Genomic DNA, 72,089 nt, shown 5'->3' on the forward strand with positions numbered 1-72,089 from the left:
TAGTTGTTACTGAGCCAAGTAGGAGCATGTTCAGCCAGCAGAAGAAATCTTTCCGCTCTGCCTTTCTATAGTGGCTGCAAGTGCTCCTGAGCATCAAAAGTCTCCGTCAACAGGTGGAAAACAGAATGAGTAACTATGGGATGAGAAATGATAGCAAGGCAGATGGATTGATTATTTTATTCTCAGTCAAGTTTGTACTTATCATGTTTCATTGTGTTTTTGTTACTCTAGAACAGGGGTGGCCAATTCTGGTACTCGAGAGCCACAAACAGGCCTGGTTTTCAGGATATCCACAAACAATATGCACTGCCTCCATTGAATATAAATACATCTCATGCATAGTCATTGTGGATATCCTGAAAACCTAGCCTGTTTGTGGCTCTTAAGGACCAGAGTTGGCCACCCCTGTTCTAGAAGAAACAATAACTCAGAATTTTAACTCTCTTTGATTCAGATGATTATGCATTAGATTTAAGCTCAGATTGTCATGGTTATAACCTTTACAGTCAACTCAAGATCTACTTTACCATCCATGATTCTCTTCAATTGGGTTGAAAATGTTACGCAGTCACACTCAGTTATTTTTAGTTTGTTTATTGAAATGTTTTTAGATGCAGTCCACTCTGCACAATGCCAATGCATTCATATCCAGCAGTTCACATTAAGGATTTATGCATAAATAAAATGAACATTTATCTACAGTGGCTGGTATGGAGGGGCAAGGAAATGCCTTGTCAGCCTTTTGTGATTACAGGATTCAAAATTGACATTACATTGAAAGTATGAATCCCTTTGATGCCCCATATTGCAAGACCCTGCCTCGGGGGCTTACAGATACGTGAATGGATTGGCAGCGGAGGAGGAATAAGCAGCTACAGAACTAGTCAGCAGGAAGGCTGGAGACACAAGTTAGAAGTATGGAGTGGAGAGAAGAAACATAGACAGAGGAGTGTAGAAAAGGCACAAATCAGAGTTGGGGGTGGATGTAAGTGATGTTATAAAATGTGATGGTAGGGAGGGAAAAACAAAGACCAGATAGTATGAAAGAGACATTACTGCCCACATGGAGGACATAAGGATCTACAGAACAAGGAAGGGACCATAAGATAGAGAGGGAGAGAGAAAAGATACAGGATGGAGAGTAACAGGAAGGGATCAGAGACAGCTGGCAGGAAAAAGAAGGGAAGAGGAGAAAAAGGCACATTCGAGATGAGATTGAAAATAAAGTGAGAAAAGGAGGGAATTTCAGGAGAAGGTTGGGTTAGAAAGAGAGGAGACAAATTTGGGGAAGAGGAGAAAAGAATGCTGGATTGAGATTGGGCATATTTTGAGAGACAGTGTCAGCAAAAGTGACTCAGATGGGGAAAAGAAAGGAAGTTATGAAATAGGCAAGGAATGGAAAGAGGAAGAAAACCTAGGGAAAGTAAAGACGGAGCATGGAAAGAAAGAGACTGGGATGGGAAGAGAGAGAGAAGCAGTGAAAGAGACCCATAATCAGGGCCAGCGGATGTACTTGGAGAGCTAGGCCTGGACCTAGGGCGCCGATCATCAGGGAGCATGTGGGGCCGCGAGCGGCGGACGCAAAGAAGAGTAGAGATTCGGCGGGCCGTGCACTGCTCGCGGCCCAGAAAACCAAGAGGTAGTAGTCGGGGCCACATCCGGATGGGGGCGGGCACAAGGCAGAAGGTGCCTAGGGCTCCTAATTCCCTTGCACTGGCCCTGCCCATAATTACAAGACTGAGGAAGAGAACACTATCCAAATGGAGAGTAAGGGCAGACAGACTTCAGAGAAAAGTGAGGAGAAAGTCAAATTTATTTTGGATAATTTTCTCTAGAAACTTGATTTTCTGAATATTTTATAGTAAATTATTTTTCTCTCAGATTTTATAAATATTTTTCACTGGAGGAAGAAGAAAAAAAGAACTCAATCTGAGTTCCCTGCTTTATTTGTAATACTGCTGGAGAGAAGCAGGTGGAGTCCAGGGCTGTGGACATCTCACACCCTTCTCTCCCTCTTCCACCTGGGATAATCCCCTACACCCCTGAATTAAACCATTCTTTTACTACATATATATATATATATATATACCAAAATAAGATATGTGTAATGGGACAGAAAAGTTTACTTATTAGCACTCTATTTTCACATAATGCTGTTTCTGAACTGCATTTGACATCATTTTAATGAATCCCTGTGGAAGAACAACTCATCTGATACCCATTATATCTTTCCTCTACAGCCAGCACTCTCCCATCAGATCTCTTCCTTCCATGACCTTATCCTTTCTTTTGTAAGTCAGCACAAAAGCTTGTTCCGCACAGCACACTATTCAAAGGAGATCACTGAATGAGCACTTTGTCTTGGCTGAAGAATACGCCAATGGAAGGAAGAGACAATACAGCTACATTATTAGTTATTCTTCTATGAAAATGTTTGGCATAATACAGCATGTTAATCATATAAGGCAGCTTCTACAATATAGCACAAATTCATATAAAGGGCAGAATACAGTAATTTAGGAACTGAAGTAAAGCCTTCTACAGTGGAATATAAAATCTCTCAGCTCTGAAGGGGGAAATATCTTGAGCAAAAAAAAAATCTCAGTAAAGGTTCACTGACCTGTTTTGTATTTTCTTCCATTCTGACATGTAGTTTGCAGAGGTATAGCCATGTTAGACTATAATAACAAAACTGACAGATTCTAGTGGCGACCTCCTGCACTCGTGCAGTATTGCCAATATTCAAAATGGCGCCGGCGCTACCTTTGCCCTCACTATGTCATACGACCCGTATGACATAGTGAGGGCAAAAGTAGCGCCGGCACCATTTTGAATATTGGCAATATGGCGCAAGTGTAGGAGGTCGCTCCCGGACCCCCGCTGGACTTTTGGCAAGTATTGTGGGGGTCAGGAGGCCCCCCCCAAGCTGGCCAAAAGTCCCTGGGGGGCCAGCGATCTCCTGCACTCGTGACGTTGGGTGTCAGGAACCAAAATGGCGCCGATGCTACCTTTGCCCTGTCATATGGTAAGGGCAAAGGGCAACCGGCGCCATTTCTATTAACGCGGCTGTGGCCCGAGAGCGGGAGGTCGTGCCGGGACACACACCCCCCCCCCCCCCACTAGACCCCAGGTAATTTAAAACATTTTGGGGGGTTCGGGAGGGTGGGGGATTTGTTTTAAAGGGTCAGGGTGGGTTTTAGGGTTGTTTTGGTGTGCTGGTTTTCCCGCCTCCCCCCTCCCCCGATTTACGATTTTTTGACGATAAATCGGGGGAATTGATATTGTATCACGGCTCTAACGATTTTTGACGATTTAAAATATATCTGACAATTGTTTTAAATCATCAAAAAACGATTCACATCCCTAGTAGCCAATCCAAATCACAATTGGCAAATCCCAAAGAGTAGATCCATTCCTTGTTGATCACCCACAGGGAAAAGCAGTGACTTTCCCATATCATAAACTGGCTAATAATGTTTTTTGGACTTTCCTTCCAGGAATTTGTCCAAACCCCTTTTAAATCCTGCTATGATTGATAACTGTAAGATTTGTAGACCCTTGTTGCTGTGGTGAAGTTGACTCAGTCTATGGGGAAAGCCCTAAAGGCCCTCATCAACAGCTGGTGGAGCTACACAAGGAGAAGGTGGGTCAGGAGCTTTACTTATACCAAACCCTTTCCTCTTGGGTTGAGCTCTTGGGTTCCAGGAGCCAGCAGGTCTTAGGCAAGAGTCTGTATCGTAGTGGCATAGGTGAAGATACAGGGCCAAGCTAGGGTCAGAGGTGGACAGCAAGCTAGAAGGGTCAATGTCAAGGCAAGAGTCAAATCCAGAAGTCAGTCTGAAGGCAGAAGAAGCAAGGAGGAGAACTGACACAGCAGGGCAGGCAGGGAGGCAAGGCTGGACAAGATGAGGCAGGCTTGGCTGGAGAGAAGAGGCAGGCAGAGGATCAGGAATGCAGGAATCAGGAAGTAACAACTCCCGCTACATACTGGATGCAGGTAACTCACTGCTGAGGCAAGAAAGGAGTATCTTAGGGGCCCTTAATTAGGAAAGCAGCTGGTGACGTCATCTAAGGGTGCCGCGGTCTTTTTCTGCCATGGGCCCTTTAAATGGAGCCAAGTTGGGCATGCGCCTGTGGAGGAGCAGCAGTGACAGCGGTCTTGGAGGTGCCCTGCTGCATACGTGAGCTCCGACTGGGACCCGCCCTGGAGGGAGGCCTAGCTGTCTGCGGCGTTCGGGGTGAGTGCGACAGCCTGCGGGCATAACTAGATCCTCTGGCCTATTTTTTCAAGCAAGGCTACAGTCTTGATTAAGAGAATGGTGCAAAGGCTTTGGTGGCGTGAGTAATGCTACTAGTTATAGCTATCTAATAATTTGGAAAAGGCCTTATGGATCAAGAAAGGCCATAGGAGAGCAGCTATTGTATGCTGATGGTGCTTTATTGTTTCATCTGTTAAGTCTTATATTTATTTTTCATGTGATTTTAAATATTGTATGTTCAGCTAATACCCTCTGAGTACACCATATCGAATGGGCTATACATTTTTTTTAAATAAATTAATTAAACAAATGTATTGTGTGTTGAGTGAAAATATACATTCTCCAATTTATTTTAAATCTGCTACCTGCTATTAGTGTCTTCTAGTCTTAACCTTAATAGCATTTGAAAAGATAAATAACTCTCCCCTCTTTACCTCTCCCATCCTTCCTATTATTCATGTATTTTCCTAGCAAATTAACAAAATATTTGAAAATTATAGATAGCCACAAATATTACAATGCTGGATTAAACAGAAAAATCCATACATAAGTACTGCACACCTAGTAACAGATATATAATGCAGGACTAAACAGAAAAATCCATACATAAGTACTGCACACCTAGTAAATGTTGTGCGCCCCAGCTGCGCTAAGGCCACTGCTGAGCCTGCTCACCTCTCTCTTCCCTCCGGTGGTTCCGGCCCCTCCTCGCCGGCTGCCGCAGCAAGTCACTTGCACCCCAGACACTCGGCGCCTGTGTCTCTGGCTCCCTCCAGCTCCCAGGCCTCACAGCATGGTTCACGTCGGGGCTCCACGGCCTCGGCCTCCTCGGCCCTGCGGCTAGGCACGTGCACGCGCACGAGGCTGACCTTTGAAGGCGCCCGGCAATGACGTCACCTGAGCCCTGCATATAAGGCAGGGCTCAGCCGCTTACTCTTTGCCTTGGCAAACGGGTCTTCACCTCCAGTGAAGCTAGTTACCGTCCTTGTTCCTGTGCTTGTTCCTGTGTTCCTTGTTCCAGTGCTTGTTCCAGTGTTCCTGCATTCCTGTGTTCCTGTGCCTCTTCCAGTGTTCCAGCGTCTGTTCCTGAGTTCCTTCGTTCCTGTGTCTTGTTCTACGTTCCATTACCCAGGTAGTACCTCCTCGGACTGATACCCGGTACTGACCTCGGCCGGCTTCTGACCTCGCTTGGACTGATACCTGGAACTGACCCTTGCTTTGGCTGACCACCCTCGGACAGATACCCTGGCTTTGACCCTTGCACTCCATTTGAACACTCTGCTCCTCCTGCGACCACCAGGTCCACCTACCTTGAAGCTGTCTGCAGCCTTCCTCGAGCTAAACCACTAGGTGTTGCCTACCCTGCCCAGAGGACCTTCAGTCCCTGCCTCGTACCAGTGGTCTCCGGTATTCTCTGTTCCAGTCTAGCTCGCCTGTTCTCCGACAGCCACGCACCTCTTCTCTTGGTGGGCACACCTCTCTATCATCTCTCCGGGAGAGCCCCAGAGGCCCATCTAAGCCCAGGCGGTTCGGGAATCCAAGGGCTCAACCCGTGAAGCCCCCGGACCGTTATTGGCCCTCAGAGGGCCATACCAATCCTGCGCCAGGCCAAGGGTCCACCTCCAGCGCAACAGTATCAGATATATAATGCAGGATTAAACAGAAAAATCTGTACATATGTACTGCACACCTAGTAAAAGAAATAGAGGGTCAGTTTGCAAAAGGCTTTTGGAGGTAAAGTAGTGCTTTACCAGCAAACATGGCCCTTTAGAAAATTGCGCAACTGGTACAGGGGTAAAATTACATGCACACATGCTGTATGCACAGAGGGGCAAGGCATTCTAGGGAGAGGAGTCTGGGCAGGGATGAGACTTGCCTGCATGCTTTTGGAATTTAAAAAAGTATGCTGTAAATTCACCTCAGCACAATTTTGTGCCTCAAACAGCAGGGGTAATTATGTACATGTAGTTTTGCTGGGATGCTTTTCAAAATAAATTTACATCCCTAAATTTGCTTTGGAAATTGGCATAACTTGGGTGCTAAAGAGCCCGCAAATTTATGGGGCCTGTGATAAAATTACCCAGTCTGAAAAAATGGCTTATTTTCCTCAAAAGCTGATGCCTCAATTAAATCTATTAGTTTCTGAAGTGCCTCCAATATATTTTTTTTAGCCATCTATTGCTCTCTTTTCTTCCCTCTATCACCTATGTAAGTCTTTTCTCCTTTTTGTTGTTCTAAAGAAAGTAAAATCCCTGAGGTCTAGTGGTCATCCCCCCCCCCCCCCCAAGCCCCAACTCCCCAAAAATGATCCCAGTGTTCGGGGGGGGGGGGGGGGGGCACTTGATGTCCAGAAGAAAACACATTCTCAGATAAGTTGTGTTAAAATTCTTCCTGATGCAGTTCAATATGAAGCATCGGTTAATGTCAGAGATTTATCTGCATAAAAAATTAAAAACACTTAACACATAAAGTGGATGAAAGAGAAGACTGGAAGTCCATTTAGAGACATATAATGACTGGCTTGCTGACAAATTATTAGCATGATCTTATTATTGGGCCTGGCAAAAAACACTTTTGTGTGTTAATGCTGTCTCTTTTTGCTGGCACAGATAGGACAGAGCAGTCAACAGCCACAGGATGAGCTCCCACCGCTCAGTTGTGAGATGCAGGAGGAGATAGATGCTGGGGAAAGAGGTAAGAGGCAAAGGAGTAGATAATGTAAAAAGATGGAGTGAGTTGGGGGCAGATGCTGGGAAAGAGAAATGAAGGGTCTGGCAGCAAGGAGGAATTATATGGATGTGGGATGATGGGAAGGAGATGGAGAGGATGGGAGTGAAAGAACAGGAATGGAAAGTGTAGGAGAGGGAGGAGAATGAGGTAGAGGGAGAGGTGAGAAAGCTCAAAAATGTGAGAAGAGCTAGGGAGGAGAAAGAGGAGAAGAGATGGCAAAGAAGAAAGGATACGAGATGGAAGCAGAGAAGAGAAAGATGTCAAAAAAAAAGAGAGAAAGATGGAATTTGTGTCCCTGGTGGTGATAGCAGTTAAGTGACAGCAAAATAGTGAAAACATCTCACCGGAGGGAGAGGGTACAAACAGTCTAAGTTAGAGGGGGATAACTCCCCCTTCTCCCTCCCTCCCTCTCTTGCTAGTCATGTGCAGAACAGTAGTTTACACCTGCACATGCCCCTTAAAAAAATGGCATGAACATTGTTGACCCCTTGAATGCTTTTGCTTTTTATCCAATTCAAATTTTTGTTGTCTTCTTCTTTGGTTCTCTACCTTCCTGGATAAATTAGCATACAAGTTCCCACAATCCAACACCCAGCCCCTAAGCCTCTCCATGTTTGCCTCTAAACTTTGCAATAATTTAAAAAGGTACCAAAACAAGCAAGGTCTTTAGTCAAACATCTGGCTGTCTAGGTCCTGTACTCTTAAGATATATGGCTACTATGAAGCTACTACTACTACCACAACTACTATTTATCACGTCTATAGTGCTATTCGATGCATGCAGCACTGTACAAAAATATATGAGACAGCCTCTGCTCAATAGAGCCTACAATATAATCAAGACAAACATACAGAGAAAAAGAGACTTTGGGAATTTCATGAATTAGGAAAATGGTTAAAATCAATAAGGCTGTGAGTAGGAGAATCAGGAGTTAAGATTTAAAAGCAGCCTCAAAATGGTGGGATTTTAGACTGTATTTGAATAAGGCAAGAGACAGATCATGCTGCATCTGGTGCAGCCAGGTAGAAATCATGGAGTCAGGAGTTGGCAGTGGAAGAGAAGGGCATAGATAAGAGTGACTTGTCTGATGAGTGGAGTTCATGAGGAGGGTTGTAGGGAGAGTTAAGAGAGGAGAGGTAGTGAGGAGCTGCAGAGTGAAGGCTCTTGTAGGTGAGTATGAGCAGCTTGAACTCTGTGGGAATGGAGAGGGAGCCAATGTATTGACTTGACAAGAGGGGTTATATGAGTATAGCGACTTTGGTGAAAGATAAGTTGAGTAGCTAAATTTTGAATAAATTGTAGGGGAGAGAGATGGTTCATTGAGAGACCTGTAAGGAGCAGGTTACAGTATGCTAAGTAGGAGGTGATGAGAGAGTGGATGAGAGTTCTGGTAGTGTGTTTAGAAAGGAAGGCATGGATTTTTGTGATAGAGAGAAAGAAATAAGACATTTAGCAGTGTTTTGGATAATTGTAGAGAAGAAGAGAGAGGAACTGAAGATGACCCCAAGGTTATGGACTGAAGGGATGGAAGGATGACAGTGTTAGCCACAGAAATAGAGAAAGGGGGAAGAGGGGAAGTAGTTTTGGTGGGTAAAGATAAGTAGTTTTGTCATGGCCATGTTGAATTTAAGGTGGCAGTGGCACATCCAGGTGGCAATGTCAGACATGCAGATTTGGAACTGTATTCCTGATTAAATTTCTGGTGCCAAGAACTAAGGGCTAGATTTTCCTATGTTGCAGGGCTCCCTGAATCGCACGTTAATTGGGGGCAGGGGGACAAAGCGGGGGACGGCCTGCAAAAGTGCCATCATATAAGGTGGTGCTATTGGGCGCGAAATAGGCAACGAAAAGGGATTTTACCTTTTCGCTGTCCGCGATGTCCTCGCAACGTCCGCCCCGATGCCGCCCCGACTCCTCTTGTTCTGGTCTTGACGTCGCCCCCATTTAGTGATTGCATGAGAAAAGTCCCTTTTCGTGTGTGATCGCTTTGGAAAATAACCCCCTAAATCTGGTTATCATCAGCATAAAGATAGTATTGAAAGTCATGAGAGGAAATCATTGCTCTAAGGAAATTAGAATACAGAGAGAAGAAGGTCCAGAACAGAGCCCAGAAGCACACTCATAAATAGTGGGATAGTGGAAGAGGAGTATCCACTAAAGGAAACATTAAAAGTGTAATGGGAGAGGTAAGGAGAGAACAAAGAAAGGATGGTGTACTGAAATGCAAGTGAGGACAGAGGATCAAGGAGTAGGTGATGATCATTGATCAATGGTGTCAAAAGCAAAAGATAGGGATAAGGCCTTTGGTTCTTGTCGTAAACAGGACATTGCAGACTTTGGCAACTGCTTTTTCTGTGAAATGTACAAAGCGAAAAACAGACTGGAGTGGATCAAGAATGGCTTGAGATGAAAGATAGTGGAAGTGAACAGCACATTTAAGAAGTTCGGAAACAAAAAGAAGAGGGAGATGGGATGATAGTTAATAGGGCAGCTGGGGTCCAGTAAGGGTGTTTTCAGGACTGGTGTGATCACAGCATTTTTTTAAGGCAGTGGGAACAGTTGCAGTGAAAAGTGATAGACTGAGAATGTGACAGATGGAAGGGATGACTGCAGTGGCAATAGACCTGAAGAGCTGGACGGGAATGGGGTCAAAGGAGCAAGTAGTGAGTTTGGAGAAGGAGAGAAAGTGGGCAGTTTCCTTTTCTATGATTTAAAAAAAGGGAGAGGGTGGCAGGAGACAGGAGAAGGATGGCAGAATGAAGTGGGGGAGATGGTTGAGAAATCAAGACTAATTTCGTGGCTCTTTTCATGCAATAGTCAGCTATAGTATGGTAGAGAGTGAAGGGTGGGAGACAAAGGCAGTGTGAGGAGGGAATTGAGTATGGCAAAGAAATGACAAAGGTTAGATGTAAGAGAGTTTTTAGATGAACATAGTAGTCTTGCGCTTGGCAAGTGCAGTAGCGGACTGGAAGGAGGTCAGCATGAATTTGAAATGAATGAAGTTGGCATGGGCACAGGATTTTAGCCAGTGATGTTCTGCAGAATAGGTACAGGAATGTAGGAAGCAAATTCTGGGTGTGAGCCAAGGCTCGAGTTTGGTGCACCTTAGAGGACAGGTAAGAGCCAAGGGAAGGGGCAAAAGTGTCTAAAGCAAAGGAGAGTATAGTGTTGTAAAAAGAAGCTGCCTTATCGACTGACTCAGACAATATAGTAAAGAGGAGAGCTGAGACAGTATTATAAAGGATACAAGGGTTGACAGCCTGGAGATTCCTGAAATTATTGGTGCTGATTGGATGAGGCTGTGAGACGCGTGGTTTAGTGTGAAGGTTATCAGATGATGGTCTGAGAAGGGAAGAATTGAGGTGATATCTAAGTGACTCCATCTGGAATAAAGGACTAGGTCAAGGTAATGGTCATGCTTGTTAATAGGGGTGTAAAGCAGAATTGATCTCATGAGGAGATTAAGACAAAGAGTTTTGAGGCATAAGCATAAGAAGGATTATCAGTGTGGAGATTAAGGTCCCCAAGAATAAGGGAAGGGGAAGATGATTCAAGGAAGAAGATAAGTCAGGAATCCAACTCAGTGAAAAAGGAGGAGGAGGGGGATTTATTGGGGTCATTAAATGGCAGATACCCAGAGAGGTAGTGGGGTGAATAGATGGATGGAATGAACCTCAAAGGAAAACAATCAGTGGGATTAAGGAGGAAAAACAGCTTGAAATTGATGAGGGGAGGAGAGATCAGCAGTCCAACACCACCAGTTCAGTCTATTGTGCTAGATGTAGGGAAGAAATAATAATCTCTATGACAGAGAGCAGAAACTGCAGCACATTCCTCAGGTGAAAGCCAAGTCTCAGTCAAGGCAAGAAGCGTTGAGAGATAAAGAGGTCTTGAATGTAGGCAAGCCTTTTAAAAATACAGGTAGCATTCCCTAGGGAGTATGAGAAATGAAGAGGGAAGAAGGTGGGGAATAGGGATAAGATTGGAGAAGTAATGGTTTGATATGCTCAGACAGCATAAACATTGCTCTGGAGGGCCAGGATTGGCATTGATATCCCCAGCTTAGAGTAGCAGGAGTAGTAGGAGAATACAGAGGTGGAGATGTGACAACAGCAATAAGGATGACATGTTGTTAGAGAGGGTGGAGATGGCTAGATGAGAAGAAAACTTTGAGGCTCAAGAGCAGCTAAGAGAGCTGAAGACAGAATGACAGGCAAGGTAAAGAATTTAGAGAACAGGGACAGCAGATGTGAAGTCAGTAGTGGTTTATAACAGGGAACAAAATTAGGAAGGATCAGGATTGTGAAGAACATGTATAACAGGGCCATAGAAAATAAAAAGATAACAAATAAAACCCATTGAATAAGATAATACTATAGATTGCACCTCCTCGCTAGTTGGTGGAAGTCCAAGGAGATTAGGGTGTCTTCTGAGGCAGCTGAGAATAGGCAGATGAACTGCAACCTTCCTAATACCTAGCACCTACTCATGTCCAAGACAGATTGTAGTGATTTCCAGAGATGTGCTTCAGGTAAAAATATTGTGTCGGGTTTCGTTTCGGGCCCCCTCCCCCCCCCCGGGAATTTCATTTTTCCCGTGGTTTGGGGTTTTTTTTTGGGGGGGGGGCCTCCCCAGTACCATACTAAGTACTTGAGGACCACAGAGCGGGAGCAACTCAGGCCCAAGGTGGGTTGTGGTGACTTATGAAGTCAACCACCAAGGCAGCTGGGAGAAATATGCTGATGGACTGCAACCTCCCCAGTACCGGCACTGGTCTATTTAGTGTCTAGGAGTTGCAGCTTACTGGTACCAGTCCAGCTACTCCTTAACCTGCAACTTTAGAGATAGTTGTGCTTCCCTTACCCACTCTTTGTTTTCTCATCACATTTCCCTCTGCTTCTGTTCTCAAGAAAATGAAGGATAAGTTGTTTGTATTATTGCATTCTCCTAATCCATTTTTTCCATTGAACATGTACAAGATGTTTGTAATGACTAATGTATTATTGATCAATGAACAGTGTTTACCATCCTATGTGAGCTTGTTTTCTCTTTCTTTCTTCTTGATGCTGATGTTCCATGATAGTGATATCAAAACAGAATCATACTCTCTTCTTGTCAGAATTCTCAGAGGTGTTATAGCAGTGTATGAGCCACTCATACAGGGCTGCTTTTGGGAAAATTTGGGAGGTAGAAGCGCTTAGTATAAGGCTATGCTTACTATACATACTGACTTAAAAAGAATAGCTGAGAAATGATGAATAAGATCTTCAGAGATTTGGACCTCATGCAGCTAACAGTTTGGTGATAGGAATGAAATATATTACAGGCCCCTGATAATTGTTACAGAGGCCTGGAATTCATTTTCTGCTCACTCACAATCTCATAAGATTTTACATAGCTCCTATGATCTCAAACAATGCAATCTTGTGATGTCAACAGTCGAATAAAAACACACATAAAGCTTGTATGATCTTGGGTAACCTAAGACTGTTGCTTTGAAATAATTTGGGCTCAATTTATAAACAAGATGTGCAAAACCAAAACAAACAAACGAGGTGCAGCTTCCACTTAATTGATCCCAAATGATGCTGAAGGCAAGCTGTCATTCCCCAAAAGACACATTTGTCATCACTAGACTCCCTAATGTCTGAAATCATAGGTTAAAGCACTAAAACAGTAGTGATGGGGCAGAATTCATTTTACATCACTTTCTTGCCTTTTCTGGGGAGGAAGCGGGGAGAGGGGAGGGAAGGACGCATGCCTAAGAAATCCTATTCTCGTCTTGGATTTAATAATACTAATGAGGATAGGAGCTGTGCAATAGCACGAATCTATATACCTACTGGTAAAGTGGAATCACTCTCATTTACAGTACATTTAAGCTGGTGGAAGGTGGATAGAACCATATATTCTAGTTAGCAATAGATTAATTAACATGAATCCACAGGGAGGGTAATTTTCAAATAGCCCGCAGAGCTGCAGGTAGATAGTACATGCAGACTTTACTGAGGATTTCCAAAGCAAACTTATGCACATACAGTATGTTTGCTTTGCAAATCCTCAGGGAGCTGGCCAAGCATGCAATGACTTCACATATAATTACATCTGTTCTTCAGAGGGCATAGCTTAATGGAGTAAATCATGCACATACTTTTAAAAATCAAAACATATGTGCATAGGTTCTAAGTCTCCCCTCCCCCCCAAGAACGCCTCTCTGCAGTTATGTAAAAGTACGTGCATAACCAAGTTACTCGTATTTTTGTGCACACAGAGATCTGGGCTATTTTAACATAGAAACTAAAAGCACACAAAACCCAGATTTTATACACCTAAATAGCTTTGAAAATTGTCTCCTCAAAGGGCAATCATAAAGTACAGTTTTGCAGGCTATTTTATTATATATATGAAACAAAATTAGAAATGATTAAAAACCCTAATGACTCTGACAAACTGGATTGCTTTTAAAAAGGGCTTAACGTGTTCCTCCTTTTTGCAGAGACAGAATACAATACAAGTGTGGCAGGACCCCCCACCCCCACCCCGGTCTATCACTGGAAGCCCTTAGTTCCATTCCTGCAGATTTAACACCTCTTTTACTTATTTATTTATTTATTTATTTAGGCTGTTTTATATACCACTATTTAGTATTTACCTTCACAACGATTCACATTTTCTTTATATAATCAATAAAGTAAAAGAAAATACAATCATAATATTAAAAATTAAAACGTTTGATAAAAATTAAGAATATAAAAGCATATAGATAATCATTAAATTAAGAAATAATAAGTAGAAGAAAGTAACAGTTAATTCATTTATTTATTAAGTTTTTTTTATTTAAGTTTTTTTATATACCAACATTCAAGACAGAAGTCCCATCATGCTGGTTCACAAGGAACAGGGGTGCACAATATAATAAACTTTACAATTTGAACAATAGTACAGAAAAGCAGTTACAGGTAACAGGGAAACAATAACTTGGATTAAGAAGGAAAAAGAAGATCAGATAATTATATATGTAAATGATAACATTGTAAGAGGTGGTTATTAATGCTATAACTAGCGAAGCGTAATGATTGAAGGGAGTTAAATGATATTGGAGTTAGGAAAGGCTTGCGTGAACAACCACGTCTTGAGTCTTTTCTTGAAGGTTGAGATGCTGGGTTCCATTCTAAGATCCGGGGGAATGGAGTTCCATAAAGTTGGACCGGCTGTGGAGAAGGCCCGATCTCTTAGCGTGATGTGTATGGTGGTTTTGGTTGGAGGTACTTGAAGTGATCCCTTGTAAACATCTCTTGTCGGTCTTGTAGAGTGGTGTAGTCGGAGGGGGATATGGAGATCGATTGGGGCTAATTGGTGGATATTTTTGAATATGGTGAGAATGGCCTTGTAGATTATTCTGAAGTGGATGGGCAGCCAGTGGAGGCCCATCAGGATAATTTATTTATTAAAAATTCAGTAATATAAAACATTAAAATAAGAGAATAAATTACTGGCTAACATCTGTTCCGTACGCTTGTTCAAAAAGCCAAGTTTTTAATGCTTTTTTTAAACATTATGAGCTTTCAGTCCCCTCTCACCCTCCTCCCACTTAGGAGAGCCTGATTTGTTGCCACTTCCTTTATAATCCAGCCATTTTGTGATTTAAGTTAGGGATGTGCAGAGGGCACAGATTAGTCCGATTTGGTATTCGTATTTGAGGGCGGCCAAATAAGTTGCATTCATTCAATGGTGCCCCCGATACGTTGATACGTGCAATCATTTTCCAGTTCCCATTAAACTCAATGGGGGAAGTATTTGCAGCCTATTTTTGGCTGCAGAATTGGGGTTTTATTATCAATTTTGATTAAACTTCTAGGGAGCAATCATCAGAACAACAAAACAGCTCCAAGGTAATTAGACTGTGGCAAAGTGGCACAAAAGTGGCATGAATAGCCTAAGGTACTTTAAAGGGGCAAAGGAGTACCAGGAGTGGCAAGAAGAGTGCTTTAATAGAGGTGCAAAGCAGCAGTGAGAGTGTCAAAAACACACCACAGCTTCAAAAAAGAGCACCAATAACAGATGCATGAACCCTCGAAGGCAGCACGACAGACAAAGTGGCATCAACATCCTACAGCACAATGAAAGGGGAACATAGCAAGCAGAAAGACTAGCACCAACACACTGAGCAACTATAATAGTGGCAAGAACACCACAAGGAGTTGAGTGAGTCATCTGGTGTATGGCAACAAGGCACAGAGGCAGAGGATAGATACAGGCTGGCTACACCGGGGGAGAGTTCCCTTTCCTTTGTGCAAGAAAGGGCTCCCTAGAATGGGTTTACCCCTAGAGTGGGGTGTTTCCATTGGCATTTAGTGAGCTCTTGCTGGTCTTTTAAAATCTGGTGGAGTTAGCAGATATACAAACGAGAATTTTCAAGGCTGAGGCAGAGGAGGTTACCATGTAAACAGTGGTTCAACATAGGTCAGAGGGTAGATAAAGGCTGGCTACACCCGGGGAGAGTTCTCTTTCCTTTGCGCAGGAAAGAGCTCCCTAGAATGGGTTCACCCCTAGAGTGGGGTGTTTCCATTGGCGTCCAGTGAGCTCTCGCTGGTCTTTAAAATCTGGTGGACGTAGCAGATATACAAATGAGAATTTTCAAGGCCGAGGTGGAGGAGGGTGCATGTGAACAGCGGTTCAAATTGGGAGGGAGGGTAGATACAGGCTGGCTAAACCCGGGGAGAGTTCCCTTTCCTTTGAGCCGGGAAGGGTTCTGAGGTATGGGTTGGCCCCTAGAGTGGAGCATGAGCCTTCAAAGTGTGGCGACCTGGAGCAAGGTGCCATGTGAACAGCGGTTCAACATGGGTCAACAGGTACTAAGAGATAGGCTGCAACACCTAGGAGAGTTCCCTTTCTTTGAGCAGGAAAGGGCTTCCTTGGAATGGGTTGGCCCCTAGAGTGGAGCACGAGCCTTCAAAGCATGGCGACCTGGAGCAAGGTGCCATGTGAATAGCGGTTCAACATGGGTCAACAGGTACTAAGAGATAGGCTGCAACACTGGGGAGAGTTCCCTTTCTTTGAACAGGAAAGGGCTTCCTTGGAATGGGTTGGCCCCTAGAGTGGAGCACGAGCCTTCAAAGCATGGCGACCTGGAGCAAGGTGCCATGTGAACAGCGGTTCAACATGGGTCAACAGGTACTAAGAGATAGGCTGCAACACCTAGGAGAGTTCCCTTTCTTTGAGCAGGAAAGGGATCCGCAGAATGGATTGGCCCCTAGAGTGGAGCATGAGCCTTCAAAGTGTGGCGACATGGAGCAGGGTCTCACTGTGAGCATGGTCTCACTGTGTTTGCCACAGTCTAAGTACCTTGGAGATCTTTTCTCGTTCTGAACATGGGCCAACAGGTGCTAAGAGATAGGCTGAAAGACTGGGGAGAGTTCCCTTTCCTTTGAGCAGGAAAGGGCTCCCTGGAATGGGTTGGCCCCTAGAGTGTATAATGGTACAAATTGTTAAGATATAAGCATTTGCAAACAGATCATGACTTCATAAGCAAGAAGGAGGAAGTTTGCTTCTCTGCCCTGAAACTAAAGAAAACTGTTTGTTTTATTTAAGGATCCATGCTGAAAAGGATTACTAGTTTGAATTGCCAGAGACTGATGTTTCCCTTTGCAACGAGGGTTCAGCCATTAGGACTGGACATAAGGCCTGGACGGACAGGGTCAGCAATCGATGTCAAACCACTGCAGGGACATAAGGCCTGGACGGACAGGCACAGCAATCGAGGTCAAACCCTTATAAGGACATAAGGCCTGGACGAACAGGCAAAGCAATCGAGGACAGATGTCAAGGCCACATAGAGACATAAGGCCAGGACACAGCAATTCAGGACAGAGATCAAGTCCACGTAGGGACATAAGGCCTGGACGGACAGGCACAGCATTCGAGGATAGAGGTTAAGCCTACGTAGGGACATAAGGCCTGGACGGACAGGCACAGAAATTGAGGTCAAACCCTTATAGGGACATAAGGCCTGGATGAACAGGCACAGCAATCAAGGACAGAGGTCAAGCCCACATAGGGACATACGGCCTGGACTAACAGGCACAGCAGTCAAGGACAGAAGTCAGGCCCACCTAGGGACATAAGGCCTGGATGAACAGGCAAAGCAATCAAGGTCAAACCCTTGAAGGGACATAAGGCCTGGATGAACAGGCACAGCAGTCGAGGACAGAGGTCAATCCCACCTAGGGACATAAGACCAGGACGGACAGGCACAGCATTCGAGGACAGAGGTCAAGCCCACGTAGGGACATAATTCCTGGACGGACAGGCACAGCGGTTGAGGTCAAACACTTGTAGGGACATAAGGCCTGGATGGACAGGCACACAGCATTCGAGGACAGAGGTCAAGCCCGCATCGGGACATAAGTCCTGGACGGACAGGCGCAGCAGTTGAGGACAGAGGTCAATCCCACCTAGGGACATAAGGCCTGGAGAAACAGGCACATCAATCGAGGTCAAACGCTTGTAGGGACATAAGGCCTGGATGAACAGGCACAGCAATCGAGGTCAAACGCTTGTAGGGACATAAGGCTTGGACAGACAGGCACAGCAATCGAGGTCAAAACCTTGTAGGGACATAAGGCCTGGACGGACAGGCACAGCAGTCGAGGACAGAGGTCAATCCCACCTAGGGACATAAGGCCTGGACGAACAGGCACAGCAATCGAGGTCAAACTCTTGTAGGGACATAAGGCCTGGATGAACAGACACAGCAGTCGAGGACAGAGGTCAAACCCACCTAGGGACAGAAGGCCTAGATGAACAGGCAAAGCAATTGAGGTCAAACCCTTGTAGGGACATAAGGCCTGGACAGACAGGCACAGCATGCGAGGACACAGTTCAAACACTCTTGGGGAGATAAGACCTTGACGGACAGGCACAGCATTCGAGGATTTCCTTTGTGCAGGTATGTTGTGGTTTGACCTGTCACTTCTTCCTGAACTGGTTCACTGCCAGAAGAGGATGCTTTTAGAGCAATAGAGACTGCCATTTGTGGCAGACTTTGTGTTTACACAGTGACTCTGTAAACAATGGGAACACAGATGATGAAACAGAGTGCAACTACCACAAGTTTTCAATAGTACTAGAAACATTACTGTTGGCAAGGTCATGAAAAATATTGAGCAAATGAAATATGTAAGCTCCAAACATCTTAAGTCAGCTTTTTATGTTCTTACATTCCAAATGTGGACGAACAGGCACAGCATTAGAGGTTAGGCCCTTGTAGGGATGTGTGGCCTAGACAGTGGAGGGATAGGCACAGCATTTCAGGTCAGACCCTTGTAGGGAAGTATGGCCTGGACAGTGGACGAACAGGCACAGCATTTCAGGTCAGGCCCTTGTAGGGACATATGGCCTAGACAGTGGAGGGACAGGCATAGCATTTCAGGTCAGGCCCTTATAGGGACATAAGGCCTGGACAGTGGATGGACAGGCACAGAGTTTCAGGTCAGGCCCTTGTAGGGACATATGGCCGGGACAGTGGACGGACAGGCTCAGCATTTGAGGTCAGGCCCTTGTATGGACGTATGGCCTGGACGTATGGCACAGCATTTCAGGTCAGGCCCTTGTAGGGACGTACGGCCTGGATGGACAGGCACAGCATTCGAGGACAGATGTCAATCCCATCTAGGGACATAATTCCTGGACGGACAGGCACAGCAATCAAAGACAGAGGTCAAGCCCACGTAGGGACATAAGGCCTGGATGAACAGGCACAGCAATCAAGGTCAAACCCTTGTAGGGACATAAGGCCTGGACGGACAGGCACAGCATTCGAGGACACAGGTCAAACACTCTTAGGGACATAAAGCCTGGACGGACAGGCAGAGCATTTGAGAATTTCCTTTGTGCAGGTATGTTGTGGTTTTACCTGTCACTTTTTCCTGAACTGGTTCACTGCCAGAAGAAAATGGCATCTTTTTCATTTCTGAAAGATAATTCAACAGAGGATGCTTTTAGAGCAATAGAGACTGCCATTTATGAAGCAAGAACTGAGCTGGAAATTATTTTTGAATACCCAGAAGCTATTAACTGTACTTATACACTTCAACTGAAGACAAAGGAACATGGAGAGCTCTCAGAAATAACAAAACTGCTATTCAAGTCAAAATCTACAATATCAAACTATGTTGACTTTGTGGTTTACATAGTGCCTCTGTAAAAAATGGGAACACAGAGGATAAACTAGAGTGCAACTACCACCAGTTTTCAATAGTACTAGAAACATTACTGTTGGCAAGGTCATGAAAAATATTGAGCATATGAAATATGCAGGCTCCAAACATCTTAAGTCAGCTTTTTATGTTCTTACATTCCAAATGTGGACGGACAGGCACAGCATTAGAGGTCAGGCCCTTGTAGGGATATAAGGCCTGGACAGTGGACGGACAGGCACAGTGTTTCAGGTAAGGCACTTGTAGGGACGTACGGCCCCGACAGTGGACAGACAGGTAAAGCGTTTCAGGTCAGGTCCTTGTAGGGATGTACGGCCTGGACAGTGGACGGACAGGCATAGCGTTTCAGGTCAGGCCCTTGTAGGGATGTATGGCCTGGACAGTGAATGGACAGGCACCGCGTTTGAGGTCAGGCCCTTGTAGGGACGTACGGCCTTGACAGTGAACGGATAGGCACAGCGTTTCAGGTCAGGCCCTTGTAGGGTCGTACGGCCTGGATGGACAGGCACAGCATTTGAGGACAGAAGTCAATGCCTCCTAGGGACATAAGGCCTGGATGTACAGGCACAGCAGTCGAGGACATAGGTCAATCCCACCTAGGGACATAAGGCCTGGACAGACAGGCACAGCAATCAAGGACAGAGGACAAGGCCACGTAGGGACATAAGGCCTGGATGGACCGGCACAGCAATTGAGGTCAAACCCTTATAGAGACATAAGGCCTGGACGGACAGGCACAGCAATTTATTTATTTATTTATTTATTTATTTATTTATTTATTTATATTCCGCTTTTCACACTTTTTAAGCACTTCAAAGTGGATTACATACAGGTACTGTAGGTATTTCCCTATCCCCAGAGGGCTTACAATCTAAGTCAAACCCTTGTAGGGACATAAAGCCTAGATGGTCAGGCACAGCAGTCGAGGACAAAGGTCACTCCCACCAAGGGACATAAGGCATGGACGGACTGGCACAGCAATTGAGGACAGAGGTCAATCCCACGTAGGGACATAAGGCCTGGATGAACAGGCACAGCAATCGAGGACAGAAGTCAAGCCCACGTAGGGACATAATGCCTGGATGGACAGGCACAGCATTCGAGGACAGAGGTCAATCCCACCTAGGGACATAAGGTTTGGACAGAAAGGCACGGTAATCAAGGATAGAGGTCAAGCCCACATAGGGACATAAGGCCTGGACGGACAGGCACAGCAATCGAGATCAAACCCTTGTAGGGACATAAGGCCTGGACAAACATGTACAGCAGTCAAGGACAGAGGTCAATCCCACATAGAAACATAAGGCCTAGATGGACAGGCACAGCATTTGAGGACAGAGGTCAAGCCCACGTAGGGACATAATGCCTGGATGGACAGGCACAGCATTCGAGTACAGAGGTCAAGCTCATGTAGGGACATAAGGCCTGGACGGACAGGCACAGCAGTCGAGGACAGAGGTCAATCCCACCTAGGGACATAAGGCCTGGATGGACAGGCACAGCATTCGAAGACAAAGGTCAAGCCTACCTAGGGACATAAGGCCTGGACGTACAGGCACAGCAATTGAGGTCAAACGCTTGTAGGGACATAAGGCCTGGACAGTAGACGGACAGGCACAGCATTTCAGGTCAGGTACATGTGCTGCAGTGCTTATATTATCTGGATCACAGTAGGCAGTTGGAGCTGCTGCAAGGCTTTCAATTGCTTTTATTCCTCTTGCCATTCACAGGGAAAATTTGGAAACCCAAGCAAAGGCAGGTTTACTTTCAAAAACACTAGCAATTCCATCAACTCTGGTGCCAGCCTTGAGCAGTGAGGGCTCATGATATCCCCTGTCATTGAAAATACACATTCACTGGGCACACTGGTTGGTGTACATGACAGATATCGCTGAGCCACTTTGGCTAGGTGTGGCCAGACAGTGGACTTATGTGCCAAATATGCCAGCGGATCTGTCTGCATGCTCTCTGTCGGCTCTGAGAGATACCGTGTCACTGACTGCTGTGCTGATGTGTCCTTTGCTTGGGTGGGCTGAGAGTCACTCATGCCAGCTGCTTTCTCTCTAGTCCGTAGCACAACAGATGAATCTTTATGGGCAACATGCCTTTGGTGTTCTGAAGTAGAGGAGGAGGAGGAGGTACTAGCTGTCACTGGCAGAGTGCTGCTCCAGCTTGGGCTACCACAACTCTCTAAAGTGCCCGCTGTTTCCTCCTCTGCTTCACGCCTAATCTGTCTCTACACATGCTGCTCCTGTTCACGGACTTTTGATAGCAGCAGGTCCTTCACCAATAAGAGACAATCATACTGTAGGACGAGTTTCTCTTTCACACGGGGATCACAGACTGTGGCGAGCATGTATGTGTTCTGTTCTGTTAAAGGCCTTAATCTCTCTTCCACCTGCTGCCTAAAAATGTCCAGACAATGCAGCACCTCAACTGTTATTCCCTCTTCCTGTTTAAAGGACTCCAAATTTTCATCCAGGAAATTAACTATAGGGATGATGTCAACCAAGGTGGCACTTCTGGAACTCAGCTCCTCCATGACATCCTTAAAGGGCTGCAGGATTTTTACCAGCTGACTCATGACTAACCAATCATGATGCCCTAGGGGATTCTGCACACCTATGTCCATTGTACCAGAAAGTTCATGAAAGGGTGTCTGCAGCTCCACTAACCTCTCCTTGTGAGGCATCTCCAAATCAGTCTGCTTTTGTCGGAGAACCTGCCCCTCCTTCACACTTCTGTGGAAGTGCACTGTTATATTCCTGCACTTCTGTATTAACCTATGCAGGTATTCATTCTCTTGGTCATTGGAATCCAACCCCAGAGCTGACTTCATTACCAGCTGCAGAGTGTGTGCAAAACACCGGATGTTCTTAAACTGCCTGTCGTTTATTGCCTTAACCATGTTTGCACCATTGTCTGTGACAAAGAACCTTGCATGAGGATTCCTGTCTCGCCGGTGTAGTTGCCAGACAGCCAGCATCTGTCTGATGCATGCTAGAATATTGGCTGCGGTATAGGAATGGTCCGTCGGGTGGGTGTGCAGTAAAGCCCACCTCTACCCTGATACTTGTTCACTAATAGAGCTGCTGCCTGTCCCTGCCTCAGTCAGACCCCACCAGTGTGCTGTCAGAGAGAGGTAAGAGTGTGCAGCATTCATGGCGGTCCAGATATCGCAGGTGAAATGCACACTCCCCTCTGCCTTAGGTAGCAGTGCTTGGATGCGCTTGGATGCGACTGCTAAATGTGGTTCTGGAGGGGACTTTGTAGTTTGGAACTACGACCTTCAGAAAACGTTTGAAATCCACATTCTCCACTAACTGCAAGGGCTGGTCATCAAGGGCAATCATTTCTCCAATGCCCCTGGTTACAACTTTTGAGGCTGTCTGCCTCCTACCCCGGGATAGCATTACCGCACTCCATCCCATTTCCTCCACGGTGGGTTGTCGCTTCTGCCACATGTCAGGGGGTTGCTGGCCTGCCACCTGACTGCTAGAAGGGGATGAGGGTGTGGGCTGACTCTGCTGCTTTCCAACCACTTTACGTTGCTTGGGAGGGGCCCCTGACTGGTACTGCCACCATCACCAGGTGGCAGTACTCTTGTTGGGTGTTGCCTCTTCATATGATGCGTCCTGCCAAAATTAGATAGATGTCCCATTTGCTTGCCTCTGCTAATAGCCCTGCTACAGTAATTACACCGAGCAAAACGCGGGTCATCCGTCACTTTAAAGTGGCTTCAGATCGCAGATGTCTTTCGTGATCCTCCCTTCTCTATAGCCTTGGGGGTTGATGCTGGCACTAGAGCTGAAGTAGTGGGTGCACCCTGAAAAGCAATGCCAGGGGCGTCAGTCACCCTCTTTGCCTGCACTGACTGCTCTTCCTCCTCATCAGTTTCATCACTCCCCTGCTGCACTGAAGTGGAGGCTAAGACAGGACTAACTGATCCTCCTAAAGCTTCGTCAGCTATTACTTCTTCCGTTTCTGATGAGAATCCCACACAAGATGATTGTTCATCTGAATCAGAAGCAAACAGTGCCTGCGCTACATTGTCAACGTTTATTCGAAACATCTGTCCCACTGCTGCATTTGGGTGTCGACATTTTGTCTGGCATGACTCAGCCTCCCTTTCCCTCACCTCCAAAACTACAGGGTCAGAAACAGGTGGTGGCGATGCATCTTGTTTAGATTTCATTTTTTTCTGGTTAGAACTGCCTGCCCATCCAAAGAGTTTAGATTGCAACAGGTCCCTTTTTAATTTTAATGGGGGACTGGCACTAGTGCCTTTTGAAGTGCCTTCTCTGCCAGTCCCAATCACTAGACCACATCTAGCTTTCCTTGACATTATAGATTTAATGTCACTGCCTAGTGGCCTACTGGCTGCCCACTGTCACAGTGCCTTGCTATGCACTAATGTAATGTGTGTGGTGTGCACACACACAGCTTGCTTGTAAGCACAAAAGAGGCAGACTGGGGATTTCACTGCACAGACTGTCCCAATAATAAAATTCAGTCTGCTAAACTACCCACTGCCCAATGTCACAGTGCCTTGCCTAGCCCAGAGGGTGAATTAAACAAAATAGCACTGCTAGCAGCTTCTCTCCCTGGCACAGAGAGACCGTCTCAGATTACCTAAATAAACTGCTTAAAAAACCAACAGGGCTAGCTGGCACTGCAGCAAAATAAAGAAATATATTTTTCTCTTAAGAAACTAGCCTAGCTAGCAATTCAATACAGATTTCTGAACTCAGACTAGTTCTGAGTGCAGCCACCTTCCGCAGAGACCACCTCCCCAGACCACCCCTGCAAAGAAAGTACGTGGCATGCTGCGTGCTTAACTAAGTATAGTTCTGGGTCATCAGGAAAATCATCACCGAGCACTGAATGACAACGCGATTGTCTGCATTCAGTGCATTTCATAAAATGTTATCGCTGATATGATGCATTCCGGTATCCTTGCCAACCTGTCCAACCCACTCTGACAGGGCTGTAAGGTCACTGATGACTCACAGGAAAGGGCTGGTTTTTGACTCTGTATACACCCAAATGGCGTCCTCCGATTTCAAATGGCAGCGAAGAAAGGTGCGCGCCGCCAAACTTATGAAACAGATGATACATTATATTCGTGGGGAGTCACGATACGTTTCGCTTCCCCACGAATACAACGAATAGGGAGATATACGTTGCGGATCGCCAATTCGTCAAAAACAAATGCACACCTCTAATTTAAGTTAGAATCAGTTCAGTGCAGGCACCAAGCAGTAAAGATGTCTTCCCTCCCCGGTGAGGCCACCCTCCCTCATCAGGCTTTTGCTTTTTGAGTGGAGTCTCCTCTGTGCACATCCTGCCAGAGGGTCTCTAGGAGTTACAGTAAGGATTTATTTTTGCTGGAACCCGAAAGGACTCCCACTCCAGGATCAGTGAGCCCATTCACTCCCCAAATGAGGCAAGCCCCTATAACCATAAGTTTGGTTATAGTCATACTATATCAGGCTAATTTTAACACGAGCACGCGGAAATACAGTATGCTGGAATTTTAAATCATGCGCATACTTGCTTCTAATTTTAAGCAGTTACTAGAGCAAACATACTTTGTGTACCTTCCTTAGGCCTTTGCCAGCTTTAACGTGAGAAACATTCCCTGTTTTTCCTATTAGTCCACCAGTTTGTCCAGTCAATCTCAAGGTCAACCAGGCCCTTCTGGTTCTTCATCCTACACGCTTTCCGGTTAACCCAGATCCCTCATCCTGTCATGTAAACTCTAAAACTCAAATTCTGTAGACTTGCTCCTTATCAGGAGCAGCAGTAAATATACGTGGCTAACAATGTGCTGCGGGCTGCGGCCTCTAGCTTTAAAAAAACAGAGCTATGCACGTAACTGTTGGCTCCGCCCTAAAAGACCCATGCCCCACCTATGCCTCGTGCCTTTTCTGCCCCATTTTTTGCTCACGCATGTAATTCATAGATTTTAAAATCCGCATTGCTCACACATAGCCTACAGACTCGCATCTATGGACCATTTTTTGCGAGCAACGCTTTTAAAATCGACCTCTATATTTTTGAATGCATCAAGAAAATATTATATAAAATCTCAGCTTGAAACAAAAAAATGAATTTATGATTATAAATTGAAACCTCTGCCAGATACAGCGATGGTTTGTTTTGAGCTATGACGGCCTCACTTCCTGAGACAAATAATTGAAAAAACTTGGCATTTGGCCTTTGCAAATATTAAGAAATAGTTTTAGGGATGAAATCACTGATTGGGTTTTATAATCCACCCCCCTTATTTTTAAATTCTTATTTGTGTGTTACTTCCACGGATTACATGGAGCCACTTGGAGATTGCCTACTGCCTCCCATGAATTACCTGCAGATTCACACAAAAATCTTCAGTTTTATAATGATTTGTTCTTTTCATCAAGAAAGAGTAGTCCCTCCATTAATCTGTGTCAGCAATTTTAGCAAAACATAACAGATACTACTGCACAGTATATGTTGTAGAAAATAAAGATGATAAGTAGGCCCTTGAAGAACATGTAATGTAACTCCTTCTTCATTCTTTGTTTTGCAGTAACACTCAAAGCTGTGGAAAATCCACATGATTTATTGTAGCCAGCAAAATGAACCACTTTCAACTTTACTCAGGAATTCTACAAACTATGACTGCACAAAATCCTTCCAACCTGGTTTGAATCTATGATTGTATCTGTAATTATTGCACACATATTTATTCAAATAATCAGAACAAGCTATAATGTAATTCAAATCACCTTGTTAGTCTTCTCTGCAATACAACAGGATCTTCAGTCATACTTGTATGAATATATAGGACTACAATACTTATGAAGCATACTTAGGATGCAAAAATTGTTTCTGAAGAAATAGAAAATCAAAAGTCCCACAGACAATTTAGTGATGTGACCGGGTGTTCTTCAAACCCATAAACCAATAAGAAACCATCCTCTCGCTCTCACACAGAAAATAGCAGAGCATCTGGTTTGAATTAATGGCCTTCATGTACAATTGGTTACCTCTCTTAAGGTGAAACTGGGCAATAAATGCTCTCTTCTGGGATTAGATGTATCTCTCATGCAACGGTATTTTTTGCTGAATTTTCAAACTCAGGAACTAACAATGTGCATTTGGATGATCTGAAAGTGTAAAAGCAATGTATGAGTCAATTTTCAGTTAGGGATTTATTGTTCAAATCTTCAAGGTGAGACTTCATTTCTTATATATTGTCTGATGTACAGTTCAGTACTGAAAGAAATGCTCTCATTTTGTCCACCAGGTGGCAGAATGAGCTACCAATGGATGAACGAGTGTGTTTGAAGGAAAATTCTTCAGTTGATTCTAGCTAAGAGAATGGATTGGCTTCCACTGAAGGTGGCGGAATAGAAAGATTTAATTGAAATAGAGTCAAATCAACTGATGACTTCTTAACCATCCCTGGTCCCAAAGCAAATAAAAGAAAACTAAAGAATAATGTTCAAACCTGACAGGTAAAGACAGCTATCTGACCTTACCTTGTGAGCCACTCACTAGTGGTTAAGCCTATTTGTGGCCATTTATGAATGGAATTCTCTGCAGCAGAAGTTCCAGGTGTAAAATGTGTGCAGGTTGGCTTCAAAACAGAGAAGATACCAGCAACTACCCTGTAGAATGGGTCCCTGCAGCATAGAAAATATCATAGGCTGCCTGGTAGCCTCAAGCATGTAACCTGTCTTGAATTATGACTTGCTTGCACCTGCTATTTAAACATGCAATAAATAAAGAAATGCTGGTCAAAACAAGACTTTTATCACTGAAGTTTATAATCATGTAGTCCTCAAATCTAGGCCAGTTCAGTGTCTTCCTGACTTGTTAATTTATATAAATCAAGCTCTGAAACTATATTCTTGGTGTAAAAGGGCAATTCTTGGGGAGCTCATGGTAACAATTTTGCTATTTATTCATATTACTATGGTTCCACTTTACAAAGAAAGAGCAAGAAACCAATAAATATGTTTTCAGTACAGAGGTTTTGTAATAAAATATGACTCCTATGACAAGCCAAAATATTTACTAATTTACATGAACTCAGTTCCTGTTAGTAAGCAAAATGTGTTAATCAAAGGGACAAATGTACTGTTATTTATCTATCTTAACTTATTGCAACTATATACAATACAGATAAAAACAGACCAAGACAACCTAGGGATGGGGATTCAGGATCCAAGATGGCAGCACATGTATGAATGCTCTCTTGCTCTCTTGAGTGCCAAAGATTTTTTTTTCTTGCTCCTGAAGGTTTGCTGTCATGCTATGAGAAGAAAAAAAGGAATACTCCAGACTTACTACACATTTAATCCTCTGCCACAGACAACTTCAGGTTTGACGAATGCTTTTGTGGTTGCTGGTGGTAATGATACTATCATGGTAGTAAGCCATTCTATGGCATCTCCAATTCTGTTGGAGGTGTCGCTGATTTCCAGTAACCCTACGCCACCCCTGCAGCCTTTTGTGATGACCAATGAGAAGCCTTCAATGCTGCCAGAGGAGTTGGCGTTGCTTAGCCTGATTTCAAAAGAGAGAGGGACTTTTCCTACTTCAGGTGCACATAGTCCCACTGCATATTCCAGCATGTACTCTGGAGCTGCAACTACTGTACTGGGCCCTGAAAGGCTCTTAGCCCTCGATGAACTGGACACTTTGACAGCAGTGACCAGCACCGGAGCATTAACTCAGAAAAACATAAGACCAATGGAAGTGGCCAAGTTATCATGTTTTCAATAGCCTAGACCTGTGGTTCTCCACCTTTCTTGTATCATGGGACACCTGGCATTGGGCTCACTTCCTCATGGCACACCATCACCTTCCCTATCCCCATTTCTCTGTCATCATCATTCTCTCTTTTCTTTCTTCTCCTCTCCCAATCCCTGGCATCATCACCTTCTCTTCACTATTCCCCCTTCCCCCCACATCATCACCATTTCTCTTCCCCCTTCCCTCTCCCCCATCTCCCACTCCTCACATCATCACCATCATCTTTCCCCCTTTCTTCCCTCTCCCTTCACTCCACTGCAATCCTCATCTTCTCTCCACCACCCTTGGCATCATCACCTTCTGTTCTCTTTCCGTCCCTATCCCTGAACATCATCAACTTCTCTTCCCTTTTTCTCTACCCCCCTGCATCATCACTTTCTCTTCCCTTTTCTCTCCCTTCACCACCTGGTATTATCACCTCCTCCACAATCTTTCATCATCACCTTCCCTTCCTTTCTCTCTTCCTCCACCCTCCTGGCATCATCAACTTCCTATTCGCTCCCTCCACCCTCTACATCATCTCTATCCCTTCTTTCTCCTACTTTCTCATGCCACCACTCTTTCATCACCTTTCCTTTCCTACCCTCTCCCATCCTTGGCATCAGCACTTTGTTTTTCCTTCCCTCTCTCTGTCCCCTACCCCATCATTTTCCCTTCCCTCTCTCCCAAGACCCCCAGCTTCTTATCAAATTCGGCTGCCCCCTTCCAGCAGCACTTGCCTAGTGATGCTTCTTTCTCCTCTGCCTGTTTCCCTCTGTAATGGGAACTGCATGGGGCCAGCAGGACTTGCCAGCCTACCGGGCCCAGTGCAATTTCAATTGCAGAGGAGAGCCAGCAGAGGGGAAAGCCAAAGCAGTAGCAGATAATAGCTGCTCTCTGAATCCCCCTGCTGGCAGGAGGATATCCTGTAGGCCAGCTGTCACAGGGGAAAGAGTAACTGAGGACTGCCGCGGCACACCGGTTGGGAAATGCTGGCCTAGACCAACATGTTCCTAAAAATATTAATTTAACTGATGTGTTGAAAACAATGAATAGTCTTCAGATGGTTATAACAAAAGTTAGTAATATTGCCTCTGATTTGCTCTTTCTGGATGCTAAGTTTTCCAACTGTAAAAAAAAGAAAAATGTTTCCTTTATTGTAGAGCAGGTTCATGCCTTATAAATCTAAACATTGGAGTTACAGTGGGTAGATTCATCCTTAATTAAAGAAAATCAAGATTTTGCAATTTATTAACTTTCCTGTTCTTATAATTGCTCTGCCTGCTGATTTATTCAAAAGATGCTTGACCAATTCCAAAAGAAACTTCCCCACCAATAACTGAAATGTATTATCTTGCCAGCTCTAGGGAGAGAGAGCAGCTGCTACCTGCAGGGATTGAAAGAGTTGCTCCTTCTCCCAGTTTGACCCAGGAACTTGACATACTGGAGAAGATTTGTTTGGGGAAGACTACCATGCTTATAGATCTTGTTTTTGAGTGAAACAGGAACTGAATATTACAATTTTTTCTGTTTTTGTTTAAGAAAAAGGATATATTGTTTATAGAAGCTAAAGTATTAGTATTCCCAGATTTTGGGGCAATGTCCCAAAGTGCATAAAAAGTAATGCAAGCATTAATGCATGTTAAACACTTGCATTTTCTACCACAGCGATTTTCAGTCAGTGTGTTGTGACACACCAACGTGTTGCCAAGCACCGGCAATGTGCCAATGACTCCCAGTGACCTGCGCTCTCCTTCATTGCAGTGAGACACACATATTCTTCCAGTAATACTGCTGCCATTCTATCCAGGCAGGAACAGCAGCAGTGTTAGTAGAAGCTGGTAATACATCAGCGGCATGGTCCTTTCTTCTTCCTGCCCCCACAGCCCGGAACAGGAAGTGATGTAAGTGGGGTGCGCAGGAAGAAGAGAAGACCGTGCTGCATAAATTAGCAGCAGAAGCGCATGTCCAGACCAAAATAAAGCACAGCTGGTGATCAGTGACGAGAGAACGAGCAGAGTTAGCCCCCTCAACCGATGGGATTCTTTGTTCTCGAGGAGGAGGCTATTGCAGCTGGCATTTGTGCTGGGGAGGGGGGATTATGAGAGAGAGCGAGCCAGGGAGGGAGCGAGCATGAGTGTGTGATAGACACATACTATCAATCACACTTGCACAAAAATGTTCTCTTTTACTTACATACATGCTGTCGAAGTGAGAGAGCATGTACGTGATTGAGAGAGCATGTGTTTGATCAAGAGAGAGACAGGTCAGGGAGGTGACTGGTGTATGTGTGTGAGAGAGACAGACACTGGTCTGGGAAGTGAATACTGTGTGTATGAGGGAGACAGATACTGGTCAGGAAGGTGACTGGTGTGTGTGTGTGTTTGTGTGTTTGTGTGCACATGTGTGTGTGTGAGACAGACACTGGTCAGGGAGATGATGTGTGTGTGTGTGTGGGGGGGGGAGACAGACCTAGTCAGGGAGATGATTGATATGTGTGTGTGAGGGAGACAGAGACTGGTCAGTGAGGTGACTGGAGTATGTGAGGAAGAGAGTCAGGGAAGAGACTGTGAGTGAGGGGGAGAGCGAGAGACTGGTCAAAGATGTGACTGGTATGAGAGAGAGAGACTGGTTGGGGAGGTTTCTGGTATGTGAGAGACCGAGACTGGTCATGGGGTATAATTGGTGTGTGTGTATGAGAAACTGGTTGTGAGCCCTATGGAAGAGGACCATGATGTTAGAGCTTCATCATCCATTGTTACTTCTGGTGTGTGCTACTTGCCTGCAAGGAAAAAGAGTAGGAGAGTTGCTGGAGAGGGTAAGTAATGGTGGCTTTTTAAGTTTATTTTTCTTGATTGACTGCCATTTTAATTATTGGGTATTATGTGATGTGTCTGCTGTTTTGAAATATTTTATTGGTGTTTGAAGAATTTTTAATCATGTTTATGAGTTTTTAATAAATAATAAACAGTTATTAGTATAGTTTTACATGGATCTATAGCAGCTTGGCTTGTTCTGTTTTCCTAATAAGAGATATATTGATGTTTAGGGCTTGGTTTAATATTTGTAGTGTGCCTTGTCATAGGTAGGGTTGTTCCATTTGAGTGCATGCCATAATGCAGGTGTAACTTGTGCAGATTAGTTTGTGTGCATTATTGCAGATCCTGGGAGTGTGTTAGGTGCTATATTTCTGTTTCCATTTCTCCAGTTTTGTACTGCATGCAGAGTGGCTTTTTTGGATTTCCATTCCAGCTTCTGTCTCCATACTTGTAATTTGTAATGTTTCTGTACCTGGTGAAGGTCGGTTTTGTGTGTTTACTAGCATGTAGGCATTTGATTCAATCTTATTTGCTGTATTTTCTCAATAGGACATGCATTGGTGGTAAATAATTACTGTCTTTTCATAAGGAGGGCTATTGTGTCTGGTAGTAGAGGGAATTTGTTTTGCTGTTACTGAAATGACACCAAAACCAAAATATCTTTTTTGTATGGTGAATTGTACGGGGAGTGTCCTAGTTCTGCTCTGCACCCATTGTTGGGGTTTGAGGGGGTTCCTCTGGATGCAGAGTATTTGTTTGCATTTAGCCATGTGATGATCATGTGTTCAGTGTGTCACGTATGTGAGAACCATCTGTCAAGTGTGTCATGACAGGAAAAAGGTCGAGAATCAATGTTCTACCATATTTAATGCATGTTAACCAAGCTGTTGAGGTGTTCTCTAGCTTGCGTTAATATTAATGCCAAATCTATACTAATGAGGTAATAAGATGCAGAATCATTCTAAATAGCTCATTACAAATTAGCGCTGTGAAAAACAATGTGTAAAAATGTAACACATATCCATCTATGCAAAAACCATAACTACACCTCAGTGAAGTGTAGTTAATTTTTTACTTTAATGTCCACATTAATGCAAACCTTATTTGTTGGTCATTATCATTGGCCAGTAATGTGCATGTTAAACAGTGCATCAATGCTTGTTAACAGTTAGATATTATTATTGTTGTTTGTAATGCACTACTAGCGGGCATACAGGCTTTACAGACACATATAATATATGGTTCTTCTCCTTGGAGTTTACAATCCAGTCAAGACACACAGACAGACAACACAGACAAAAACACAAATAAAGGCATGATAGGAAAGAAACAAACCAAGTGGGAATTGAGGGACAAGCAGCTTTGAGTTCAGCTGCAAATAATCTCCACTGTACCTAATTGTTGAAATAGAAATGTAATGTTTGCCCAGGAAGTAATCTATATAAGAAAAACAGAACATGGGGTGGGTGAGTGAGGGAAGGGTGGGAGCTAAGCTCTGGAAGGTCACCCCTGGCCTCTGTCTATAAAAGGCAAATTCTATGGCTCAGAAGGAAGGGCCTGTGAGGAGACAGTCTTCAGTCTGTAGCAGTTAATGGCCCATTGTGCCTTCTGAGAGCTTGGATCACGGTGCTGTGCAAAACTCCAGCCTTATGAATGAACACCCGAAAGACAGCAGACAGCCAGGCTCCTTGCTGTTGCTAAACCCAGCCCCTTTTCTCACAGAAAAATAGTTTACCTTTGTTAAGCAATGGGAAGAGAAAAATTATACTTTTCCCAAACTGATAACCAGCAAATAACATAGCAATAATATTAGCTCATGGATCTCTTAGTTCAAAACAGTGGCATTTTGAATTTATTGGAAGCCCAAAGATAACATGGATGGGTACTGTAGCCAGCCCCTCCCCATCACCACCATCATCGCCTCTTACACCATCTGCTGAGGCTCTTCATGGGATGGGAGAGAACCCCAGTCACTCCTGCCCCTCCAAGGATGACAGCCAATCGGAGGCCAGCACCATTGGCAAAAAAGTGAAAATGGTTCCAGCCTTGGGTCAGGTGGTGCTCTTTTGAGAAAAAGGGCTGGTGGGGCAGGAGTGACTGGGGATTGCTCCTGCCACATGAAGACCCCTGGCAGATGGGGTAAGAGATGAAGTGAGGTGGGTGGGTGGACGACTGGCGAAACAACCTGCGAGAGAGGGGTCCTTGGTCAAAAGTGAGGGAGCACTGGACCCCTGTGTTTAATGCCTCTGGTTCAAATTATGCAAGTGAGGAGCTAAAGATTAAAGATCAGAAGCTGTGTTAAAGAACAGGGTGTTATTTTTTCTCAGGAACTCTTGTAAATGCAGCATTATCTATCAGAATGAATAAATGTTGTTGTTTTTTTTTTTAACCTGCTCATTTGAAAGGTTTTCTTATAAATAATCCCCAAGTATTGGAAGACGTAGGCAACGCCATTCCTGGAGTGCCACAAACAGGTCTGGTTTTCAGGATATTCAGAATGAATATGCATGAGGTGTTTCTGCATGCAATGGGGACAGTGTGAGCAAATATACCTCATACATATTCATTGTGGATATCCTGGAAACCAGACCTGGTTGTGGCTCTCCAGGACCGGAATTGTTTACTCTTGTATTAGAATCTGTTTCTTCAGCGCCTCTTAATATGCCTAACTTGGTAATACCTACCTGGTGTTTTTGTTGAAGGTGAATAGTGTTGTCCTTTTAAATGTTCTTAACAGTGTCATTCATGTGTGCTTTTTTTATTATATTTGTTCTTTTTTATTTGGACTTATTTTGTTCTTAGTTTACCTCTCTTTATTGTGCACTTATAGTCAACATAGTGATGGACATTGGTTTGGAAAATGCATTTTGTTCTTTTTTTCTTTTGTGTTACAATACTGAGTCACTGTATGGTGGTGTTGGTTTTTTTCCTAGATGTTTGACTTGAATACAGTTTTAAAGTGCATAAATTAAAAACAAAGAAAAGAAACCAACCAAGAATACTAAATAGATCTGAAAGCGCAGGAAGCTCAGCACATTACAATATTATCTGTGCTGGGTTTGCAGCAGACAGGAGGGTATATTGATTTTGGCGTCTTCATCAGACTTTAGTTTTAATAAGTTTAAAGCAGAAATCAATCATTAGAGGTTAATGCTCCTTTCTTTCTCTGCTGAAGTCATTTTAACCGCGCCATCAAGATATCAAGGTATTCCCCACCCCCCACCCCCCTGCAATGTGTTGACCTTAACTTCTGAATAGCCAATCCATCCAGAAAGAGCATAGGTTGGCCCCGGCAAAAAGAGGCAGCCGGTCAGTGCCGTTTTCTTGAGCCCTGTGTTGACACACAGCTATACAAACCTCCAGCTGTGCATTTGCTGCTCTTTCGCTCGCACTGCAAGGGAATAGATGTAATTTCACTGTATAGTGCCAGCTATTTAAGTCAAAGAAATCAATGTCCACAAATCGATACCAGGATTAGTAAGGACCTTCACTGCTATTAATAGCAGAGCTTTAAGAAACTGTTTAAGCCTGTTGAAATATCTGCTGCTGTGAAACGACATAAGCCAGGAGACGAAAGGTCAAAGGAATTCAGGGCAAGAGAAGTGTGTCCCTTTTCTCAAGTACATATGTCCCATTTTGAGAATGTATCCCACCAGTCAGGTAGAGTTTCTTATAGTTAGTTTGGTTTAAGATCATTTTTATCTGGAGTAAGCTTGTTGTTGGTGAGTTGTTTTTATGGAGGGGGCGGTAGGGAAGATGGGCAAGGCATTGCCTTGTGATTGGAGGGGAAAAAGAAGGTGAAACATTTGTTTTTGTTTTGGAAAGAGGGGAAAGAGTGTGTGTTTATGTTCTATGGGACTCACTGCAGTATTGGTTCTTCTGAGGCAAAATATGGAATAGGAGGAAGAAGCAAAGAGCAAAACAGAGACAAAAAGCAGGTTCAGAAGTGAGAAGCGCAGGATGCTGAGTGGGATAGATGCAGAAGGAATCAAAAGCACTGAAAATTAGTCATAGTAAGGAGGAGTGCCAGAGCACATGAGGGAATTAGTCATAGTAAGGAGGAGCGCCAGACCACATGAGGGAATTAGTCATAGAAAGGGGGAGGAGCGCCAGAGCGCATGAGGGAATTAGTCATAGTAAGGAGGAGCGCCAGAGCGCATGAGGGAATTAGTCATAGTATAGGAGGAGCGCCAGAGCGCATGAGGGAACTAGTCATAGTAAGGAGGAACGCCAGAGCGCATGAGGGATTTAGTCATAGTAAGGAGGAGCGCCAGAGCGCATGAGGGAATTAGTCATAGTAAAGGAGGAGTGCCAGAGCACATGAGGGAATTAGTCATAATAAGGAGGAGCGCCAGAGCACATGAGGGAATTAGTCATAGGAAGGAGGAGTGCCAGAGCACATGAGGGAATTAGTCATAGGAAGGAGGAGTGCCAGAGCACATGAGGGAATTAGTCATAGTAAGGAAGAATGCCAGAGCACATGAGGGAGTTAGTCATAATAAGGAGGAGCGCCAGAGCACATGAGGGAATTAGTCATAGTAAAGGAGGAGTGCCAGAGCACATGAGGGAATTAGTCATAGTAAGGAGGAGTGCCAGAGCACATGAGGGAGTTAGTCATAATAAGGAGGAGCGCCAGAGCACATGAGGGAATTAGTCATAGTAAAGGAGGAGTGCCAGAGCACATGAGGGAATTAGTCATAGGAAGGAGGAGTGCCAGAGCACATGAGGGAATTAGTCATAGTAAGGAAGAGTGCCAGAGCACATGAGGGAGTTAGTCATAGTAAAGGAGGAATGCCAGAGCACATGAGGGAATTAGTCATAGTAAGGAGGAGTGCCAGAGCACATGAGGGAATTAGTCACAGTAAAGGAGGAGTGCCAGAGCACATGAGGGAATTAGTCATAGTAAAGGAGGAGTGCCAGAGCACATGAGGGAATTAGTCATAGTAAGGAGGAGTGCCAGAGCGCATGAGGGAATTAGTCATAGTAAGGAGGAGCGCCAGAGCGCATGAGGGAATTAGTCATAGTAAAGGAGGAGTGCCAGAGCACATGAGGGAATTAGTCATAGTAAGGAGGAGTGCCAGAGCACATGAGGGAATTAGTCAGAGTAAGGAGGAGTGCCAGAGCACATGAGGGAAATAGTCAGAGTAAGGAGGAGTGCCAGAGCACATGAGGGAATTAGTCATAGTAAGGAGGAGCGCCAGAGCGCATGAGGGAATTAGTCATAGTAAGGAGGAGCGCCAGAGCGCATGAGGGAATTAGTCATAGTAAAGGAGGAGCGCCAGAGCGCATGAGGGAATTAGTCATAGTAAGGAGGAGTGCCAGAGCACATGAGGGAATTAGTCAGAGTAAGGAGGAGTGCCAGAGCACATGAGGGAAATAGTCAGAGTAAGGAGGAGTGCCAGAGCACATGAGGGAATTAGTCATAGTAAGGAGGAGTGCCAGAGCACATGAGGGAATTAGTCATAGTAAGGAGGAGTGCCAGAGCACATGAGGGAGTTAGTCATAGTAAGAGGGAGTGCCAGAGCACATGAGGGAATTAGTCATAGTAAGGAGGAGTGCCAGAGCATATGAGGGAATTAGTCATAGTAAAGGAGGAGTGCCAGAGCACATGAGGGAATTATTCATAGTAAAGGAGGAGTGCCAGAGCACATGAGGGAATTAGTCATAGTAAGGAGGAGTGCCAGAGCACATGAGGGAATTAGTCATAGTAAAGGAGGAGTGCCAGAGCACATGAGGGAATTAGTCATAGTAAGGAGGAGTGCCAGAGCACATGAGGGAATTAGTCATAGTAAGGAGGAGTGCCAGAGCACATGAGCGAATTAGTCATAGTAAGGAGGAGTGCCAGAGCACATGAGGGAGGCCGGGAGATGCAGAAGAAAGACAAAACAGACTCGGTAGAGAAGATTAAAAAGCAGGCACAAAATACCCTGCCAGTTAAAAATGTCTCTTCCTCCTTCCTCATCAGAGGGGAGCGAGGGGAGTGGATGCCCTGGGTGTCAAGCCCAAGGAGGCGTCATCAGCAAGGCTGTTTTTACTTATAGGCATAGCACACAAGGCTTTGCTCAGTGACTCTACTGGCCAGGGCCCAAAATCTCAGGAGCAGAGATCAGCCCTCTGCTTCCTACTCCAGCCCCTTCCCTCTCCTCCCCGCCAGCATGCAAGGAAATGGATAGTGGTGGATATGAGCCTGGAGTAGACTGAGCACAGCTCAAAGCAAAGCTCTCTCCCTAATCCCCCCCCCCCCTTCTTCTCTCCTATCCCCCCCCCCCCCCCCCTATCATCAGGGAAGAGAAAAGCTTGTATCTGATATTTGTATTCTTTTATTTATTTTAATAATATTCACAACACGGAGACAATCAAAGTCGATCTAGAAGAAATATTACCCTTAGAAGTTTGAAGAAATTAAGAAAGATCCAAGCTTGAGGAAGGGGCTACAATATCTACTCTTCCTTCCTCATTGCTCAGAACCTTCTTCCTACTTGGAATATTATAACAACTGGATAACAAGAATTTCTTTTCAGGAACAAATTGAAGAACTTCTACTACATTTTTTTTTTTTTATTCTTCACCAGAAATCAGATGAGAAACAGGAAACTTCAACAGACGAAGGTTATTGGACCTAAGTCTTTTTTCAATAGTTTCACATTTAAGATGTCAATTTAAATTATCTTAGATTCCTGAAGTTAATGCAGATCGAAAATGAGAAGGAAGTAAAGCTTAAGGAGACACATTAGATTGCAGATGAAATGCTTGACTTCCCAGCTTCAGCTCTGGAAGAGAGAGAGACTGATATAAGAACAGGAATAACAGATTTCCCAATTTATTATTTATTTATTTAAACACTTTTATATACCGAAGTTCGTATGGACATCACATCGGTTTACATAAAACAACAGGGAAGAAGAGGAAGAGAAATCGGAAGAAAAAAGTAACATTATAACAAATATCTGATTAAATAAAAGAGGTTAAGAGAAGAGAAAAGGAGAGAGAAGAGCGGATAGGTAAAGGGGGAGATGTTAGAGGAGAGGATAGCTGGTTTAAGAAAACATATAATCAACTCAAAAGATGGGATATGTACAGTGGAGGGGTAGGATGTTGTCACATAAGAGTGGCGGGGTGTTATGAGAAGGCCTGTTTAAAGAGCCAGGTTTTTAATTTCTTTTTGAAGGTCTGGGTGCAAGGCTCAAGTCGAATATCAGGGGGCATCGAGTTCCAGTGATGGGGACCGGCAATGGATAAAGCACGGATTTTGGTAGAGTTGAGGTGTGTGTGTTTGGCGGGGGGAATGAATAGTGTGCCATGTAAGAGGATCTGGTGAGTCTGGTGGGAGTGTGGAAGTATAAGGATTTGTTTAGCCATTGCATGTCTGGATTGTAGAGGGTTTTGTGGATTAAGGTGAGGGTCTTGTATAGAATTCTAGAAGAGATGGGGAGCCAATGTAGGTCTTTTAGGATGGGAGTGATGTGATCGCATTTTCGACAGTTAATGAGAATATGGGCTGTGGAGTTTTGGAGCATCTGCAGAGCTTTGAGAGAGGCAGCAGGAAGGCCAAGAAGGAGTGTGTTGTAGTAATCGACACTTAATTCTTCTGCACCAATGACAGATGGACAAGAAATTCCTTCGGGTACAGAGGGAACCAATTCCCATTGAGAGGAGATTAATGAACATGAGCTGATCCAAATTTGCCTCTTGATGTAATATAACTGGAGTCAATGGATTGGGGGGAGGTGATCTAACCACAGAGTTCAAGGAGACATCATCTAGCTCAGTACTCACTTTAACATGTAGATCCATCAGGCCTCGAACTAGAGTTGAGACTTGAGAAGGAAATACAACATTCCCCTTCACCTTTTCCCCCATCCTTAGTCAGCAAAAAACTGGGCACGACCTGTAGGCACGCAGCTTGGCATGCTGCAGATCACTGCTTTAAGTAGGACACCCCCCCCCCCCCCAGCAGCACTGTGGTGGAATTCACATCAGGTTATCCAAGATATTTGCCTGACGGGGAATCCTCCAGCACAGCCCCTGGATGTTGGCGCAAAAAGCAGGTCCTCTCTGCATATTTCTATTTCTAATTTGTGATCCCTTATTCTGTATTTGGTTAGCGTCTGTCTGTGACGGAGGTGAAGTATTCTACTAGTATGTAGGCTCTGTTTAAGAATATGTAGTAAGCCAGCTGGAAGGTACATTGGTGTTTTAGGCCAAGGTGGAATATTGACAGTGCTGTCTTTTCATGTAGGAGTGTTGCTGTTTGAGTTCTGGGAGTTAATGCTATGTTGGTATGGCAAGCTTGCTCTTTAGGTTCTGAGTGTCTTTTTGTAGGGTTTGTGTGTTACTTCACAAAGTGCCTGGTAACTGAGGGAATCTGTGTCACTGTAACTGAAGTGACAACATAATTTGAATGTTTATCCTATGGGGAGTAGTAAAGAGAAAAATTTCCACTTCAGCCCAGCCAGCCATTTCAGAGATTACCTTCAGCCAATTTAGTATGAATATCTTTTAGAGGTCCTTGTTCAAACACATTTAATCAGATAATTAAGAAATTATCCACTTAAATGAAAATCTGGCCACTTATCCATCTAAATTCCAGCTGGATAACTAATTGTCCTGCAAGAATTTGGCCGGATAAGTGAGGGGCGGTCCAGAGGCATTCTGGGGAGGAGCTGAGTTAGCCAGATAAGTGATCCAATATTCAGAGCTAGTCAGAAAACGTATCCAGCTAACTCTAGTCATTCCGTACAGCTGTCCTAAAGTTAGCCGGATTAACCTATCCGGCTAACTTTAAGAAAGCTGGGAATATTCAATTATATATAATTGTGTCTGGCTAGCTAACAGAACTGCACAGCGGTTGAATATGGACCTCTTAATTGATAAATTTAGGTATTTCTTGGGAGCTTTTTATTTTTGCGGTCTATTTCCAAAAGTCACAGAAAACATATTCATCTGACACTGTAACATGATTTCTGAAAAATACATTTTGCAAAACAAAGTTTAATATTTAAAAGTGTTGAGCCTAATATTTAGCAAAATATTAGCAAGATAAATTGGACTTATCGGTCTAAATGGTGATGCTAAATATCCGCCTACAGTTAGCAGGTGCCACTTAGCCAAATAAGTGATTCATCTGGCTACGTTTATAGCTGGATAACTTAGGGGTGGGGAATGGATGGATTGGGGAGGAGCTGAGGTAGCCAGATAACTTATCCACCTAATTCCAATATTCAGAGTAAGCCAGATAGATTATCTGGCTAACTCTGGTTAGTCCACAGGGCTGTCTTAAAGTTAGCTGGATGCACGTATCCACATAATTTTAAGGCAGCCAGATATATTCAGCAGCATTGAATATCCGTGTATCCAGCTAACTTGCCGAGCCGCATAGCAACTCAATATGGGCCCCATGATGTCCAGTTATGTGATTTTACAGGATTGTTCTGGGAAGGGTTGTGGTGGGGAAATAATGATAGCTGAGTTTAATTATAAAAACTCAGGGGGAGCCTATGAGCCTGAAAAATAAATTGAGAAGCATGCGCAAGCCTGAAGGATCTAGGGAAGTGGTTTCCAAATCTGTTCTGGAGGACCCCAGCCACTCATGTTTTCAGGCTACTGCAATGAATAAGCTTGTGAAGAAGGGTAGGGGCTGCTCATGGCTCACTGGCCCTCTGTGGATTTTAAGTTTCTTCAGCTATTGCTGCTGCCACTGCAGAAAGATTTACAGCATTGCAGCCTTGACCCTTGCCCGGAACCCGACCACGAGATACGCCACCTGCCTCATCCTTTGCCGGGGACCTGCTGTCTGAATCAGCAGCCTGTTCTTGAACTTTGCCTTCTCTCCAGTACCTCTCCTTCTCCAGGACTTCCTGCGCTGCAGAGGCCCCACATAAGTCCAGCCAGCCCCGGCACCCTAAAGGGAACGTGGGCTGGTAGTGGTGCAGCTGCAGCGGGGTCTCTGCTCCTCACCTGCCTCGCCTACCGACAGTGAGGGCCTAAGGGGCTCCTCCCCACATCAACTCCCCCTCAGTTCAAGGGTCCACCAGCGCAACAAATTCTGTATATCTGCCCCGGGCACAGACAAAGCTGCAGTGAAACGTTCTTGTAGAGATATTGGTCCTGTAGCAAACAGGATTCTTTGCTGGACGTGACACCTGCATTTGGACAACATTACAATTATCCAAAGACAAATGGAAACCTGAAAAAAAAATTGTCTTAGCAATTTCTTTACACAGTTCAGCCAATGCTAACTTGCTGTCTCCTCCCAGATTCTGATGAAGGGATCGCTGACCCTGTGCTCTCTCTTCTCTCAGGGCCCAGAAAGGGGATCCTTCAGCCCACACTGCACACTTGACACAGGGATCTGAATGCATGGGGCACAGGCCACTTTTAATGGCCAATGCACAAGACTTTTTTTTAATCACTTCTTCTTCAGACCATACATCACATTTAAAAGAAACACTTACTTTTACCCTTTCAAAAGACACCTCAATCATGTGAAGCAGTGGTTCTCAACCCAGTCCTAGCTAGTCAGGTTTTCAGGATAGCCACAATGAATATGCATGAGATAATTTCATACAATGGAGGCAGTGCATGCCAATCTGTCTCATGCATTTTCATTGTGGCTATCCCGAAAACCTGACTGGCTAGGTGTGTCCCGAGGACTGGGTTGAGAATTCATGGTGTGGAGGGCAGCAAGAAATACCCTAATAAAGCATCCACACAAAAACAGTGAGTTCACTATTGGTGTATTGACAAGCAGAAACCTACAATAAATTGTAAAGCTTTTTTTCTCACCAGTTTCCTCCACTTTTTTCCCCATTGCTCTGGTTTACCTTTCTATTCCTCTCTCTTCTCCCCTCCAGCTTCCTGCCTTTCTGCAGGGAACATGCTTCTGGCCCTATGGCTGCTCTGTCCCTTCCCTCATGCATTTTCTCTCTTTATAGGATGTGCACAGAATCACAGCAGCCATGGGGCCTTCCTGTCAGTCCACAGCACTCTGGTGCTGGATCTCTCTTGCTCTGCAGGCCAAAGGAAAGGGGATGCTCTTAGCTACTGGGCCATAAACTGATGAAAAAGGATAGGATCACTGGCTGCAGCGTACTGCAGCTTTCTTGGAAGCAACTACCAAACATACCTTTTTTATTTATATTTGGAAGGTATTTTTTAGTAAATGCCGCTGTTTGCTGAAAAACATTTTCAGAGAAAACTATGGTGTTTTGTTTTTTTTTGTTTCTTAAGAAACCCGAATCAAGTTTCTAGAGCAAAGGAAAATTTCCAAAGACCATGTCTGGACAGCAGAGGTGAGTTCCTTTCAATCTATATTTTGTTGCTCGTGAACAGACGAGAAAATCTGTTCGGTCTGGAAAGCTCCTGCAAAATATCATCTTTGGATCATTTTCATGTGAGGTAATTTCATTTCGGCTTCTTACATTTAGTTTATGGCCATGTTGGAGAGAGCATAATCATTTTCCTTCCTCCACTCAGTTCCAGATGTTGACGATATCAGGAGAGCAATATTGCCTACTGGGAAAAGGAAAACAAAGGTCCTTCATATTGTAATGAAGCTGAGAATGATTTACACAGTTTAGAATGAGATCAGTTTAAAAACCCACATAAACATTTATACAGTTTTTCTGAGATATGCAAGGCCTCTTTGCTGCATTTTTTTCTCTAGGCCCTCTGGGTTTCCAGTTTAATCAGAACCAGTCTTTGTTGGCATAAGACACTATCTGCCTTCGTTAACAGCAACCCCATGTTTTCTCCCCTCTTTTTCCCCTCGCTCACCAACTCTAACCCAGCCGTTTCCACACTAGGAAGACGATACAGAATGGGGCACTCGGCCGAGCACAGCATTTAATACGCGATTGGCCGAGCGTTTCTCACCGGATTCTATTACCCCTTATACTGTAAGAGGTAAAAGCGCGTGGAAAATGCGCGGCTAACCCCTTGAAATTAATAGCATTCATCACATGCAAATGCATGTTGATGAGCTTCAACGGCAGGGGAGAAAGTCTGTTACTTCACTTTCAATGCATAGCCAGCATAGCTCTCTGCTTCAATGGCAGGGGAGAAAGTCTGTTACATCACCTTCAACGCATAGCCAGCATAGCTCTCTGCTTCAACGGCAGGGGAGAAAGTCTGATACTTCACTTTCAATGCATAGCTCTCTGCTTCAACGGCAGGGGAGAAAGTCTGTTACTTCACCTTCAACGCAGGGCCAGCATAGCTCTCTGTTTCAACGGCAGGGACAATGTAGAAAAGAGTATCTATATATATAGACAACAACCAACAAGGACTAAATTACATAGTCGATTAAACAAAAGCATGGGTGTAGCTTGCTTATTGAGGCTGTTACTACCCCTAACTAAGCTACATATTCAATTAGATGCAGTTCCAACACTGCTCTCTACATTAATGGTGGGGTGGAAGGGAAATAAAACTAAAAGGTACTAAGAGCCAAGCGTAACAAGTAAGAGAGAGAAAAAAAAAAGTGCATAGGTTGCTGGGCAGACTGGATGGGCCTTTGGTCTTCTTCTGCCGTCATTTCTATGTTTCTATGTTTCTATTAGTTAGTCGCCCGGAATACTGAAAGAAAATATGCGGCCAAGCCACACATTTTACTCTCAGAAATTAATGCCTGCTCAAGGGCTGGCGTTAAATTCTAAGCAACCCTGAATAATGTACAGAAAAGCAGAAAATACTGCTTTTCTGTACACCCTATAACTTAATATAATAGCGATATTAAGTCGTGGGGGAACCTAAAATTTAAAATTTAAAAAAATCTAACCCGCCAGTGAGCGGATTAGAAAAACAGCTGCTCAATTTTGCCGGCATCCGTTTTCCTAACCCGTTGCTGTCAGCGGGTTCGAAACCGCCAGTAAAATTGCGATTCAGTTGATGGACCTGCTGACAGCCGCCTCTACTGCTAATAAGGGGGTGGTAGGGACATGCTATTGTCTCTAGCGCCTCCTTATTAGCATGATACCTAATTTGAATACAGAATTGCGTGCCCAGGAGAGGTGTCTGGGCACGCGTCGGGACAGCGTGTGCTCAACATGGAGCGCCAGATCTCCTGCACTTTTAACTGAATCAGCTTGTAGGCCTTCAGTCAGGAGTCACGAAGCAAGGCTCCTGCTGGAACCCTGACACCATGGCTCAAGTCCGACCACTGGCTGCGAACGTTGCCTATGCAGATTCCCTAGTCCCGGATGTCCCAAAAAACAGAGACCAGGCCCTGGAAGTGAACTCAGAAGCTCTGCTTGGTAGCATGCAGTCATTGCGGTTCAGCCACCAGGCTGGCTACGATGCTTTTTTTTTTAATGCAAAAAATTATTATTTTTATTTGATAAAGTCAGTGGATAGCTTTCTGCTGCAAATATTTCTTAAATCCAAACCTGGGCACACCAAGGCTCTTTATTGCTCCAGATTCTTTGTGCCAGCATTATACAAGGCATTTCATGACCAATAAATCATTGGATTGTTTGCACTGCTATATTTCCACTTCAACCAATAAAAATAGACCATTTCCCATCCTATAATAAAAGCACATGATCAGTTTAAACACTGTCAATAGAGAGGTTACCTTTTCATTCAGCCTGAGCTGGATGCTCAATTAGGGACTCGCATTACAATGGTAAATAATGAATGCTGATTAATGGCTTTCAAAAATTGTGAGGGTAAAACTGGCATCTGGTGGCCCTGACAGATGCACGAGCCATTCACAATGCCTGGGCGTCAAGCGACTCATGCAGGCAAGTGAAGACTGCATGATTAATGAGGTCTGCACCTCCTCTTCATGTGCCCAACTGCACCCCTTTTTGATGCAATTCACTGGGCAACTTATCTGGGTCAGGATGAGCACACTGAAATGGGCGTGTCTGCTAACTGCTCTAATAACAAGCAGAAAGCCAACAATGGAAATGGGAGAAGTCAAGTGAGGAAGACGTGCTTCCATCTGCACTGATTGCTTGTTTAGTGATTATTCAAAGAAAGCAATATGTGAGTGCTGGTTTGCAGTCCAAAGAGTCAGATGTTATTATTTCTAGCTTATTTCTGCCAGCCTTACTTTACAACAAAAGGAATTTACTTTCCAAGTGAGGTGTGTCTGTTTTAGTTTAAACGGTGCTTTAAAGTTTAAAATGGGCATTGTAGTAAGAAGTGATTGAAAGAAAGCATGTCAGTGATAGACACTAACACACAACAATCCAAGCGTGTATCATTTATAGGCAATACTGTATTTTTTCTGAACGGCCTAAAGTATGCATGTTCATAAGTGCCCATAAATAATGTTGGACGGTATGAGTGAAAAGATCTTTAGCACCCAAAAATTTCCTGGGCTTGATCATTTGTAAGCAACTTTTGTATTAAATGCAATCTTGACAATGCAATTACAATGTGTTACCAAATTTTCAGTTTCTCAGAATTAAAATTATATATTTGTTATTTAACGCTTACAGGATCTCATCTCAGGAAGCGTGCTTGATGCTCATTTAAAGTATATAGTATTGCTTGAAACACTATTGAAGAAAGTTTCTGAATACAGTTCCACTATAAAGAAAAGCTTAATAAATCATAAACTAGGTCATCAGTAGCTAGGTTTTTTGATAAGCTAAATAAAATTGCCTTGCCATGTCAACTTAAAAACAAAAGATATCAGGACAATATTCAAGTATTCAGTAACAAACTTCTGAATATTGCCAACATTTCTGTAATCTACAAGAATTTATTATCTGCAAAGCAACAAATGACTAAATCATTTGGATAAGTATTCGAAGAAACAAAGGGGAAAAAGTCGGTAACCTGTACAACCATTTATAAATGTTGCCAATGATTTATATATTGGCAAGATGGCTACAAAAAATGAAATTAGCATCAGGATTCAGACTTAGAGTACTTCCAGTTTCTCGCTCACATAGATTGCAAGGAGCAGGAGCAGACAGAGCAGTTTGTATTTTGAGAAGCATGTTCAAGCATCACTAATAGCTTCCCCAAGGACTTGAACCCAACAGGGGCCGTATGCTCACACTGGAAGTGTAGGCACACTAACGTTTTGATTTGTATTTGTTTAAATGACATGCTATATAATGTCAGTATCGCTGCAGTAGCACATTAGTACTACTTAGGAATGTGCAGAAGGAAAAAATGTGTTTCGATTCGGTTTTCGTTTCATCGGGGCCCAAATTCATTGCATTCATTTCAAAGGGGGAGAAAACCAATTCGTTGATTAGTTTTATTCGTTTTCCGATTTCCCATTAAAGTCAATGGAGGAAGTATTTGCAGCCTATTTTTGGCTGCAGAATTGGAGTTTTCTTATCAATTCTGATGAAACCTCTGGGGAGCAATCATCAGAACAACAAAACAGCTCCAAGGTACTTAGACTGTGGCAAAGTGGCACCAAAGTGGCATGAATAGCCTAAGGCACTTTAAAGAGGCAAAGGGGTACCAGGAGTGGCAAGAGTGTTTTAACAGAGGTGCAAAGCAGCAGCAAGAGTGTCAAAAACACACCACAGTTTCAAAAGAGAGCAACGATAATAGATACATGAACCCTTGAAAGCAGCACGACAGGCAAAGTGGCAAGACAAGTGGTATCAACATCCTACAGCACAATGAAGGGGGAACATGGCAAGCAGAAAGACTAGCACCAACACACTGAGGAACCATGATAGTGGCAAGAACACCACAAGGAGTTGAGTGAGTCATCTGGTGTATGGCAACAAGGCAGAGTGGCAGAAAGCTGATAGGGGCAAGACAGGCTGGCAGAGCTGAGGTAGTCAGGTCCCTGTGGTTTTGATAGGGGCAAGACAGGCTGATCCCGGGGAGAGTTCCCTTTCCTTTGCACAGGAAAGGGCTCCCTAGAATGGGTTCGCCCCTAGAGTGGGATGTTTCCATTGGCATCTAGTGAGCTCTCACTGGTCTTTTAAAATCTGGTGGAGTTAGCAGATATACAAACGAGAATTTTCAGGGCGAGGCGGAGGAGGGTGCCATGTGAGCAGCAGTTCAACATGGGTCAACAGGTACTAAGAGATAGGCTGGCTACCCCAGGGAGAGTTCCCTTTCCTTTGAGCAGGAAAGGTCTCCCCGGAATGTTTTGGCCCCTAGAGTGGAGCACAAGCCTTCAAAGCGTGGCGATGTGGAGAAGGGTGCCATGTGAACAGCGGTTCAACATGGGTAAACAGATACCAAGAGGTAGACCAGCTACCCCGGGGAGAGTTCCCTTTCCTTTGAGCAGGAAAGGGCTCCCCGGAATGGGTTGGCCCCTAGAGTGTATAATGGTACAAATTGTTAGGATTTAAGCATGTGCAAACAGATCATGACTTCCTGAGCAAGACGGAGGAAGTTTTCTTCTCTGCCCTGAAACTAAAAGAAAATTGTTTGTTTGAATTAAGGATCCATGCTGTGAAGGATTAGCATTTTGAATTGCCAGAGACTGAGGGTTCCCTTTCCAACAAGGGTTCAGCCGTTAGGACCAAATGAAGCGCTGACGTCAACTCCCGCTCAAATCTACAATATCAATCTATGTTGACTTTGTAGTGTACACAATGCCTCTGTAAACTATGGAAGACAGAGCATAAACTAGAGTGCAACTACCACCAGTTTTTCATAGTACTAGAAACATTACTGTTGGCACCTAAGAAAGATTTCGGGAACATGGCCCATATTATGAAGGTCATAAAAACTATTGAGCATATGAAATATGTAAGCTTCAAACATCTGAAGTCAGCTTTTTATGTCTTACATTCCAAATGTGGATGGACAGGCACAGCATTAGAGGTCAAGCCCTTGTAGAGACATAAGGCCTGGATTGACAGCCACAGCATTCGAGGTCAGGCCCTTGTAGAGATGTAAATCCTAGACGGACAGGCACAGCATTAGAGGTCAAGCCCTCATAGGGACTTAAGGCCTGGATGTATAGGCACAGCATTCGAGGATACAGGTTAAGCCCTTGTAGGGACATAAAGACTGGATGGACAGGCACAGCATTTCAGATCAAGCCCTTGTAGGGATGTAAAGCTTGGACAGACAGGCACAGCATTAGAGGTCAAGCCTTTGTAAGGACATAAGGCCTGGATGGACAGGCACAGCATTAGAGGTCAAGCCCTCATAGGGACATAAGGCCTGGATGGACAGACACAGCATTAGAGGTCAAGCTCTCATAGGGATATGAAGCCTAGATGGACAGGCACAGTGTTAGAGGTCAAGCCCTCGTAGGGATGTAAAGCCTGGATGGACAGGCACAGTGTTAGAGGTCAAGCCCTTGTAGAGATGTAAATCCTAGACGGACAGGCACAGCATTAGAGGTCAAGCCCTCTTAGGGATATGAAGTCTAGATGGACAGGCACAGCATTAGAGGTCAGACCCTTGTAGAGATGTAAAATCTTGACGGACAGGCACAGCATTAGAGGTCAAGCCCTCATAGGGACATAAGGCCTGGATGGACAGACACAGCATTAGAGGTCAAGCCCTCATAGGGATGTGAAGCCTAGATGGACAGGCACAGGGTTAGAGGTCAAGCCCTCATAGGGATGTAAAGCCTGGATGGACAGGCACAGCAATGGAGGTCAAGCCCTCAAAGGGACTTAAGGGCTGGACGAACAGGCACAGCATTAGAGGTCAAGCCCTCATAGGGACATAATCCTGGATGGACAGGCACAGCATTAGTGGTCAAGCCCTTGTAAATATCCAGAAGCTATTAACTGTACTCATGCACTTCAGCTGATGAGAAAGGAACATGAATAGCTCTCAGAAATAAGAAAACCACTACTCTGGTCCAAATCTACAATATCAACCTATGTTGTCTTTGTAGTTTACACAGTGCCTCTGTAAACTATGGGAACACAGAGGATGAACTAGAGTGTAACTACCACCAGTATTCTATAGTACTAGAAACATTACTGTTGGCACCTAAGAAAGATTTCGGGAACATGGCCCATATTATAAAGGTCATGAAAACAATTGAGCATATGAAATATGCAAGCTCCAAACATCTGAAGTCAGCTTTTTATGTGCTTACATTCCAAATGTTGCAAAACAGGAAAAGAATATTCTGGAAAGAAGTGATGCACAAATACATGAAACTGAAATTGGAAATACTAGAACTAAACTCAGACAGGCACAGCGTTTGAGGTCAGGCCCTTGTAGGGGTTTACGGCCTGGACAGTGGACGGACAGGCACACTGTTTGAGGTCAGGCCCTTGTAGGGACGTACGGCCTGGACAGTGGACGGACAGGCACAGCGTTTCAGGTCAGGTACATGTGCTAATATTATCTGGAGCATAGGAGGCAGTTTGAGATACTGCAAGGCTTTCTATTGCTTTTATTCATCTTGCCATTCACAGTGAAAATTTGGAAACCCAAGCAAAGGCAGGTTTATTGTCAAAAACACTAGCATTTCCATCAACTCTGGTGCCAGCCTTGAGTGGTGAGGGCTCATGATATCCCCTGTCATTGAAAATACACATTCACTGGGCACACTGGTTGGTGGACATGACAGATATCGCTGAGCCACTTTGGCTAAGTGTGGCCAGACAGTGGACTTGTGTGCCTAAGATGCCAGTGGATCTGTCTGCATGTCCTCTGTGGGCTCTGAGAGATACTGTGTCACTGACATTTGTGCTGATATCTCCTTTGCTTGGGTGGGCTGAGAGTCACTCATGCCAGCTGCTTTCTCTCTAGCCCGTAGCAGAACAGATGATTCTTTATGGGCAACATGCCTTTGGCGTACTGAAGTGGAGGAGGAGGAGGTACTAGCTGTTGCTGACAGAATGCTACTCCTGCTTGGGCTAGCGCAACTCTCTGAAGTGCCCGCCGCTGTTTCCTCCTCTACTTCATGTCTCTGTCTATGGTGCTCCTAATCACAGACATTTACTAACAGCAGGCCCTTCACAAATGAGAGACAATTGGACTGTAGGGTGAGTTTCCCTTTCACACAGAGATCACAGACTGTGGCGAGCATGCATGTGTGGTCTTCTGTTAAAGGCCTTAATCTCTCTTGCACCTGCTTTTGCAAAACATGCAGCACCTCAGCTGTCATTCCCTCTTCCTGTTTAAAGCCCTCCAAATTTTCTTCCAGAAATTAACTATAGGGATGATATCAGCCAAGGTGGCACTTCTGGAACTCAGCTCCTCCGTGGCATCCTTGAAAGGCTGTAGGATTTTTACCAACTGACTCATGACTAACCAATCATGATGTTCTAGGGGATTCTTCACACCTATGTCCATTGAACCAGAAATTTCATGAAGGGGTGTCTGCTGCTCTACTAACCTCTGCAGCATCATAAAGGTGGAATTCCACCGGGTGGCAATGTCTTGAATGAGATGCTTTCGAGGCATCTCCAAATCAGTCTGCTTTTGTCGGAGAACCTGCCCCGCCTTCACACTTCTGTGGAAGTGCGCTGCTATGTTCCTGCACGTGTGTATTAACGCATGCAGGTATTAATTCTCTTAGTGATTGGACTCCAACCCCAGAGCTGACTTCACTACCAGGTGCAGAGTGTGTGCAAAACATCAGATGTTCTGAAAGCACCCATCATGTATTGCCTTAACCATGTTTGCACCATTGTCTGTGACGAAGAACACTGCCTTAGGATTCCTGTCTTGCTGGTGTAGTTGCCAGCCTGCCAGCATCTGTCTGATGCATGCTAGAATATTGGCTGAGTTATGGGCCTTGTCGATCAGGTGGGTGTGCAGAAAAGCCCACTTCCACCCTGATACTTGTTCACTAATAGAGCTGTTGCCTTCCCCTGCCTCAGCCAGGTCCCACCAGTGTGCTGTCAGGGAGAGTGTGCAGCATTCATAGCGGTCCAGATATTGCAGGTGAAATGCACACGCCCCTGTGCCTTAGCTAGCAGTGCTTGGATGTGACTGTGACACTAGTTGTACAGGCTGGGGATGACCTTTCTGCTAAATGTGGTTCTGGAGGGGACTTTGTAATTTGGAACAAAGACCTTCAGCAAATGCTTGAAACCAACATTCTCCACTATCTTCAAGGGCTGGACATCAAGGGCAATCATTTCCCCAATGTTCCTGGTTATAACTTTTGAGGCTGCCTGCCTCCTACCCTGGGATAGCGTTACCACACACCACCCCATTTCCTCCATGGTGGGTTGTCGCTTCTGCTTCATGGCAGGGGCTGCTGGCCTGCCACCTGACTGCTAGAAGGGGGCTAAGGGCGTGGGGTGGCTCTGCTCTTTTTCAACCAATTTACGCTGCCTGGAAAAAGGGGTTCTTTGACTGGTACTACCACCATCCCCAGATAGCAGTACTGTTGTTGAGTGTTACCTCTTCATATGATGTGTCATGCCAAAATTAGATAGAGGTCCCATTTGCTTGCTTCTGCTAATAGCCCTGGCACAGTAATTACACTGAGAAAAACACGGGTCCTCCATCACTTTAAAGTGGCTCCAGATTGCAGATTTCTTTCGTGATCTCTTCTCTATAGCCTTCGGGGTGTTTGCTGGCACTGAAGCTGAAGTAGTGGGTGCACCCTGAGAAGCAATGCCAGGGGCATCAATCACACTCTGTGCCTGCGCTGACTGCTCATCCTCCTCCTCATCATCAGTTCCATCTCTCACCTGCTGCACTGAAGTGGAGGCTAAGACAGGACTAACTAATCCTCCTAAACCTTCTTCAGCTATTACTTCTTCCATTTCTGATGATGAGAATCCCACTCAAGATGATTCTTCATCGAAATCAGAAGCAAACAGTGCCTGTGCTATATTGTCAATGCTAAGTCGAGTCTACTATCACACTGCTGCTTTTGGGTGTCACCATTTTGTCTGGCATGACTCAACCTCCCCTTCCGTCACCTCCAAAACTACAGGGTCAGAAACAGGTGGTGGAGATGCATCATCTTTAAATTTCATTTTTTTCCAGATGGAACTGTCTGCCCCTCCAGACATTTTAGATTGGAACAGATCCCTTTTTAACTTTAATGGGGGACTGGCACTGCCATTTGAAGTGCCTCCTCTGCCAGTCCAAGTCACTCGACCATGTCTAGCTTTCCCTGATATTATGGATTTAATGTCACTGCTTACTAGGGATTTCAATTAAAAGAATTATTTCCAAAAGAGGCCCACTGGGGATTTGGCTTCAGAGAGCACCCCTGTCTCAATATACGTGAGTCTGCAAAAGTGCCCACTGGCCCACGAGGCAGTGGATGGATGTACATTAAAAGTGGGACCGTTGTATGTGCACACACCAAGGTTATAACTACAAAAGAGGTCCACTGGGGATTTGGCTTCAAAGAGCACTGCTGTCTCAATATAGGTGAGTCTGCTAACCGCCCCCAGGCCCACGAGGCAGTGCCTGGATGTACACATCTACTGGTACCACTGTATGTGCACACACCAAGCTTGTAACTACAAAAGAGGCCCACTGGGGATTTGGCTTCAGAGAGCACCGCTGTCCCAGTATACGTGAGTCTGCAAAAGTGCCCACAGGCTCCAAAGCTGTGCCTGGATGTACATTAAAACTGTGACTGCTGTATGTGCACACACGAAGGGGCGGATTTTCAAAGTATTACACGTGTAACCCCGAAAACATGCTCCTGCGCATGCTGAGCCTAATTTTCATTGGCTCAGCGACACGCGCAAGCACCGGGACGTGCATATGTCCCGGGGCTTGAAAAAAGGGGCAGGGCATGGGCGGGGGCTGTCCGGGGATGGGGCGGGGCAGGGCCGGGGCCTCCAGGCACAGTGTCCATTTGCTGCTGTGCCTGGGATCGTGGGCCGGCCATCAGCCGGTGCACGCAACCTATGCCTGCCCAGAGGCAGGCGCAACTTACAAGACAAAGGTTAGGTCGGGGATTAGGTAGGGCTGGGGGGAAGGTTAGGTAGGGGAAGGGAGGGGAAGGTGGGGGGGGAGGTGGAAGGAAAGTTCCCTCCAAGGCCACTCCGATTTCAGAGTGGCCTCGGAGGGAACAGGGAAAGCCATCGGGGCTCCCCTAGGGCTCGGGGCACGCAAGGTGCACAATTGTGCACCCCCTTGCACGCGCCAACCCCGGATTTTATAAAATGCATGCGGCTGCGCACGCATTTTATAAACTTGGGCGTAAATTTGTGCACACTAGGATGGGCGCACAAATCTACGCCCGCGCGTACGTTTTAAAATCTGGCCCCAAGCTTGTAACTACAAAGAGGCCCACTGGGGATTTGGCTTCAGAGAGCTCCGCTGTCCCAATATAAGTGAGTCGGCTAACCGCCCTCAGGCCCACGAGGCAGTGCCTGGATGTACACTTCTACTGGGACCGCTGTATGTGCACACACCAAGCTTGTAACTTCAAAAGAGGCCCACTGGGGATTTAGTTTGAGAGAGCACCGCTGACCCAATATCCTGGAGTCTGCAAAAGTGCCCACTGGCCCACGTGGGTGTACCTGGATGTACACTAAAACTAGGACCGCTGTATTGTGCACACACCAAGCTTGTAACTACAAAAGAGGCCCACTGGGGATTTGGCTTCAGAGAGCACTGCTGTCCCAATATACGTGAATCTGCAAAAGTGCCCACAGGCCCACGAGGCTGTGCCTGGATGTACACTAAAACTGGGACTGCTGTATGCACACAACAAGCTTGTAACTACAAAAGAGGCCCACTGGGGATTTGGCTTCAGAGCGCACCGCTGTCCCAATATATTTGAGTCTGCAAAACTGCCCAGTGCCCTCTGATGTCCAGTGAGTGCACTGTCTTCTTGGCTTAAAAGAGCACAATGAGACAGCCTGAGTTCAATTAAAAAAAAAAACTGCAGTTAAATAAAAAGGTTGGCTTGCTTGGCACAGCAGTAAAAACAAAGAAATATCTTTTTCAATGGAAAATTCTATCAAAGTAGCTAGCAATTGAATATATCTCCCACCCACAACACACAAATCCTGCTTGAAACCTACCCCAAGGGGTAACATAAGCAGAAAAATGCCGCTGCTAGCAGCTTCTCTCAGTGGCACAGACAGAGAGACTTCTCAGATCAATAAAAAAAAGTGCGGTCAAAAAAAAACATGGCTAGCGAACAAATATCTTTTTCAATGGAAAATTCTATGAAAGTAGTTAGCAATTGAATACAGATTTGAGACATTCAGACTAGCTCTGAGTAAAGCCACCATCCCCGGACCACCTCCCCAGACCATCCCTGCAAAGAAAGTGCGTGGCATGCCACATGCTTAATGTATAAATAGTGCTGCGTCATCAGGAATAGCGTCTCAGAGCATTGAGTGAGAGCGGCAAATGGCTGCATTAGAAAAATGCTTAGCTCTGACAGGTTGCATTCTGGTCTCCTTGCCAACCTGTCTGACCCACTCTATGGCAGGGCTGTGAGGTCACTTATGACTCACAGGAAAGGGCTGTTTTTTGCTATCTCCTAATTCATACGGCGCTAAGAAATCACTGCGAGCCAAAAGAATGAAACTAATATGATATGTTGTATTCGTGGGGGATCGCGATGCGTTTCGCGAACCCACAAATACAACGAATAGGGACTTATGCGTTGTGGATTGCCAATGCGTTGAAAACTAATGCACATCCCTAGTACCACTGTGGGGTCCTTGGACATTCTCTTGGCCAAAAGCATCATATACATTTCCATAAAGGTCTGCTGAGAAACACAATAAAACAAGACGTCTGCAGTAGGTTCATGGTTATGGTATTTCAAAGATTTCTGAGAGTATGTGTTTTTCAAAGTACCTTGAATTAATACTCTGTATCAGATTTTGCCCTGACTTTACTCATCATGTAGATTATTTTGTTTTATTCATCTCTCACTTATTGCTGCCAGTGAATTACAATAAAATGATAGCTCCACATGGTAAATCTGAGTGCAATTCAGCCAACATAAGGCATGAATTGTAGGAATTGGGAATGTGTCATTGCCACAGTAAAGCTCCGTAGTGAGTTTATAGCTGTTCAAAGAAAAGCTGACTCAGTTCTCAGTTGAGCAGGCTTTCATTTTGTCATACTCTGGAAATCACTTACATTTCTCTGCTTCCCCAAGTTCTCTCTCTGGAGGGCAATCTTAGTACAGATCAAAAGCAGGCTTTCTTTTAAATTATTGCTTTTAATATTTTCTAGTAATTTTAGTTCTCAAGAAAGGTATTGTACTGACAGCAGAGGATAGATACTGAAGTTTTCCATGCATCCACAAAAAAATGGTACAGCACTAGTGTCAGTACAAGCTTCCCCTGCTTTGGGAGGAGGGCATTTCATTATCCATGCCTGTGCAATTCTTAGCCTCACTGATAGCAAGGGCTCCAGTCAGTGCCAGATTGTGATGGTGAGTTTTATTTATTTATTTATTTATTTATTTATTTATTTAAACAAATTTATATACCGTTTTCCAGTAAAATTTACCGATCAAAGCGGTTTACAGTGATACAAACCTTAAATTATTAAAGGTTAAAAATAATTTGTACTAAATAAAACTTAAAATAACTAAGTATGAATAAAAATACATCATGGTTACATTATCAATAAAAATAAAAAAGAGTTTTAGTGGCATAGAGTCCTTTCCAGTGGGAAGTGGATTGGTCTCAATAGCCCATTTCACATAGACCACCAAATGGTTTTCAGATGGTAATGGCTTTCGGTTACTATTGACCTGAGCTGGGTTTGAACCATTTACTTAGAGGTTAAAGAATTTATAACTCTGTGCCAATCCACAAAGCCCCAGAACTTTGATTTTTGTATGACTGTTAAAATGTTTAAATATAGGCTGGTGAAGCAGATGCTTTGTGTCAAATGTACTAAATGGATTTTTTTTCTCTTTCTTATGCTTATTTATTTATTTATTTATTTATTTCAGATTTTTATATACCGGCATTCGAGACAGCAGTCACATCGTGCTGGTTCACATAAAACAGGGGTGCATAGTAAACATAACTATAACAATAGTGTTGAAAAGGCAGTTACATATAACAGGGTGATAAGAACTTGGCTGAGAAGGAAGAGAAAGGAAAGGTTATTGAAATTCACACAGGTAAACGATAGAAGATAAGGATGACCATGGTGTATTTGGAGATTAGTTTATGGGAAAAATGTATATATAGGCCTCATTGAAGCAAAGATGCATTATATGTTGCGATCCTGCCCGCGAGGAGCGCGGGCAGGCTCTTACCTTCGCGGCCAGTCGGGCCGCTGACGCTGCTGCTTCCCCTGAATCAGCTGGGGCCGTCCCCGCAACTGTTTTCATGCTGCCGGGAGCTCCTTCATGCAGCCAAGACTGCTGCTGTTGCTCCAGCTCTCCCCCGATGTCCTGCTTCACTGCCGGGGTCTTCAGCCGGCAGGGAGACTGTCCCTGCCGGTGCCTGCTTCAGCCCGGGTCCTCGCCCGGCAGGGAAGCTGTCCCTGCCGGTGCCTGCAGCCTGCTACAGCTCCCTGCTGGTCCTGCAGTCAGCCCTTCTCCTGCTTCCTGCTTCTGTCTTCACGGCTGGAAGCTGCTCCAGCAGCCTGCCACCTCTCCAGCTTCAAGGCAGGGCTGCTCCGCTGCCTGCCTGGATTCCTTGGGCCCTCCACGTGGCTGAGGACGCCACTAGCTTCCAGCTCTCTTCTCTCCAGCTTCCTAGGGCGCGGGCGCGCGCCTCTCTCCTTCTCTTCAAGGGCCAGCCAGGTGTGGCCCCCCTGCTGACCCCTCCCTGGGCGTTGTCCTCTTCAGCCCTACAAAAGGGCTCAGCGTCCATGCCAGCTTTGCCTTCGCAAGGAGTTGGTCACTCCTGGGATCCTGCTATCCTTTGCTCCAGGAGTCGTCCGTGGTCCAGCACTTCTGCAAGATCCTGTGTTTCTTGTTCTTCATTGGCGCTCCTCGTCTTGTCCAGATGTCTGCCTGCTGTTCCAGTCCTGATGTCTGCCTTCTGTTCCAGTCCTGATGTCAGCCTGCTGTTCCAGTCCCAAGGTTTGTCTCCTGATCCAGTATCTGTGCTCCCGTCCTGATGTTACCTGCTGTTCCAGATGCCCATGTTCCAGCCCTGAGGTGTGTCTCCTGATCCAGTATCTGTGTTCCAGTCCTGATGTTACCTGCTGTTCCAGATGTCCATGTTCCAGCCCTGAGGTCTGTCTCTTGTTCCAGTATTCATAGTGTTTGTTCCTGACCCTGATGCTTTAACCTGCCTTAGGCTGCCAGTGTGCAGCAAACTTGCCTGTGGCTGCCAGGAGTGCAGCACCAGCTTTCGGCTGCCAGGAGTGCAGCAACTTGCTTCGACTGCCAGGAGTGCAATACATTTCCCTGAACTACTTTGTCCTTCCTGCACTGTTCCCGCTCCCGCGGATCTAGGACAGGGTGGTCCACGACCAGCCCATGGGGTTCGCCCGTGTCAGTGGGCTGAGTAGGGCGCCCTGAGGGATCGTGCCACTGTCCTGAAACCCAAGTCTCATCTGTGCATCCTTTACCTCGTTCCTTCTGGCGCTAGACCCACTCCTGCGGATGTAGGACAGGATGGTCTGCGACCAGCCCATGGGGTCCGCCCATGTCAGTGGGCTGAGTAGGGCACCCTGAGGGATCGCATCATTGTTCGAATACCCGAGTCTCGTCTGTGTCTCCAGCACCTCGTTCCTGAGTCCATGTCTGTGCCTGAGTCCACCTCTGTGCATCCAGCACCTCGTCCTGAGTCTACGTCGTTCCTGAAGTCTCTCAATGTTCCTGTCTTCGCTGCCCTGGCCTCCATCCGGCCTGCCACTTCATGCCGTACCCTGCAGCAGGTCCGAAAGGGCTTGGAACGGTCGGAGGACTGTTCATAAGACCAACATTGCGTTGTTGGGTCTTCCGAAGCGTGCAGGTCCGGAGGAGGGTCTGTCTTCCCAGTCATCACTCCAGCCTCGTTCCTGTCCAGCCCATGCTCGGGCATGCCACGCCTTCCGCTGCACCTCCTCAGAGTTCCGCTGGGGTCTAGCCGTGGCCCAAGGACACACATCTCCTGGGAAGTGGGACCACTCTCCTAGCGCTCCCCAACATTATAGGCATCATTCACTCTCATCATATGGAAGTAGTTACCCTTAGAAAATAATGCATTTGGAAGGCATGAGAAACAGCATGAGATGTGCAATTAAATATATGAAACAGAAGAAGAGAAAACTCCCATGGTTTACTAAAGCAAGGAAACTTCTCTTCTCTTGTTTTCAGTAATATTCTTAGCAATCAATATTTATATAACAATATATAACATTTAGGGTCAGTCATATTGATTATTATGTTTGTGCTGGTACTGACTGTAGTTGTATGATTTAATGTGTTTTCTAGGTCACACAGTAAGGTGTCATGGCCTGTTAATAGCAGGAGTACACTGTGATGCCTTGACTTTAAGCTCTGATGATGGCATCAGTGGTAACGTTGAGTATATTTGGTGGGACATATAGTGGGAGATTTCAAAGGCGAGAGGGCTGCAAGTGACAGCAATGAAGAGGAAGGCTGTGTTGCAGCTCATCTCAAGGAGAGGAACTGTTCATTCACTCCAAGGCCAATTGCCCTCAGTACGGGAGCTCTTGGGAAATTACAAGTATCAGAATATGAAAGCCTAGTCTTTCTAGTGGCTGGCTTCATTATTTGACTTAACCCTCAGAAATGGGTGTTTGTTATATTGTTTTGAGAATGAACTATGCTGGGTTTTCCAGAAAATGAATTCAAATCAGTGAGCCCCACGAATCTCTGGAGCGTTCAGAGGCCTACAGGCCAGGGCCAATCATGGATTCCTTTGAGCTTGCTTGGGTCCATGGTGAATCCTTGCTGAGATATTATAATCCCTAGGAAGGGTATGCTGGACTGCTCAAAGAGGCATTTATTAAGTTTAGCAAATAAATGTTTCTCGTGGAGATGTTGGAGCACCATGCGGACGTCAGCACGGTGTGGAGAGATCCTTGAAAAGATAAGGATGCCATCTAAGAATGCGACAACCTTGGTATATAAGAGATCATGGAAAATCTCATTTATCATGCGTTGGAATACCGCAGGGTCATTACGGAGGCCGAAAGGCATGACTAGGTATTTGTAATGTCCATCCCTGGTATTAAATGCCATGTAATTAAACAGCTTTTAAACCAGTTGAAACTTGGCATCAACATTGCAAAGACTGAAATAATAGTCTTAGAAAGAAAAGTGTCACCACATAATAGTACCCTGTTTTTTAATTATGAGAATTTTCAAATTAAGTTGGCACCTTCAATTAGAGATTTAGGGGTTTACATAGACCAAGAATTAACCTTTAAAAATCATATCGCCAACAAAACGAAAGAAGAATACTATAAATTGCTAATTCTGAAAAGATTAAAACCCTAGCTAAAACTAAAAGATTTCAGAACAGTGTTTCAAGCACTAATTTTTCAATCCACTGACTATTGCAATGCCCTACTGCTCAGATTACCCTATTCAACAATCCGTCCGTCGCAAATTATGCAAAATTCCGCAGCGCGACTACTTACAGGTACCAATAGAATAGAACATATCATGTCAATATTAAAGGTACTCCATTGGTTACCAAATGAACAGCGAGTACAGTTTAAAACCCTCTGTATTCTTCACAAAGCAGTACACGAGGAAAAGGTGGAATGGCTGATCGCCGCAATACGGGTACATCACACACACACACACTCTGCCACCCCTCACCCTTTCCTCTAATCCCCTCCAGCCACATACGCACCCACTACCAACCTCACAATAGCCACATTCACACATCGTGGTTTACTCCTTATTAAATTGAATCAACCTAAAAAAAAGCATGAACAAAAAACACCTTTAAACATTTAGTTTTGGTACTCTGTAAAATCCCATAATCATTAGAGATGTGAATTGGAACCGATTCACATCGTGAATTTTATTTTGTGCGGCCCAATCGGGTTTTTTTTTTATCGGCTGCGCCCGAGCCAATAAACAAAAAACCCACCCCGACCCTTTAAAACAGCTCCCTTAGCTTCCCCCACCCTCCTGAGCCCCCCACCCCAAAACATTTTAAAATTACCTGGTGGTCCAGTGGGGGTCCCGAGAGCGATCTCGGGCCGTTGGCTGCCACTAATAAAAATGGCGCTGATGGCCCTTTGCCCTTACCATGTGACAGAGTATCCATGCCATTGGCCGGCCCCTGTCACATGGTAAGGGCAAAGGGCAAAGGGCCATTTTTAAAGATGGTGCCAGCCGTCCATTACTCCTCCCATGTGACAAGGGCCGGCCAATGGCACGGATACCCTGTCACATGGTAAGGGCAAAGGGCCATCAGTGCCATTTTTATTAGTGGCAGCCGATGGCCTGAGAGCGGGAGATCACTCCCGGGACCCCCACTGGACCACCAGGTAATTTTAAAACATTTGGGGGGGGGGGTTGGGAGGGTGGAGGAAGCTAAGGGAGCTATTTTAAAGGGTCGGGGTGAGTTTAGGGGTGGGTTTTGTGTGCTATTTTTCCTGCCCTCCCCCAAAACTGGGGTTTTCCTATCAGTTTTGGGGAGCCCCCGATTTCTGACATCAGAAAAACGTTTCACATCCCTAACAATCATGTGTGAGAGAGAGACTCTTTATAAGGCTTGCATAGTAGTCAACTATTTATATCACTATTGGAGGATCATCTAGTAACTTGAGGTGAAGTTTTGGTGGTAGTCTAGGCTTTTGGGGACAGTTTTACATGCATAGTCAGAAGTACGAACAGCACAGTACACATCAGTAAAGATTTGATGTGATTTGGAATGAAGAAAGGTACACAAAGATGAGATTGCTACAATGTACTCTCGCCCTAGCTTGATGCACTCTCCCTCTGATTTGATTCATGGCATTCATAGATTACCTTTGGTCTTTCTTTGCCTCCTGCCTATTCTCCTCCCCATTTACTATTATTTTGAATTTCTGTGCTGATCAACCCAATTTCTCATCTTAATTGATTTATTTCTCCTTTCTCCACACAATTTGTTTTTCAAATTGAATTTTCTGCTCTGTTCTGATCAGTCATTCTTTTGACAGGATGTTTATCCCAGGCAAACCCAAGGAACCGTCACATGCAAAAATCAGCATTGTTTGTATTGACATTGTATTTATTTATTTAAAATGTCTTTTAGACTGCCTAAATTAGGCAGTTTACATGCAACATACACAATATATAGACACAGTACACAAATCAAATTAGTCATGTTAAATAAAAAAATTAAATAAAATTAAAAGAAATAAATAAATAAGGTATGTTATACACAGATGTAGAAACAAGCAACATACTTGCTTTAGAAGTTCTGGGCACTTGTTCCATGAAAAATAAAATATAAATGGTGAACAAGCAGAAGGAGAAATTAGGCCCCAGCCTTTATTAACACGCTAATATATTTAAAGAGGACGCTCTAGTATGTTTACCAGTTCAGACAAGCAGATCTTTAAAGATATCAACTTCAAATATTCAGCCCTGCCACAAGAACTAAACAATGCTACCCAGAGTTACAATAAATTAAAAAACGTATTTTGAACTCTCTGTTAACCAAGTTGCATCATCCTCTATTGTCTTTAGTCTCTATTCTTCTTCTAAATGCAGGGCCACCCCTTTGCTGTGATTCTGTGGCTGCAGTAACTGCTGCAGAAAATGACCTTTGTTGTAGAATCTAGTCTTGGACCGAGAATCACGGGAAAATTCCCTGTGAACTAATATTCGCCTAGGACCAGCTTTTCAATAAACCTGAATAGGCAGCCATCTAGAGTGGAAGATTGCCTAGGACAAGAAAATTACTTCTACTGCTACTACTTATCACTTGTATAGTGCTACTCGAAGCACGACGTGCTGTACAAAAACATGTAAGAGGCAGCCCCTGGTGGGTAAAGCTTACAAGCTAATTACTTTGGTGCCATCCTGCAGGCGGATGGTGCCATTTTTAAAGTGCACACTATCAGGCAAGAGAGAGTGGGACCTTCTTGGATCCCCCACAGATGGGGTAAGTGGGGGATGGGGAGGTCCCCAGCTCCAGGAATATTTTAGGAGACAGGGATGAGGGTCAGAAGGGCCCAGGGAGAATATGGCTAGGCCTGGCTCAGCCCTAATAGGTAGAGCCAGGCCCCAGGGTAGTTTGTAGGACAGGAGGAGAGGTGGAGGTCCTCAGGGAGGCTATTTTCTTTCTTTCAATGAAAATGAAAATACCCCAAATGATGAGGGTATCTTTGTGGGAGGCCATTTTCTGTTCATTTCATTTGGAATGAACAGAAAATGACCTAATTTTTCCCATTTTGCACATTTGTTTCAAATGCACAACCATATTAGCTAGAGATGCTCTGCAGAATGAGCACAGGAACATCAAGGCTAGGGTTTATGTACCTTACAGAATTGATAAGGAGAGGGGAAAGAGTGTCTAAAGCATATTATTGTGAGAAATCGCCTCATCAAATGACTCAGACAATGCAATGGAGGAAAAGGGAGATGAAACCATGAACAGAATGCAAAGCTCAATGGCCTGGAGAAATCTGAAGGTACTGGCAGTAACTGGATAAAGCTGCGGAAGATATTAGATAATGGTTTAAGAGGGGAAGAAGTGAAGTGGAAAAGTCTGAGATACAGCAGTTGGAAGAAAGCACTAGGTCAAGGCAGTAGCCATGCTGGTGAGAAAGGATGGTCCAATGAGGAGGTTAATGCAAGGAGTTTTGAAGCATAAGAGTCAGAGGGGTCGCTGGTGTGGAGTTTAAAGTCCCAAGGAATCAGGGAAGGGGAAGATGGTTGAAGGAAGGAGGGGGCTTTATCAGGGGCTTGATAAATGACAGCTACTCAGAGAGTTAGTGGGGTGAAAAGGTGGACTGGGCCTCAGTGAAAGAAAATGAGTAAGACTGAGGTGGAATAAGTGGTGGAAACCCCCAGCTCATTGTGCTTCCTTCACTAATTACAAATGTTGGTGATATCAGGAGAGCATTTAGCTTATCAAGAGGGTCATGCATATTGTAATTAAAAAAAAAATCATTTTCAGATGAAAATATGATCTAGAGCAAAAGGTCATGGTATGAGGCTGCCAGGAGGCAGACTTGGGAGCAACATCAGGAAACATTTCTTCATCAAAAGGGCAATGGATGCATAGAATGAAGTCTCAGTGGAAGTGGCGGAGACAAAATCAGTGGCAGAAATGTAAAAAGTCATGGGGTAAGTGCAGAGGATCCCTGGTGCCAGGGAAGAGAGGGCAGAACCAGAGACTGACAGGGTGTACGGCATCGAGCTAGATGTGGAATTAGACTGGATGCAGTAATTAGTACAGAAAGAAAGTGTGACCTGGAGGCGATGGAGTTAGTCAGGTATGTAAAAGCAGGCTATAACTTACCTGAAACCAAGAAGAAATCAGTGCCAGAGTGTTGGTGATGGCTGCGGACCTGTCCAGTAAGTCCAAGAGGCTGGGTGTTTGGACAATGGCCTCAGTGGTTTTTGAGGCTTTTCTAAATTGTTGCAGAACTTAAGGATAAGACATTTTTTGTGGGGGGAGGGAGGCAGGGCATTGGGTCATGTATGGATTTTGAATGCTCATCTACCCAGGATGGTAAAGAAGCAGTGAATGGACTGGATATGAAACGATATGTTACAAGCCATCAGACTTCTCTGACAGGCAGCTGGGATGCACCCTTGCAGCGCAGACAGTAATAAATGAGCAGCAATTGACCTTTTTCTGCCTCGTTTACTATGGGGTCAATATTCAAACAGAAACTGAGCAGACCAGATAATCCGTTACTTCCAAGAGGTTATCTTTAAGGGGATTTTCAGTAGAACCTAAGTGGCTAGGTTTTCAGCTGAAAATCTATCTAAATTTAGTCAATCAAATGGGGAACTCTGGAAACCCCTCCCCCATACACAATCTCTTATCTCTTGGGGATCCCCCTCCCAGTGCCTACGGGCACCAATATTTTACATCCGGTCCTTCTGTACAGTAGAAGAAAGATCCCAAAAAGCAAGAAGGTAGGCGATCTAAAAAAGTCGTTAGGAAAACAAAAGGAATAGATGCCAAGGTCTTTTTCAATTCTTTATTGAGGTGGAGATGTGTCTAAAAATAAAAACAGCCCGACTCAGGCCGAGTTTCGCCGCTCTCACAGCGGCTGCCTCAGGGGCTATAAATAAATCATGCAAAATACTGTGTTTAATTAAAATGAAATACTAAATAAAATAAATAACTTCAAAAATAAGTTAGAAAATGGTGACATTGAAATACAACATTAAAAATCATTACGGTTGAAATTTACCTATATTTAAAACAACATAAATTTACGGAATTGATATTAATTTGTAATACTGTATAGTCTTAAAAAGCATGTTACTGAAAATAATATATTGTTTTATATTTTGTGGTCTGGAACTTCTTGGCAAATATCAATGTGTCTTACTAGTTCAATCATTTTACCTTAGATATATATTTGGACTTAGGATAATTAGGGAAGCATCCAGCTTAGGTCTCAATATGATCTGTACGTGATCCGTAGTAGCATTGAATCTGTAAGAATATTCCCAAAAATATCATTACTGATCTATGTACATGAATTTAAATGTGAATTATTACTGTTAAACAATTCAAAGAGATACAAAAAAAATTTGTTATTAATGAAACTAACCTTATCTCTTTAGACAAAAAATCATAATCGTGTAGACTCGATTCGTCTATTGTCTTCTGATACAAGAACCGCACGGGTTGTGAAACATAAAGAAAATGATTTTTAATCAGAACTGTATTTGTGACGATATCCTAACATTTATTGTGGTGACTATTATTAAGTTGTGTATCTATGAGTTTATATAACTAGTAGTTGAAATGCAAATTGAAAAAGGAATGATTCAAGACATGATTATATGAATAAAAAATTATTTGTGATGATCCCATTGTTAACTTCACTTATACTCCTTACATGCGGAGTTAAAATTATTTCGGCAATAGTAAGCACAGCACATGTAACAAAAGCATTAAGCGTATTAAAACCCCAGCCGCGGGTGAGAGAAAAGGGCGATGTTCAATAGATGTACAGCAAATATTAAATGTGCAAAGTTAACATCTTGGAAATGTGATTTGTGTATATCAAACTGAATAGCCAACTACAAACTGTAATATAAATAGTGCTTCGCTGCTGCACATAGAGAAATATAAACAACTGCTCTTAAACTATACCATTAATAGCAAACAATATATTTCAATTGTGACAGCTAGCCTAGCTCCAAAAAAATTATTTTCATATAAATACCTTGCGCTTCACATCCGGATCATATGCCTCCACTCGCAACAGCAAACTTTAGTGCACTAACGCTGAACCATTTAAAAGCGTGATTTTGGTGCCAATGGAGCTGTCAATCATCTTGTCAACAATTTTCTTTTAACAAAATAAAAAAACAATGGAATTTTGTTTTTTTCTATTGTTTCGTTATGAAAAAAATATAAAATGAAATAGTAAATGCTATTTCAACACCTATTTTGTTTCAAACAAATGCACATCCCTATCTGTGACTAGTTTTCAAGAGTTCTCTCTTCATTAGGTCAATGAAGAAGCAGCAGCGCAAATACACTGGATTTAATCAGTGCAGAATAATCTAGGTCTTATGCTGTTTGTATGTTTCATTACAGTTTTATTAATGGAAGGGGAGGAGGGGAAGAATGTCTATAATAATGAGACAGTTAAACTTTGCAGTCGAAAGGGCCTATATTTGATAACTTACAGGCCGATACAGTACAGTGCGCTCCGACGGAGCGCATTGTTAACCTGTCATTGGACGTGCGTTTTCCCTTATCCCTTATTCAGTAAGTGGCAGAAAATGCACGTCCAACCCGCCGAACCTAATAGCGCCCGCAACATACAAATGCATGTTGATGGCCCTATTAGATATTCCCGCGCGATACAGAAAGTAAAATGTGCAGCCAAGCCTCACATTTTACTTTCAGAAATTAGCGCCTACCCAAAGGCGCTAATTTCTTCATGGCGATATTAAGTTGGAGGTCCCGAATGGTAAAAAAAGTAAGAAAATTTTTTTTTTTAAATTTGAAGTCGGCCGGCGGCTGTCGGGTTGAAAACCGGACGCTCAATTTTGCCGGCGTCCAGTTTCCGAGCCCATAGCTGTCAGCGGGCTCGAGAACCAACGCCGGCAAAATTGAGCGTCGGCTGTCAAACCCGCTGACAGCCGCCGCTCCGGGCCAAAAGGAGGCGCTAGGGATGCGCTAGTGTCCCTAGTGCCTCCTTTTGCCCGTTTCTACCACCAGACCTAATTTAAATACTGCATCGCGCGCACAGGCGTTTTCCCACTCTCCCGCGGACTTTACTGAATCGGCCTGTTAGTAATCCCACCTCACAGTCTGCATACTTTTCCTGTAGGTATTAGTATATGTGTTGTCGATGCCTGTGTGTATTCTACACATGTATAGGATCCATTTTAACCAGGTAAATTACTTTGGAAAATTGCTCTCTTAAAGTTAATCAAACTACACACACCATGGAGAAACCTGTGAGTAGTTTTCATCCATAGGATTTGTCACAATATTCAAAGCAAGCCTGCAGACTGTATCTATTTGGCTTCAAGTTCTGATTTCAAGCTCTTCCATGCACCCCCTACCCAAACTACAAACTAAAATTCAGTGTTAGGAAAATGCTTTCTTGGCAATAATGGGCAGCGGAAGACAAAACATCTGACAGATCTCTGGACAAAGAAGGTCACATTTGCAAGCCACTTAACGATGTTTGTGGTCAGCGTCTCCTTGTAAATGAGATATGCTACTCAAAAAGCCTTCCTGAAGAACTATTGAATAAAAGAAACAAATGTGAAACAACCATGCACTTCACCTACCACCAGTACAAGCTGTCATTTTCCACTGCAAGCAACTGCAAAGCAAAGCAGTAAACCTCCTCTGGTCTATCTCATTGAATGGGCATGAATCTATTGTCAACCACTATAACAGCACAAAACAATGAATCACAGACTTGTCAAAGCGATCGAGGAAAGCATGTTCCCTTTCCTAGGGATCAGTTTCACTTCTTATTAATGTGCATAGACGAGATTATTCTGATCAGAGTCACGGTCATGCAAGTGCTGTAAGACAATGCAGGTACTGCTGGGCCATTGGGCAGTTCGGAAGCATTCAGAGCACAGCAAACCCATGGCCCTGGAGTTGCTTTAAACTGCATCGGGCTTGTTATTTTTCATGTTGGTGGAAGGTATCATCTGGTGCTAAAATATGAAATTCAGAGCTAATCCCAGGCACATTCTAGACACAGCATGGTGCTGTTTTAGCACTGGTGCATGCATAAACAGTGAAGTGATAGTGCTGTGTCATCCTGGAGACTCTATTACAGTAGAAATAACTGCAAGTGTATTTGCAAGAGACTCATAGGAGAGCAGTTTGCAGTCTTCAATAAATTTAACAGTCTTAAAGCTGTCAAGAATATGCAGCTAAGGAAGGGAAGGCTCTCGGGATGTAGGTAGAAAGTGTAAGCAGAAATTTTCAGGAGCAAGAGATTTAAGTGCAGAAGTTTTAAATTGCCTATAAAGACACTACAAGAAAAAGCTCTAAGAGTCCTATATGCAATAAAGAAACCCCTAGACAAAAACAAACCCCCAGTAAAACTACTATTAAAATTATTTGATAGCATCATTCAACCAAACCCCTTGAATAGGCATAAGGTCTGGGGTCTATCATTAACCCAAAACCAAATAGCCTATCCACAGAGCAGCTGAAAATAGATCTCTATGTAAATTATTTTGGCAACACAAGTAAAATTGTCATGCCAATAAAGTTACCTGAGACTATGGAGTGAGACTGTGGAGTGAGACTATGCAGCCCAACTCTTTCCTCTTGCCTCACTAAAATTCAAATCTGCACAGAGATTTGCAACACAGAGGCATACCCTGAAGTGTATTACATGGTAACATAGTAATGAAGGCAGAGTCTGCCCAGCAAGCTTCTTATGGTAGTAACTGCTAGGGATGTGCAGACCAAAAGTTTAAGTTCATAAGTCCATAAGTCGAAAGGGGGTCCCATTTGCGGTCAATATGGACATATGGAGAATTCCATAAGTTGAGTCTATGTCCATGTGTGCAAATAAAAATTTAAACCCCTCACCCGCCTTAATCCCCCCCCCCCCCCCCCAAGACTTACCAAAACTCCCTGGTGGTCCAGCGGGGTCAGGACGCCATTCCTGAACTCCTTTGCAAGGAGCACGTGACGTCGGCATCACGTCGGAGTGACGCGGCGTCACGTGATTCCCCTCGGGTTCGCTCCCGGACCCCTCGTTGAGCCCAAAAGGCACTTTAGGCCAGCTTGGGGGGGTCAGGAGGCCCCCCCAAGCTGGCCAAAAGTTCCTTTTGGGCCCCAACGAGGGGTCCCGGAGCGAACCCGAGGGGAATCACGTGACGTCGGCGCCACGTCAGAGTGACGCGGCATCACGTGATTCCCCTCGGGTTCGCTCCGGGACCCCTCGTTGGGCCCAAAAGGAACTTTTGGCCAGCTTGGGGGGGCCTCCTGACCCCCCCCAAGCTGGCCAAAAGTGCCTTTTGGGCCCAACGAGGGTTCCGGGAGCGGACCCGAGGGGAATCACGTGACGTCGGCGTCACGTCAGAGTGACGCGGCGTCACGTGATTCCCCGGAGCGAACCCAAGGGGAATCACGTGACGCCGCGTCACTCTGACGTGGCGCCGACGTCACGTGATTCCCCTCGAGTTCGCTCCGGGACCCCTCATTGGGCTCAAAAGGAACTTTTGGCCAGCTTGGGGAGTTTTGGTAAGTCTTGGGGGGGGGGATTAAGGAGGGTGAGGGGTTTAAATTTTTATTTAGATCAACAATCGCGATTTCCAACGTATTCAACATAGCTATGTTGAATAAGTTGTAAATCCGATCGTTTACGCCTCATCATTTATTTAAGTTAAAAAAAAAAAAAGTTGCGTTTTCCATTTAAGTTCAAAACGAATGCACACCCCTAGTAACTGCTACTCCGTTCAGGTTACCCTCAAGTCTTATGGTAAGGGTAGTAATACTACTAGCAACGTTTTACTGGCTGAGCAGCCTTGATAATTCAGACAATGCTACTTGAACACGCTTTACTTTTGGGCTTGGCCAAAGAAGCAGTCCTGTGCTTTTTTACTTAATGTCTGCAAATCAGTACCCCAGACAGTAAAAGTCAGACCAAAGCTCTGGCTGTCACCTAAATCCAATTCCACTTTCACCTCTGCCATTGAAGTGGAGAGCAATGTTGCAATTGCATCAAAATCATGCAAGCTAATTGGTTAAGGGTAGTAACTCCATTCAGGTTACCTCTATGCACCCTTTTCTTCATTTCCATGCTCTAGCCTTTAGGGATCCACAGTGCTTATCCCATGCCTTCCAAATTTTTTTACTGTTTTTGTTCTCACCTCCTCTTCTGGAAGGGTATTTCAAGCATCCACCACCCTCTTCATGAAGAAATATTTTGTGATACTCGTTCGTCCCCCCTGGAGTTTCATTTCATGACTCCTAGTTCTACTGTCTGCTTTCCAGTGGAAAAGGTTTGAAGTTGGTGCATCATTAAAACTTTTCAGGTATCTGAAGGTCTGTATCATATCTCCCCTGCATTTCCTCTCTTCCAGGATATACATATTCAGTAGGGATGTGAATCGTTTTTTGACGATTTAAAATATCGTCCGATATATTTTAAATCATCAAAAATCGTTAGGGCCACGATACAATACCAATTCCCCCGATTTATCGTCAAAAAATCGTAAATCGGGGGAAGGGTGAGGGCAGGAAAACCGACACACTAAAACCCCCTAAAACCCACCCCCGACCCTTTAAATTAAATCCCCCACCCTCCCGAACCCCCCCCCCCCCCAAATGCCTTAAATTACCTGGTGGCGCCTGGGGGTCCAGGCGCCGGCAGGAGATCGACTGCAGGAGGTCGTTCAGCGAACTGAACGACCTCCTGCAGTCGATCTCCTGCCGGCGCCATTTTCCGTACGGAAACGATTCGCGGCAGGAGATCGCTCCAGGGCCTCCGCTGGACCCCCAGGAACTTTTGCCCAGCTTGGGGGGGCCTCCTGACCCCCACAAGACTTGCCAAAAGTCCAGCGGGGGTCCGGAACGACCTCCTGCGTCGAATCGTATTGGTCTATGGCCGCCGCCATTTTGCGGTGGCCATTTTGCAAAATGGCGCCGGCTGAAGACACCACGATTTAGTGTGCCGGATTTCCTGCTCTCCCCCTTCCCCCGATTTAGCTACGGACCCGGGGGTAATTTAAGCTACGGACCGCCGCTACGGAACCCCCAGGTAATTTAAGGCATTTGGGGTGGGGGATTTAATTTAAAGGGTCGGGGTGGGTTTTAGTGTGCCGGGGGTGGGTTTTAGGGGGTTTTAGTGTGCCACTGGACCCCCAGGTAATTTAAGGCATTTGGGGAGGGTGGGGGATTTAATTTAAAGGGTCGGGGTGGGTTTTAGGGGGTTTTAGTGTGCCGGTTCACGATTTTAACGATACTCTAAACACCCAAACGGCGACGATACGATTCCCTCCCCCTCCCAGCCGAAATTGATCGTTAAGACAATCGAGGACACGATTCACATCTCTAATATTCAGATCCTTCAGCCTCTCATCATAGGTCTTCTCATACAGACCCCACACCATTTTGGTTGCTCTTCTCTGGACTCCATCCATCCTGACTTTGTCACTTTTGAGATATGGTCTCCAGAACTGAATACAATACTCCAGGTGAAGCCTCACCAAGGACCTGTACAAAGGCATTATCACCTCTTTTTTCTTACTGGTTATTCTCTCTCTGTGTAGCCCAGCATTCTTCTTGCTTTAGCTATCGCCTTGTCACATTGCTTCACCATCTTCAGATTGCCAGACACTATCACCCTTATGTCCCTCTCCCAGTCCGTTCACACTAGACTTTACCCCCCCCCCCCCCCATCATATACAGCTCTTTTGGATTACCGCACCCCAGATGCATGACTCTGCACTTCTTGGCATTGAATCCTAGCTGCCAAGTCTTTGACCACCCTTCAAACTTTCTTAAATCACTTTTCATTTTCCCTACTCCTTCAGGCATGTCCACTCTTGCAGATCTTAGTATCATCTACACATAGACAAACTTTACCTTCTATCCCTTCTGCAATGTTGCTCACAAAAATATTGAACAGAACCAGTCCCAAAACCAATCCCTGTGGTACTCTGCTTAACATGGTTCTATCTTCAGAGTTCCATTTACCATTATGTGCTATCTCCTGTCAGTCATCCAGTTTGTAAGTCACACCACCACCTTGGCACCAATTTTGTTCACGCAGGACTATATCAAACTCTTTACTAAAATCCAAGTAAATCCCTTTGAGTGCTCTTCCCTGATCCAATTCTTTAGTCACCCTATCAAAAAAATCTATCAGATTTGTCTGACAAGACCTTCCCCTGGTGGATCATGTAGATAATTCACTATCCTTTCCTTCAGCAGAGTTTCCATTAATTTTCTCACTACTGAGGTGAGGTTAACTGGTCTGTAGTTTTCAGCCTCCTCTCTGCTGCCTCTGTTGTGTAGCAGGATCACCACTGCACTGCTCTTCTCCAGTCACTTGGCACCATTCCCAAATCCACTTCATCTGGCCCCATGGCCTTGTCCACTTTCAGTTTACTTAGCTCTTCCCATACATTCTCTTCTGTAAATGGAGTTTCATCCACTCTACTCCCATCTACAGTCTTGTCAACCAGCAACAGTCCTTTTCCAGGGTGTTCTGAAGTATTTGTTTAATATTTCTGCCATTTCTTTGTCTTTCTCCACACATTAGTCCTTGTCATCTTTTAATTTCACTATACCACTTTGGGCCTCTCTTCTTTCTCTGATATATTTAAAAAAATATTTGGCAATCCTTTTTTCTGCTTGATCTTTTCTTTCCTGATTTCTTTCTTAGTCTTCCTCAGTTTCACCAGGTATTCTTTCCTGTTTTCTTCTTTTTGGAATCCTTTATACTTCCCTAATACTGTTCTTTTTGCCTATATTTTTTCAGCCACTTCCTTTGAGAACCAGATTGTTTCTTTTCTTCTCTTACTTTTGTTTACTTTTTTAGCATATAGATTTGTTACCTTTGAATTGGTTCTTTTAATTTGGCCTATTGTTGTTCCACCTCACCCATTATCTCCCAGCCTTCAAATTCTTCCTCCAGGAACAACTCCATTTTGACAAAGTCCATATTTTGGAAATTCAAAACTCGGGTCTTCATGCAACTTCTGTGGTATCTTGTTTACGATATCAGACCATACCATCTGATGATCACTAGTGCTCCGGTGGGCACCTAACTGGCATTAGAGACATTATCCCCATTTGTGAGCACTAGATCGAGTATCACACCCTCCCTCGTGGTCTTTAGCCAAGAGATGATGTACTAGGAGAGACTAGGAGGTGGGTAGAAGTCCTGAAGT

At 44.5% G+C, this 72,089-nt stretch overlaps 2 long non-coding RNA genes across 2 annotated transcripts; both read right to left on the reverse strand.

Annotated features, from left to right (window-relative positions):
• Positions 1 to 37,142: 37,142 nt before the first annotated feature.
• LOC115086140 lies at positions 37,143 to 42,936 on the reverse strand. The gene is made up of 3 exons (XR_003855102.1): positions 42,893 to 42,936; positions 42,235 to 42,328; positions 37,143 to 37,584 (listed from the first exon to the last, which is right to left on the reverse strand). It is a non-coding gene; the product is annotated as an uncharacterized LOC115086140 (long non-coding RNA).
• A 21,147-nt stretch (positions 42,937 to 64,083) lies between these two features.
• LOC115086141 lies at positions 64,084 to 66,571 on the reverse strand. The gene is made up of 4 exons (XR_003855103.1): positions 66,504 to 66,571; positions 64,916 to 65,041; positions 64,295 to 64,350; positions 64,084 to 64,176 (listed from the first exon to the last, which is right to left on the reverse strand). It is a non-coding gene; the product is annotated as an uncharacterized LOC115086141 (long non-coding RNA).
• Between the last annotated feature and the right edge of the window lie 5,518 nt (positions 66,572 to 72,089).

This window comes from Rhinatrema bivittatum, chromosome 2 (genome assembly GCF_901001135.1).
Source record: "Rhinatrema bivittatum chromosome 2, aRhiBiv1.1, whole genome shotgun sequence".
NCBI lineage: Eukaryota > Metazoa > Chordata > Amphibia > Gymnophiona > Rhinatrematidae > Rhinatrema > Rhinatrema bivittatum.